This window comes from Gossypium raimondii, chromosome 12 (genome assembly GCF_025698545.1).
Source record: "Gossypium raimondii isolate GPD5lz chromosome 12, ASM2569854v1, whole genome shotgun sequence".
In the NCBI taxonomy this organism is placed as follows: domain Eukaryota; kingdom Viridiplantae; phylum Streptophyta; class Magnoliopsida; order Malvales; family Malvaceae; genus Gossypium; species Gossypium raimondii.
The window spans coordinates 6,799,774-6,871,862 of NC_068576.1; the positions used below are offsets into that span (position 1 = coordinate 6,799,774).

The 72,089-nt window shown below is 32.5% G+C and overlaps 3 protein-coding genes across 5 annotated transcripts; 1 reads left to right on the plus strand and 2 right to left on the minus strand.

Annotated features, from left to right (window-relative positions):
• The first annotated feature begins 2,073 nt into the window (after positions 1–2,073).
• On the plus strand, positions 2,074–3,086 carry LOC105762326 (hypothetical protein). Its single transcript, XM_012580186.2, has one exon. The coding sequence runs from the start codon at positions 2,082–2,084 to the stop codon at positions 3,045–3,047; it is 966 nt and encodes a 321-aa protein (XP_012435640.1). The 5' UTR covers positions 2,074–2,081; the 3' UTR covers positions 3,048–3,086.
• A 6,365-nt stretch (positions 3,087–9,451) lies between these two features.
• LOC105763065 (uncharacterized) lies at positions 9,452–29,713 on the minus strand. Of its 3 annotated transcripts, none has more exons than XM_052625108.1 (4): positions 29,545–29,711; positions 10,900–11,094; positions 10,701–10,786; positions 9,452–9,808 (listed from the first exon to the last, which is right to left on the minus strand). In XM_052625108.1, exons 1-4 carry the CDS (start codon positions 29,620–29,622, stop codon positions 9,763–9,765), a joined length of 405 nt encoding a protein of 134 aa, XP_052481068.1. In that variant the 5' UTR covers positions 29,623–29,711; the 3' UTR covers positions 9,452–9,762. The 3 variants fall into 3 exon arrangements, with proteins under 3 accessions (XP_052481068.1, XP_012436570.1, XP_012436571.1); XM_012581116.2 differs by lacking the exon at positions 29,545–29,711 and adding an exon at positions 11,177–12,091; XM_012581117.2 differs by lacking the exons at positions 9,452–9,808; positions 10,701–10,786; positions 10,900–11,094 and adding exons at positions 27,821–28,177; positions 29,070–29,155; positions 29,268–29,462 and having other exon boundaries at positions 29,545–29,713.
• A 2,619-nt stretch (positions 29,714–32,332) lies between these two features.
• Positions 32,333–34,538, minus strand: LOC105763066 (peroxisomal 2,4-dienoyl-CoA reductase [(3E)-enoyl-CoA-producing]). Its single transcript, XM_012581118.2, has 5 exons — positions 34,119–34,538; positions 33,615–33,774; positions 33,283–33,452; positions 32,972–33,191; positions 32,333–32,627 (listed from the first exon to the last, which is right to left on the minus strand). The coding sequence occupies exons 1-5, from the start codon at positions 34,302–34,304 to the stop codon at positions 32,473–32,475; spliced, it is 891 nt and encodes a 296-aa protein (XP_012436572.1). The 5' UTR covers positions 34,305–34,538; the 3' UTR covers positions 32,333–32,472.
• Positions 34,539–72,089: the final 37,551 nt, after the last annotated feature.

The following is a 72,089-nucleotide window of genomic DNA, read 5'->3' on the forward strand; positions in this document are numbered from 1 at the left end:
TGAATATTATATTTGAAATATTGAAAATAATAATAATATATTAAAATTTATTGGATCAATTTTGGATCATTTGATAAATTTAAAACGGAGGATCTTAATGTAGACGATAGTTTAAAGAAGTTGACTTAGTATTTTTTTTATATGGGTTAAAAAATGGGAAAAGGATGGAAAATTCATCCTCTTCTTCTTCTTGCTGTCGTCCAGCCCTTGTGGAAGAGGGGACATTTTCTCTCTTCATTTTCTTGCTTTCTTCTTCCATCTCTTCCAAACCTCAACCCCTAAACGTTGATTTCTTGTTGAAATCAAGTAGATTTATTTCAGCCTAATTTCCTCGTCACTTCCACCATTCAAGCTGAAATATAATTTTTTTTCCTTTGTACAAATCGTGACATGTTGAGGAATTTATAAAAGATTAAAACCTCAAACATAAAATTTTAAAATCTAAATTAAACTCTAAACCTTAAACCTACTAGTGCCAAAATCATGTTATATTAAGTCAAATCCATATCGATGTAAGTACAAGATTTCTAAAGAAATCTTTGAAAAAAAGGCCTGATCTTAACACCAATTGATATTGAATTCATTATTGTAGTATTGTCAATAAATGTCACAAATGATCAAATTTAGATTCCTTTAAGCATATGGTAAAATAAGCTAAATTTCGACACTTATGGACATGGAAATTAAAAGGGTTAATATGTAGTTTGTCCCCTGAACTTGTCCAAAAATGCCTAGTTAGTACTTAAACTTGTATTCTACCACCCAGGTTGGACCTCTACACTAACATTGTTAACTTGTGCTGACATGTCACTAATAGCCAATCCGGTGGTGATACGTGGTAGCCTCTCAATATGCCATGTAGTGGACATAAATTTAAAAAATAAATATATTTAAAAACATATAAATTAATAAAAATGTATAATTTTTCCACATCAAGAATGAACCTAAATATACGTTTGTCTATATATATTTGAATTTGAACACCCATTTTTTCATATTCATTCTAGATGTATTTTTAGTAAGTTTATATATTTTAACTTTCTTCATAAAATATAAGCTTTTAGGTTGTTATTATTTTAAATATTTATAAAATATAAATATATAAACGTATAAAACTATAAAATATATGCAATTAAAAATATATAAAAGCTATAATATTTTGAAATTTATATAAAAATTTATAAAAAACTAAAATTTATAAATATACAAATATGTAAAAACTAAAAGTTATAATTATTTAAAAGTATATATAAATATATAAAACAATTAAAAAGCACGTCTACAATGAATATGGATAAACGATTCTTGAGATGCATTTGAATCTAAACAAACATCTATTTAGGTTTATTCTTGATGTAAAATTTTTAATATTCTTTTATTAATTTATAATTTTAAAATTTAAAAATTTTAATTTTAAGATAATAAATAAATAACCTAATATTTTATTAAAAAATAAACTTACTAAAAATACATGTGAAATGCATTAGGACAACCATTGTCCAAATTTATTTTTAATGTGACAAAATTATATCATTCATTAATTTATATATTTTAAATTTCTTTTATCTTTTTAATTTAAGCTTGCCACTTGGCATATTGATAGATTACCACATGTCACAATTAAATTAAATATCATCGAGTAGATAAAAATTAATTGTATATACTAATTAAATACTTTTAAATAAGTTGAAAAGATAACTAAATAATTTTAGAAAAAATTCAAAAAAGGCAAACCAAAGTAAAACAATATTTGTCAATAGACCTCAATATTGTCCACGGATGTCGAGATCGTTCAACATTTTTAAAAAAATCCTACAACAAATGGGAAAAAATAGCAAAATTCCAATAAAATAAAAAAAAGGGGAGTATTACAGGACAGCGGCGATTATATTGTATTCTATCAGACTCATGGCTCATGCAATGAATAACACAGAAATGAAACAAAAAATCGTTGGAAATCAACAAAGTACTCTCAAATAGCCAATTGACGGATATGGTTACTAGCTTTTGTTTCCAAGCTTTCATCTTCCCCAATCTCCAACCCCATATTACAGTTCTGTGGAATTCCCTAAGAAGACATCATGGATCTGGCCCCAGAAGAGCTTCAATTCTTGTCCATACCCTACATCCTCAGTGAACCAATTTCTATCCCTCAAAGATCCCCTAAAGCCTTCAATCTCATAACCGTAGCTCTCATTTTTCCTCTATCTTTTGCCATTTTAGCTCACTCGCTTTTCACCCACCCAATCTTAAATCAACTTGAATCCCACCCATTAGCTGACCCTGCCCAAACGCATCACGAGTGGACACTCCTTTTGACCTTCCAGTTCTTTTACCTCATCTTCCTCTTTGCCTTCTCTCTTTTATCCACAGCTGCCGTTGTTTTCACAGTGGCGTCCCTTTACACGTCAAAGCCTGTCTCTTTCTCTTTGACGATCTCAGCCATACCCAAGGTTTTTAAGCGCCTTTTTACAACCTTCGCATGGATTGCTCTCTTGATGTTCGTTTACGATGCCTCGTTGATTGCCTTCTTGTTCATGTTCTTCATTGCCGTTGATACCCAGAACATTGTTTTATCCTTCTTGGCATTCATGGTAATTTTAGTGCTCTTCTTGGGTGTTCATGTTTACACCACGGCGCTATGGCATTTGGCCAGTGTGGTATCGGTGCTTGAACCCATTTACGGGCTTGTAGCAATGAAGAAGAGTTACGAGTTGTTGAAAGGGAGGATTAATATGGCTTTCATTTTGGTTTTGGGGTATTTGGCAATTTGTGGTGTGATTGGGGGCATCTTTGGATCCTTGGTGGTGCATGGAGGGGAAAGTTATGGGGTTTTTTGGAGAACTGTGGTGGGGGGATTTTTGGTAGGAGTTTTGGTAATAGTGAATCTTGTTGGCTTGTTGGTGCAGAGCTTGTTTTACTATGTTTGTAAGAGTTATCATCATCAGGGAATCGATAAGAGTGCTTTGCAGGATCATTTGGGTGGGTATCTCGGAGAGTATGTGCCTCTCGGGTGTAGCATTCAAATGGAAAACTTCGATGCTTGATTTGTCAAGTCAGATTTAGTGTATTCTATGAATTGATGTTGATACCAGATACTATTCTCTATGGGACCCTAAACCCATTACAACTCTTTTAACATATTTGTTCCCTTTTATACTTGTTTTGCAATGAAAAAGTTTTAGCATTGTGACTCTTTTGATGTTATATGTATATACGGTAGCTGAATGATGGATGCTATCGTTCGTTCTAACAGTTAACCTCTACTTATTTATGTTATTGAGAATCGATCAGCTTTAGAGTTGATTGGATTGCCTGAATTCATAAAATTGTAGATCTCTTACGGTCAAGTAATGGGGGCACTTGCTTCCTAATTTTCCTTTATAATTTGTAGTTTGTTTAAGCTGATAGGTCATCGAGGCAATTTGCATTTCCATAGTCATTGATCATCTTGTACCATTGACATATTCCCCATTTAAACCCTAGTTGTTTATTTTGATTGAAATGCATCATCATTTTCACCAAATAATGGTAAGCACGAGCTAATTTTAACGGAACAGAAGAAAAATGAGAAAGTCCAAAAACTTCATTTAAGTGTAGTAGAGGCTTCTCAAGAACATCTTAAGATTCTTAACATGAGTGTACCTTAGTTTGATACGTTTCCTTGAATGCTTAATTATAAATGCCACTTTGGTTGAAGATGTTTTTCTTTCCATTTCGTTTAAGATGCGATATGAACTAGGTGGGAGATGGATAATGTTAATCCCTTTTGGAATTATTTGCCTTTTTCTTTTCTCTTTTGGAGTTTTTGGTTATAATAATCTTTTAAGTTTGTCTCAACAATTGCCAACTTTTTGAATGTGGAGTGTGAGTAGTTACGGTGGGAACGGTGAATTTAGATATTATGGTGATGAGATTGAGTGTTTAAATTAAGGACGAGAAGTTTTAAAATTCAATCGCAACGATAACGTTAAGATGATAATTAAAATCGACTATTAAAAATATTAAATTAAAAAATATGTTGTATTATGAATACTTAAAATTTTATAAAATATTTATTAATTATATTTTATCTATTTTTTTACTCATATATCTACTTATTGATGATTATTTATTAATTTTATTGTATAAATTATTACAAATATAAAAATATGTAATATATAATAACAATAACAAACAAATAAACAAATATTTAACTTTTTAATCGAAAAAACCCTCCAAGCCTAAAAGATTTAGAGACCCCCACCCATACCTTTTTAAATTGAAAAGAAAATAAATATAATTAATAGGAAAAATTAGATTGAAATGCTGTTTTTATTTTTTAATTATGCTTTGGCCCCTTTTTTTTTAATTAGGGAAATAGCTCGATTTTAGGAGAGAGAGAAAAAAAGCACGTCCAGTTGAGCGCATTTTCTGCATAGGTGGCAAGAAAGCTCGCTCACCTGGATGCGTTTTCCCTCAACGGTAAAAAAGTAACTGCTTTTTGAACGTTGTCGCGCCAACGATAAAAAATTTAAAAGGGCCAATGGTAACTTTTTTTTACCCTATAAATACCCCCAAATTTCATTTTTTTCGTTCACATCTTCTCTCCACTCTCAAATTCTCTCAACTCTCTCATTTTAAATTTTTCGATATTTTTATTTTAAAAAATATATATTTTTAATTATCTCATATTTTATTCGTTTAAATCGATTTCTCACGAATGATCGTCTCTCTAATCCGCTTTGACGACAAACATATTTTCACTGGTCAAGCAGCAATGGTAACACGAAATTTTAATTTTTTTTTATTTTCAGTTATTTTTAATTTAATTATTTTTTTAATTTGAATTTTTTTGTGTAAATAGGCAAATGATCGTGTACTAGAAGGTTTCATTCATAATATGGGAAAGCCTGCGATCCCTGAAATTTGTGGCCACTTGCAAGAGGTTGGATTCCAACATGTGTCTCACATGACTGGGGGCTACAAAGTCGATCTTACACTAATCAGCGCTTTGGTGGAAAGATGGAGGCTCGAAACACACACTTTCCACCTTCCATGCGACGAGTGTACAATCACACTTGAGGACGTAACGCTACAACTCGATCTGTTGGTGGATGGGTCAGTGACCACGTAGTGAAAAGTAATTTTAGAGTCCTGTGTTAAGCATATAGCACATTCTTCAATAGAAGAAGCAGTGGATGGACCAGAATTGGATGTGTGAGTTCCAGAAGAGGATGTTTCAACTTCTATATGTGGGAGGATATCTCATACTATAGAAAGAGCTCTGCTCTCTCTTATGCAATAGCTCAGTAAAGAGTTCATTCTTTGACTCCTAGTATGAGTGTGAAAAGGCAGTCAAGCAAGGAAGGACAGTGCGATAACAAGCGATTTGTGATCAATAATCCACCGGATTCAGTACCAATCAATGGTGGATCCTCAACTTATACAGTTGAATTTGGGTATGAAAGAAAGGAAACGAGCTATTGCAAGCACTAGCGGTAAGGGCACTTCTTCCTTCTATTCTAAATGGAAAAGAGATGTTTCGAATTCATCAAAATCAGAAGCTTTTTCTACGCTCCAAGAAATTGTATAACTTGGACAAAATATTCACTTCGGCTTCCATGATCCACAAATTATTCACAGTGAATGTTGATCAGACTCTTGACTTGCTAGGTGCGTGCTAATGGATCACCCTTCTTGGCCCGGGTAGCCATTCTTCTATGTTATAGTCCTCTGCCTACTATCGATAGCCTCAGGATATTCACACTTAGCAGCAGCGAGGTACGTAGTCGCTTTAGCGAAGCTTAAGGAGGAGTGTTAACGATGGAAAGGGTGAGGTTATGAAGCATTCTATTCTAAAAGCATTCCAACTCGGTTTTCAAAGTGAAAGAAAGAGCCGTACAGGTACAAGCGTGGTCGCTAAACTCCTCAAGTGCACTTTTAGGTCATTTCGAGTAAAACTGGTTGGAGGATAATTTCGACGAGCTCCTTAAAGATCGAACAAAGGAGGACATAAAATAATACGCTTGAGCATTCATCATAAGGTTAATCGGGGGCATTTTAATGCTTGACAAATCTCAAAATTTGGTGCACGTAAGGTGACTACTACATCTAGTGGACTTCAATGAGTATGGAAAACTAAGTTGGGGATCTCCCATCTTGTCCACGTCGAGAGATGTGCCGAGCCCCGATACCGAATATGATATCGATCGATTGTTGCCTGCTCCTGCTACAGTCATAGGCCTGGTGGCAACTACCGTTTCTATATCCCAAAGTGACTGGCCCATACATAATCCCGTTGGTAATGAGATAAACATCATTTATTAATAAGTACGTAGTTTGTATAGTAAATTTTATTTATTTATTATACGTTTCAACTAACATATCGCTTGTACAGGTAGAACAATGAGTTGAGTTACGTGAGACTGCTCGAGGTTAGTTACTTATTCTTTTGAACATATATTAATTACATTATGATTTGTAAAAAAAAATCGTACATAACAATATTTACAATTCTACTTTTCAGTTTGAATGGATGCAGTACATCGACACCGATATCATATATTGCATCACGCTAAAAATGTTGACCAATTAGGAGATGTGGTATGCCAAGGTGATGTTTGGTAGTGTACGCAACAGTGGATATGCACGAATCAAACTGAACGATGTAGCAGTTCGGGTGGCGGCAACAAATTTTGCCGCCACTACGAGACCTGAATGTAACACCACAAAATAAAGCATAGGAGTTTTAAGGGTATTTTAGGAATTTTAGTCTTAGAGTGTTCTGAATTTTTGCGACATGGTATATCAGTAATGTTTTTGTCTATGGTTTTTAAAAAATCAAGTCAATTTTTGAAAAAAATGTTTAAAATATCATTAATTTTGAAATAAGGATTTATTTGTAAAAGGGTTTAAATTGTCAATTTTTAAAAGGTAATTAAACCAAATTTTAATTTTCACCCTCTTTTCCCCCTTTATATTCACAAAACCCATTTAAGTCTTCTCCATCCTTTATGGTTGTCTTCCCTTGTTTTCCAAGCTATTCTCATTCAAGTTTTGGTTCCCAAACTCCAATATTTTTATTTCTATCATTCCCCAAGTCAATTACCTTCATAAATATTCAAGAAAACACTAAAAAACTCCATAGATTTCATCACCTTCTTCGTGTCTGGATTTCCAGGTTTTCTAAAAAAGTTATTTTCCTTCCAACTAAGGTAACCATTCATCTTTCTATTAAGGGTAAATTACACCAACAGTTACTCAACTTTGGGGTAGCCAAGAAAACAGTCACCTAGGTTTCATTTCAGTCACTCAACTTTTAAAAAATAACAAAAAAATCACCAACGTTATAAAAAAGTGACAAAACAATCACTAATTAATAGTTTTCGTTAGTGTCTTAACAAGACCGCTGATGTGGCAAGTTAACTGGCTGATGTGGCCAGTTAACTTGCTACGTTTGATGTCCACAGTTGAAACCCACCCAATTTAAGAAGAAATTGAAAAAAAAAACTTAATAATAGAGAAGAAGGAGAAAAAAAAACCCAATTTTTTCTGTTGCGTTCTATTTTTCGGAGAAAGAAAATTTAAGAAAAATAGATTTTTTTGCTGCTTAACCTAATTATTTATCTTTAGGGTTTGAAATTTAAAAAATCGAATGATTTTCTAGGGTTTGAAATTTGAATATGATTTCTAGTAAGAACTTTAAATTTGTTGCAAAATTCTGGAAAATTTCATGTTGATTTTGGTTGTAATTTGATGTGTTGAAGGGATTTAAGGATGGGAAAGAGGAAATCAAGAGCAAAGCCTACTCCTAAGAAGCGAATGGATAAGCTTGATATCGTTTTCAGTTGTCCTTTTGTAACCATGGCACCGGTGTCGAATGCCGCCTGTAAGTATAAATTTCAAACCTTAGCAAATCATTCGATGCTTTCTTCTTCTTCTTTTTCTTCTTTGTTATTAAGGAGTTTTTTTTCAATTTCTTCTTAATTTGGGTGGGTTTCACTATGGACATCCAACGTGGCAAGTTAACCAGCCTCATCAGCTAGTTAACTTGCCATATCAGCGATTCCGTTGAGACACTAACAAAAACTGTTAATTAGTGACTGTTTTGTCACTTTTTGATAACGTTAGTGATTGTTTTGTTATTTTTTAAAATTTGAGTGACTAAAATGAAACTTATGTAATTGTTTTGTCACTTTTTGATAATGTTAGTGACTGTTTTGTTATTTTTTAAAAAGTTGAGTGACTAAAATGAAACCTAGGTGACTGTTTTGTTAGCTACCCCAAAATTGAATGATTGTTGGTGTAATTTACCCTTCTATTAATTTTAAATGTTATTTAGTCTTTAAAAATAAATTTTTAGCCATTAAATCGCATGTTTTGAATAAAACACGAAAATTTAGTTGTTAATGGTGGATTTCGGGATTTTGAGTAAAAACGTGATTTCAAAGTGTTTTTCAACTTGTTTTGACATGATTAGAGGGTTTCTAAACTTACTTTAAAGTTTCGTTAAAAATTTCTTTAGTTTTAATGAGTTTTCGAAAAATAGCCGTAAAACATGTCGAAAAAGTCAATACTATGAATTGAGTATTATATTGTAGTTTAAAGGTTGGAAATTAGTCGTAGTTGAATAATTAGTTGAATAAAACTTGTTTTAGGCGAAAAGATTAAGTGTAGATCGAGATATTTGGATTTCAAGTCGGTTATGTTAAAGGTTTCGACAACATGAGAACATAACTTAAGCTTAGATTAATGATTGCTTGTGCTGAGTCCTTAGCTGATTTTTGAATGTATTGTTGTGTAAATTCTTATTGTGTTGAAGCTTCGGATTCTTTACGACCTTCTACGAGTAGAGATAAAAACAAGGAATAGCAAGTTTGGGCTTTCAACTTTTCAGCAAAAGCATGGTGAGTGTTCGGAATAATTGCTTGTGGACATAATTCAATGCGTTATTTGGGAATTTAGTAGTAGCCCCTATTCTAAATTCCTAGTGTAAGCTTTCTAGTACTTAAGCTTCGCCCTTTCCCTATAATTTAGGGCTTCGCCCTTTTCCCAATACCATAATTTTGACCTTTTTTATACAATTCAAGTTCAATCTCACACAACCATATACACAGGCTACACTACACTACACTACCACACAGGGAAACCTATGAATCAAACATTGTATCGAGCATTGATGAACCCACTTCAGCAAATGGGCCTACTACTTGGGTTCAATTCTTACCTATTTAATCTAATTGATTATTTGAAAAATAATATCAAAACAAAAATAATATATCCATTAATATGACGCATAATTGTGCTCATTTCAACTCTTCAATTTTTTTAATTGTGGCCAGATGAAAGTGAAGAAAAGTATGATAGGAGGGGGAAAAGTGGATAAACTGAGTACATATGTAACTAAATTTAACATAAAATGTTAAAGTAAATCAACTGCTAGTTGCAAACAGAAGAAACGAGAGCAATGTACAAAGACGAAGCAAACAAGACAATGCACAATGTTGGCAATTTAAGGTATATGTTCAGCATAACAATAACTAGTTTACTTTTAACTTCTGTTGTTTTCAAGTCACCATATTTTGTTTATTCAACCTTAGACACACAACAGAAAAAAGGTTTGATAAGTTCTAAGTTTAACATACCAAACAAGAAACGACGTAGATTAGCAGTACTTAATAACAAAACGGCAATGCTGAAAGATAACACGCGCTTAATTGTCACACACTTCTAGTTCTTAACATTTGGAGCAGCTGCACCGAGGAAGCTTACCATAGTCATTCAGATGTCAGCTTTGCTTTCCTCCCTCTCTCTTCCTACTATTTCACTGCATGAGCAAAAGGCAGAAATATCAAACACAATGAATCTCCTGATACTAGTAGAAATGCAGTTCACTGCTCTTGCGCATATGGATCATTAACTTATATCTAAAGGGTGTAAATTCAGTTGTCACAAAAGGGTATAATTAACTTTTGAAACAATCGTTTCAAAGGGAGTTCAAGACTTCAAGAGGGTGTCCTCAAATATATATATGCATGCATGTATATATTACTGTCTCTTTGGTCCTCTTCTACAGGCAGTTACTTCCAGAAACTGCAGTTCTAATTTATACATAGCCAAGAATATATGCAACTAAGGTCAAACACTTATACCATAACTGCAGAATCATTTGACAAAGGATTTTCTATTGGGAAATGATTGGCATCAATTATTCGCACAGGATGATGATTCAGGGCATGGGATCAAATTTTCCAAGAGATTAGGACTGAAATGATTCAAGGACTGGTTCCTGGTATTATCTATGTCATTGCTTCAACAGTTCAGGTAAGCACCAAGGAGCAAAGTAGCCGGAGTAAACTATAACATGGAAAAAAGTATTCCTCCTCCTCAACAAAAAAGAACCCATTCCTTCCAATATCAGGTACAGGGGCTTTATGATTCCAGAAGAGTTAAAACTGTCCATTTACAAATTAATTAATGAATGAGTGAATGAAACATGTAGCACTTTTTTAGACTGGCTGTGAGTTAAAAAGCCCCATCAGTTCCAATATATCAAACGATAATCCCATTCATTTGGTCCCTGTGAAGTGCGGTTGGGAGCTCCTCATCATGCTTATAAGGCTTTTGTGTCTTTCTTAATACAATTTAACAAATTACCCATAAAAACATATACATATTCAATGTCAGATTTATAATGAATTAGTGGTTAAGAAACCAACCGGAGCATTTCAGTGAGAGTGGCAGCGGTATTCAACTCGCCGGCTTCCCTTGCTTTCAGTATGCGGAACATAAGAGCAAGTTTAACCTGTCAACAACCCATCACATGGTTAAAGCTGCCCTAAGATCTAAGGAAGAGCCTTGCTAATGAAACCCTTCCCACAATTTGTAATATACTAAAGAAAAAGGAGCAAGTTTAACCTGAGTTCTGGCACTTTGCTGGATTATGAGCCTAGTTTCCCTCTTCAATTCCTCGCACTCGGATTCGATGATTCCGAATTTTTCTTTAACTTGCCTTTGCCCTTCCCTGATATTCTTTTGTTCCTCGCTTATTTCTTCCATTTCAGATTTCAATCTTTTGAAGCTTTCCTCCATGTTCTTCATCCCTTTCCTCCCCTGATCCCCATATCAATTGTAAATTAGCAAGATATGGCAACGAAAATTAGCAAAAAGAGCAACCGAAAAAGATTATAATTACATGCTTGGCTTTGGATTTGAGACGCCTCTTGCTTAGCGCAGAAGCCTGAAGACGGCTACGTAAAGAGAATGGAGCCATAGTTTCAGAGGCAAAAGTTTTTCCTCCTTAAAACCTTAAAACTTAATATATGCAAATATTTCCTCCACCATATATAATCGAAGACAAATTTGTTTCCTCCTCTGTCGATAACGCACGATATTGGTCGATAAGCGGACGCAATCGCGCGTTTTACCATTATTAGTAGAAAAAAGGAACATGGCCCCACATGCTAAAGTAAGCTCGCTCGCTCGCTCGCGCGATATACATCCATTAGCGCGATAATGGATACTACATCTAATAATTTATTTTTTTATTATACTTTTTATTTTTATTATACTTTTTAGTAACATTAATAATTTATTTAATACTTTTTTTAAATTTTTAAATATTAAAAAATTAATTGTTGATGTGCCATCTGTACAGACCCAATTTTACCCGGGCCTAGTACCAAAAATATTAACCCAATCCGGCCCAAATCAGAAAACAAAAACAATTAACCACTACCCAAACAGACCCAAAAACAAGCCCAAACTAACCCACAGCCCAAAACCTAAAAAACCCAATACCCATTTTCAGAAAAAAAACAAAAGAAAACCCCAGCCCCCTAACCCTAGCCGCCGCACCTAGCCCACTTGCCCTGCCACCGCCACTTCTGACCAGCACCGCCACGGTCACGTCGCCTCACCCACCTGCACCTACAGCACCTGCAAAACAAAGACCAAACACGCAACAACCAGGGCAAAAGAAGAAACAACAGAGAAATGAAAAAAAAGAGAAGAAAACGATTGTAATACTCGGCTATAAAGGCCATTTTTTGATTTCTTTGCTCTCTCTTCTCCCTTTTTATGAATACTAAGAAATAAAAAGCAGAAACCAAGGTGATTTCCTGGTTTTTTCTGATTTCAATCTTTCCTTTTTTTTTTTTTTATCACTGTTTTTGTTCTTTATTTTTATTTAACGAAAATATAAAGAGAAAAGAGGAAAACTCACCGGGATAGGGCTTCGAACGCCGAGCTAGCACTTCGTTGGCCGTCGGAGGCGGTGACGGTGTGGCGAGCGCTATGGCGGCGCCATGGCAACTCAAAGGCCGAACATTTGAAGAGGGGGGGAAGAAAGCTTTTTTTAAAGGTGGCTGCTGAAATGTTTTTTTTTTGAAGCAAATCAGGTTTAAATACCCAGGATAAAACGGCGTCGTTTGGGCTTAGGGTTCAGAGACCAAAAACGGCGTCGTTTTGGTCTCTGACCCGCGTGGTGACCCGACCCTGGGGGAGGATCCGTGTGTTTTTTAAATGGGATATTTCGCGAGCTGTCCCTCTGATTTTTCGGCGCATTACAATTTGGTCCTATTTCGTTATTTCCTTTTATTTTGATTTAGCCCTAACATTTTACTTTCTGTTTCATTTTAGTCCATAGCAGCGCAGCGTTTTGAATACTTGGTTTATTTACCATTTTGGTCCCCCCTTTTTTTGCGCGTGTCACAATTTAGTCTTTTTATTCTTTTTTTATTTCGAATTCGCCCCCTTTTTTGTGTTTTATTTTGATTTAGTCCCTTTTTTAGCAATTTTATTATTTTATTCATTATTTTAATGTTATTATCATTTATTATTATTATTATTATTATTAGTTTTATTTCCTTTCATTTAGTCGCTACAAATTTATTAATACATTAACTAGTTTTTATTATTATTTTAGCTTTACTTTAATTTCATATGCATATATATACATACTTACATACTCTTATTAATATATGCAAATATTTCCTCCTTCACCATATATAATCGAAGACAAATTTATTTCCTCCTCTGTCGATAACGCACGATATTGGTCGATAAGCGGACGCAATCGCGCGTTTTACCATTATTAGTAGAAAAAAGGAAAATGGCCCCACATGCTTAAGTAAGCTCGCTCGCTAGCTCGCGCGATATACATCCATTAGCGCGATAATGGATACTACATCTAATAATTTATTTTTTTATTATACTTCTTATTTTTATTATACTTTTTAGTAACATTAATAATTTATTTAATACTTTTTTTCAATTTTTAAATATTAAAAAATTAATTGTTGATGTGCCATCTACTAAAAAAAATCCCAAAACGTTAGGCCAACGCTATTGAACAATGTTTACCTGTCAAATCATCATTAAAAATACTGTTAACTTTTTGTAAATGTTGTGCGCGCGAGTTCATTTTCCCTTCGTAAGCTCTCGTGCGATGTTTAAAATTTTTTTATATGTGTCACCAAATTAAGTTTCTTTCCTTTGAGGAAATTAAGGTATGACGGACATAAAATTAAAATATATTTATTATGTTTTATTTAGTTATTAATATAATAATATGATAGAAAGTTTATTTATTATTAAGTTTATTCATTAAAATATATGTTTTTTATCTCTTTTAGCCCTTGAGTCTACATTGTTAAATCACCAATGATAGAAAAGTTAACGTTTGTTAACTTTCTTGATGTGATCACGCCAATAATAAATTAATTTTTTAAATTTAGAATATTTTTATTTTTTATTTTATTATACTTTTTAGTAACATTAATAATTTATTTTATAATTTTATTTTTTTATTTTTTAATTTTAAATATTAAAAATTAATTATTGATGTGCCATCTATGTGGCAGTCCACATGTATGCCACGTCAATAAAGTTAACAAATGTTAACTTTTCAATCCATTTTACGGATGATTTAACAAACAGTACAATTTCAAGGGCTAGATGAGGCGAAAATTTAAATAAAATGCTAGAATGACACCTTTTTTTTATATAAAATTGGAGAGCCAAACAAGTCATTATGCCTAAAAAATAAAAGCTTTTCAAAATAAGAAAAAATATTCTTCTTTTTCCCAAAAGCAAGTCACTTGTGTGGCTAAAAATTAGTTTATTACTAACTCATATATTAAAACATGATGAAAAATAATACTATTACCAAACGTAGCATTAAGGTATGCCGATATAGGGAATCAACAAGGAAGAGTTGGGGGTAGAAGGTGGAGGTTATTGGAGGGTCAATTCACCTATGGCAGGCATGGAGCCAGAATAGGGAATTAAGGGACAATGAGAAAAGAGGAAGAAGGAAAGGGAAGGGTGATGCTAGGGTTTTCTTGGAAAGAAAGAAGGACCCTTAGTGTAACAGCCTAATTTTCAGTAGTGTCAGAATAGTGATTTGAGATCACTAAATCTGATGAAAACGTTAGAAAAATTTATTAATTAATAATTATAAGTTCAGCGTGATTTTAGAAATATTTTTGAATTAGCGAATTTTGTGATTTAAAAGAAATTATTAGGAAAATTGGGTAGAAAACGAGGTATCGAGACCTCGATATTATAAACTGAGCCGTAAATATTTTTATAAATATTTACGAAGTGTCATTAGGGTAGTATTAAAGTTTCGTTAAGAAATTTTAATGTTTCGATGGTTAATTGATTAAAAAGGACTAAATTGCAACAAGGGTAAAAGTTTAATTATAGATTAAAGAAAAGTTAAAAGGACTAAATAGGTAAATATGCCAAGTCCCATAAATGAGGCGGCATATGCATGACAAAATCTGAGATTTTTTTGAAGTATATTATTATTATATTATTATATTATTATATTTTAAATAAACAAAATTGTTGACAAATGTATGGTGTATATGATGACATGTGGAAAAATAAAATACATATATTAGTAATTATTACACATTTACTTATTATTTAAGTAAATAATTTTATATTATTATTTTATTGTTATTATATTAAACTAATGAAATAAAAGATAGAAAAAGAGAATAGAAACAGAATAGCATGGACGAAACAGAGAAGGAAAGAAGGAAAGAAAGAAAAGAAAGAAAGAAAAGAGAAAATTGAGGTTTTGAGGTTCTAAGCTCATTTGCTAATGTCGTGCAAGAGTTATTGTCCGAGAAAGGAAAAGAGAAGGTGAACAAGGAGTGACTCGAGAGAAATTTCAGTTAGTATTATCATAATTTAAATCTAATTATTATTAATTATTGTGTTTTAATTAGAATGTATGGTAAATAAATAAAGTAAGAAATTTGGTATGATAATATTTCTTTGAATGGAGTAGATTTCTAGTGAATATAATTATTGAGATTAAGTCGATATTGAACTGAATGAAATTAGATTGAATTGTGATTATATGTGAGTAATTGAGATGAATATTGAATTAAGAAAGTGAAATTGAAATGTGATTATTGAATAGAAATTGAAATGGTTTGAATTGAATCATTGAATTGAATTGGAATATTGAAATTGGTGATTGATATGGATTTTATTGGAATTGAATTGAGAAAGTGGAAATTGATATGTGAGATTGATACTGAACTGAATTAGTGAATACTGGATATTGTTGAGTACTGAGTGAATTATGAAAATACTGAATATTGTTATGTATAATGCATTGAATTATGAAATTACTGAAGTAATAAATTACTATAATCTTGTGAAACTGATTGAAATAAGGAATTTATAATTGATACTGAACTAAGACGAAAATTGTACTGAAAAGTGAGTTAAATACCCTATTAACTAGTCGGGCTAGTCGGATATAGTTGGCATGCCATAGGATATGGAAAAGTACGCCGACTCATCATTATCATTATCGATTCGGCACTTTGTGTGTCGAATCTTTATCTTATCGTTATCAATTATCGATTCGGCACCTTGTGTGTCGAACACTTTATCTGTATCTTGATTCTTTATTCTGGTGTGTTTGGTTGGGATCCGTGTATCCGCCAAAGTCCGAGTCAAGTTAATAGGGGTAAATGAATAATTTTGATAATATAAATTTTATTGAATGATCTTGAATATGAATCAAAATGAGATATTAAATTGACATATGGAAATAAAATGTATGAACTAGCGGTTCAAGAAATAGATAATGATATAGTTCATGAAATGGTTTTGATAGTATGAGATGATGTAAAATTATAAGTAAAGAAAAGCAAATTGAAATAGCTATTGTTGAGAAATGAGAAGTGAAAATAAAAAGACTTGAAATAGTGAAATAATATGAAAATTTAATACAAGTTATTAAAACTTATTTATGGATTTAATGTACAAATTGAGTGTTAAAAGATCTTAAGTGTAAATTGATTATAAATGAACGAATCGAATTGAAAGATAGCTATTATTATCATTGTTATTGTTGAAACAAGTTGATTTAATGTATTAAATGTTTATTGAAAGATTAATGGTATAAATTGTATTAAGAAATAGTGTATGAGTTAATTTGAATACAATTTTATACAAGATTTGAAATATTGCTTATTGTTATTAATGATCTACTTGATTTAAAGTATGAGATAATTAATGAATAATTGTAAATACAAATTGAATGTATATAAATTATCAATTAATGTTATAAATTTGAATTATGGTAATACCACTGAGTATTCCTATGCTCAGCATACGGTTATTTCCGTGCGCAGGTTAGTAGAAAACTAGTGTTCGGTCCAGCATCCAAAGTAATCCCGACTTCAGAGAAACTTTAGTGATGTACCTTTCTTTTGATAACGTGACATGTACCTAAGTAATGTTTATACCTAAGTGATGTATAGGGATTAGTCAATTTGAATGTTTGTATCTAGGATATTGCTAAAGGAAGATGTGTGAGTATGTGATAATATTTGGCTTTTAAAATGGTTAAGTATGAATATGTTTGGTAATATGTATGTTTAGATGATAAATCATGCATGGAAATCATGAAAGAGTAAAAATTTGCAAAGAAACAGATTTCAAGCAGCTATAGTGATGTAACTTTGAAAAATCATCTAGGATAGTATAAAATGAATTAGAGGGTGAATGATATATGGAATTAAATCTTGTTGAGTCTATTTTCATGTAAAAATATCGGTTTCACAAAAGGAGTTTTATATTTTAAGATATTTGAATTTTCGTGACACAGGGTCAGAACAGTTTTTGGTGTCCCCTGTTTTGAGTTTAGGAAATCATTAAAAATTGTACAAAAATAATTATGAGTTGTATTTTATATGCTTAGATTCCTTATTAAGTCTATTTTCTGTAGAAATAATTAATAACTTCATATGAAAATTCTACAATGAGAAAATTTATTTTTAGTCGCAAGAGGTCAGGACAGTCAAGTGGTGAAACAGGAGAGACTTTAACTAATAAACTGTAATTGGCTGAACCAAAAATTCTAAAAATTTTATAGTAGGAAGATATATGAATCTAGTTTCAGGGAAAATTTACAGAATTAAATTTTGAGTCTCATAGCTCGAGTTATAATTAATTTAGTAACTGTTGCACGATTGGACAAATTTACTGTAATTAGTGAAATTAATTTTCAAAACAAGTTTTTATGCTTCGAATTAGTGTGATAAGCTAAGTAATGCCTCGTGCTCGACTCCGGCAACGATCTCGGGTAAGGGGTGTTACAAGTAATTTATATGCTTAGATTCCTTATTGAGTCTATTTTCTGTAGAAACAAGTAATAACTTCATATGAAAATCCTACAATGAGAAAATTTATTTTTAGTGGCAAGAGGTCAGGACAGTCAAGTGGTGAAACAGGGGAGACTTTAACTAATAAACTGTACTAATTGGCTGAACCAAAAATTCTAAAAATTTTATAGTAGGAAGATATATGAATCTAGTTTCAGGGAAAATTTACGGAATTAAATTTTGAGTCTCGTAGCTCGAGTTATAATTAATTTAGTAATTGTTGCACGATTGGACAAATTTGCTGTAATTAGTGAAATTAATTTTCAAAACAAGTTTTTATGCTTCGAATTAGTGTGATAAGCTAAGTAATGCCTCGTGCTCGACTCCGGCAACGATCTCGGTAAGGGTGTTACAAGTAATTTATATGCTTAGATTCCTTATTGAGTCTATTTTCGAGAAACAAGTAATAACTTCATATGAAAATCCTACAATGAGAAAATTTATTTTTAGTGGCAAGAGGTCGGACAGTCAAGTGGTGAAACAGGGAGACTTTAACTAATAAACTGTACTAATTGGCTGAACCAAAAATTCTAAAAATTTTATAGTAGGAAGATATATGAATCTAGTTTCAGGGAAAATTTACGGAATTAAATTTTGAGTCTCGTAGCTCGAGTTATAATTAATTTAGTAACTGTTGCACGATTGGACAAATTTGCTGTAATTAGTGAAATTAATTTTCAAAACAAGTTTTTATGCTTCGAATTAGTGTGATAAGCTAAGTAATGTCTCGTGCTTGACTCCGGCAATGGTCTCGGGTAAGGGGTGCTACACTTAGCCTTCATGCTTCAGGATATATATACGGGAAGGTGATCTATCGTAATTCGGTGTAACAAATTAAACTAGTTTTCATACTTAATGAGCTCAAATACAAGCAATTTCATTATGTTTTAGTTTGTTTTTCTATTTTAGTTTTGACTCAATAAAAAGTCTAGATTGAGTCATTTTATGACCTTAGTGGCTGAATGAGGATTAATGGTGAGTTAACATACTTAGTGAGTGTACAGGACATCATTCAAAGCCAAAACAGCTCAAGGTTGGTCGCTGTGTTGCTACACGAGAAGTCCAATATCGCAACATAAAGAATAGAATACAATAATTCCAAAACTGCTTTTGGTGCCGCGACACACCCCTGAAGCAGAACTGTGTAATCATTGGTGTAAGATACAACTCTCCAACCTTTGCTTCTGCTCTTGCTAACTTAATCCCAGCTTTCACTTTTGTGCTTGTTGTTATCTTCAAGTTCGTCTCTGCTGTTATGCCATTTGTTTTTATAGTATAAGGCATAATTAACTGTCTTTGATCTTTGCTGCTATGCCAAGACTTTCTCCACCAATTCAACCGCATTTACACCCATCTCTTTCTACCATGTTAACAACATCTAACAATTGGCTCATAGGTGGCCTCTTCATCGCTACTGCCTCTTTGTCACTTTTAGCAAAAATCGTTGGTTAGGTAATTTAATATGCTATTTCATAATCCACGATGATTTGGCTACTTCAAATTGATACTTTCCCTACTAAATTTGAAGGATATAGTTCTGAAAGGGTATCCATAACAGATAGCGTTGGTTTCCTTCTATTGCCTCTTTGGGTCCATTCAATCTGCATTGATTACTTTGATTTTGAAAGAGACCCAAACTCTTGGATGTTGAGTCTTGATATCGAGCTCATTTCTGTGGTCTACTCAGTAAGCAAACTGCAACTCCCCATGTTAGCTTTGTCATTTTGGCAAATCGAAGCTTTGTAATTGAGACAAATTTCGTTTCAGGCTTTATTTGGAAATATGGTAACATTCAGCGTGCAAGCATGGTTCATATAGCGTAAAGGTCTCGTCTTTGTGGCCACACTATTGCTGCCTTCTTGGGGTTCGTTTTCCTTGGGGATGATGGTGAAGAAGGAATAGAGGGAAAGAAGGATAAGGCAATGGTGGGAGGTCTGTAAAAAAGTAAAGGGGTTTGTGATAAGGGAAAGGATGGTGGGAAAGGGGGAGGGGGATGGGAGAGGGATGTAAAATGGCATTTCTATTAAGTGAATAACAGAAAAGGATAGCTCCGTTACAGACGTAACGAAAAATGGTTAGTGGTAACTGTTTTATTATTTTTTAATAATTGAGTAACTGAATTGAAACTTGAGTGACTGTTTTGCCAGCTACCCCAAAGTTAAGTGACTGTTGGTGTAATTTACCCATAAGAAAAACCCAAAATGCCAGGCCAACATTGTTGAACAACATCCATCTGTCAAATTGTGTAAAAAAACTTACAGCAATAAATTCATGAGGGTTATATGTCTATGAATCAATCGATCCATTTTGAAGTCCCTTTTAAGAACAATCGGATGAATACTGGAAATGATAATCCCATGAATAGAGATAAACTAGATGAGGAAGATATTGATATACTAAATGCTAATGTAGTAACTGATCTTATTGGTGGGATTTCATCTATCAAATTCCCTGATCGTGTTTACTCCTTTGTCGAATGAATTATGCCGAATACGGTGGCATTCAAGTTGTTGGGGATAGAAAATAAGTTTCAACACCTTGTTCAACAAGACTTATGCCATTTGGAAGCCATAGCAAACAATCTAGTTGATGGATTTAGAAAAATAATATTATACAGTTAAGTTTAATATGGAGTAGGATTATATAAAAATTCTTGCTGAGGGGCCTTGGATCATTTTTGGCCAATACCTTTTAGTCCAACCATGGTCACCAGGGTTTGCAACAAGGGGGAGGTTTTCACATATGGCGATCAGTCTCGATTTGGGAAGGCCACTAATTTTGAAAGTAAAATAGAAAACTTTATTCAAAGCGTGGAGTATGAAGCTCTACGAAACATTTGTTTTAAATGTGTGAGATTGGTAACTTGCAAGACTTGTACCCTAGGCTAATTAAAAAAAGGAAGAATCTGAAGAAGCAATAAATAAACAGATGTAGGATTTGGTACATTTAAGATAGGCGCAAGTGGAAGAAAAGAGTTATGAAACATGGATACTAGTGGAGCATTGTACATATATTCAAATGAGGAATAATTCGATCAACGAAATCAACCCAAAAAGGGAACAACACATTGAACCAAGATAATTTGGATGGGAGTCATAATTTTCAGCTACTGTCAATTTATGGGACTTAAATGGGGATAATGAGTTGGGAGGAGAGCATGCCATGCGAAATAGTCAAAAGCAAAAATAATCAAGTGAACCCCCGGAAGACTATGCCTTAAAATTTCTAAAAGTAGGCGAAGTTGGAAAAAGCTAAGATTCATTCTACAGGTGAACCTATAAAAGAGTTAAAAGTGGGCAAGGAAATTCAGTGGAGACGCGCAAACCCAACTAAGCGAAATTAATAAAAAGGATGTGAAAATCTCAACAATTGGATTAGACAACACAAACAATGCTTAGCATTTTAAGAAGATTTCTTAGAGCACATTATTGCCACAATTTATTGGAGGTTATGGAAGGTAAGAAATTTGTGAATTTTTTTCTATGGAGAATCATAATGTGGATGAAATTATTGCCAATTGTCTGGCTTGGTCCAAGCTTATTGGTAACAATACATGTTCAAGTAATGGAGGCAAGTGCAAAGTCGTTAAACAAGTTGGATTGTTGCTATCACACCCGTAAATGTTGAAGGATAAATACAACAGTAATTTGGGGTATCAAATTATAAAACTTTCTGTGTATGGGGGTCTTAGTGTAATTACATGAATCTGATTAACTGAGTGGTAATTAGTTAGATTTCAACTATTAGTTCTACTACTTTAGAACTAATTTTTTTAGTGGGAAATATTATGATTAAGTGTATTAATAGTATTGGCTGACTTGGGATTAGGGAAACCAATAGTGAAAAGATTACATAATGGGTGAATTCGTTCATTCTGGTATTCATTTTTCCTTTTTTTTTTTCATCTTTTTCTCTGGTTTATTCTATAAGAAAAGGAAATTAAAGAGCGATTTGCATGAAAGGGAGAATCTAATATGTTGGCCTAAATAATTGAGAAGAAAAATGGTAATCTTTCTAACTTTTTCATAGCCTTCGATCAAAGAAAAAGGACAATCTCAGAATTTCAACATAATTTATTGTGAATTGTAATGGTTTAAGTAGTAGTTAGCATTTATAAGTCCTCTACATGCATATAAATTAAGGTTTTATTACATATGTATGTATTTGTTTTGATCTTTATATTGTTATCATGCTTAGGTAACCAAGAAGGAGAAGGCCTAAGGGATAAAAGGAAGGCTAAGCAGGTGTAAGTTGTGTCAACTCCAAGTATTTTGCTAGTGAGTTTTCTGAACTCAAATCATCGGTGTTGTATTATGTATATGTAACGGCCCAACTTTTAGTGGTGTCGGAAACAGTGGTTCGAGACCACAAAATCCCACGAGTGAGCTCATGAATTTTATTATTTAATATTTACGAGACAAAAATAATTTTAGGAGAATTTTTAAAATAGTAAATTGTGTGTTATAAGAATTTATTAAGTTATGTGGTTTAGAAAACGAGGTATCGAGCCCTCGATTTTATAAATCGAGCCATAATTATTTTTATAAATATTTACTGAGTGTCATTAAGTTAGTATTAAAGTATCGTTAGAAAATTTTAACGTTTTGGTAGTTAATTTATTAAAAAAGACTAAATTGTAAAAGGTGCAAAACTTGTTAATTAAAGAAACAGTGATTAAATAGCTCAAGTGATAAATAAGGAAGGACTAAAGGGAAAATTTCCACACAAACGATAGCTGAGGCGGCATAAGCAGAGAAATAACAAGTTAGTGTGAACTAAGGGTAAAATTGTAATTAAAGTACAATTAGGAAAAATAAAACAAATAAGTGGTTGGAAGATTTTCTAGACATTTCTTCATCAATCTTTAGCCAAAAATAGCCATAGGAGAGATTCTAAAGCTAGTTTTTCATATTTTTACTTCATGTGAGTTCAATTCTTATTTATTTCTTGTAATTTTTATGTTTTCGAGACTTTTACAATTAGGTCCAACTATCTATTTCATTATTTTTGATTTTATGGGTAATTTTGAAAGTTACCATTGATGATTGCTGGATTTAGAGTTTTAATTTTATTATATGATGATTTTATCAAGTGATTTCAATATAAATTGATTTTAGGACTAAATTGTGAAGAATTTAAGAATTAGGGTTTGCTATTAAATTTTTATGTATCAAAGGCTGTAAGATAGCCTAGGGTACTTAGATAAATTTTCAATTAAGAAAAATTAGTTCATTTGGTAGACTAATTAATAAGGGACTAAATTATAAAAATTATAAAAAGTTGGGGTAATTTTGTAATTTTAAAATTGAGGGTATTAATTGTGAAGTGAATTGAAATTGAAATATATACTAATGAATGAATAATTTTACATTTTAGCTTAAGAGCTCGTAGATAATTTTGAAAAAGGGAAATTAGCGAAATTGTCCCTAAACTACTACAATTTCTACAATTTGACCCAGGTAAGTTCGTGTGGTTAAAATTTAATGTTATTTTTTAATTTGATGAATGGTAATATGTATTTATTTATATCATTTGTTGAAAATAAAATTATTGCTAAAGCTATGACATTGAAATGAATATTCGAAATGAACGGAACGCGAGATTGAGTACAGTTGTTTAGTGCAAAGGAGGAATTGACGGTAAATTATCCAAGTAAAATGAGGTTCAGCATTTGTTGCGAAGTTTCGTGTTTACTTTTCGTTTCACTCTCATGAGCTTCAGTTAACTCATATGAGTTTTCGTTTAACCCTAATGGGTTTCAGTTTAGCTCTTTTGAGCTTTAGTTTAACCCTTAAGGGTTTTTGTTCAGCTCTTATGAGCTTCCGTTCAACCCTTATGGGTTTCTATTTAGCACTTATGTGCTTCTGTGCAGCCTTCGGGCTTCTGTATACGATGTACTCATATCCGTAAGATGCTCTCTGAATTTTTAAGAGTTGGTAAGTGACGTATGAAATTTATGTTTGAAGATTTAAAGTTATTATTGCTATCAATTTGAAATAAGTGAATTCGTTAATTGAAGTTGTGTTTGGCAGGAATGGTATATTGAATGATTTACTTAAATGAATTGTTATATTATGTTCGGTAAGATTTATGTTTAAAAGTCAATGAACTTATTGAGTTTCATTAAGCTTACTTGTGTTGTTTAATGTTCTTTGTAGATTATTGAGAAGTTGGGAGGTCAGATCAACACATCAAGCCACACTATCCAACTTGTTCCAGTAGCTTTTGCAACGTATAATTGGTTTATATGGCATGTATAGGGCTGAATTGGTTTGTGTAAAAGTTTAAAATTACATTTTGTTTATACTTCCAATTAATTTAAGTATGTGTGGTTTAATCATGTTGATATATGTGTTTGGATTAGTTAGGTGATGGATAAATCATAGTTATATGAGTGAATTGATTAATGTGGTAAATTAGAATGTTAAGATATATGTGATAATATGACAATGTTAGAGCTAGGAATTGGTTGTTTTAAAGGCATTGTTATGGCCTATAGGTATGGAATTTGAGATGTTTAAGTTGAAGTCAAGAATGGGTGAGAAATGTGGCCATAAAATGACCTATTTTTATCCACACGGGTAGAGACATGGGCGTGTGTCTCAACTGTGTGTGACACACGGCGTATCACATGGGCAAGTGGTCTGGTCGTGTGTCCCATACATTTTAAAATTTCAAAATAGAATGCTCATGTTTTTGCACACGGCCTAGCAAACAGGTGTGTGGCTTGGCCGTCCTGCACCTTACACACGGGCGTGTGATTTGGAAATGTGACACAAGTCAGAGAGTTACACGGATAAGAACACAGGCTGGGACACGGCCGTGTGCCTTACATTGTATGCCCACACTGCCGCCCACACGGGCATGTGTCTACTTCTAAGAAAATTTTTGAGATTTTGGGAAAAATTCCCTAAGTATCCAGTTTAGTCTCGATTCACTTTTAAGGTGTATATTGGGCCTCAAGGGCTCATACAAGGGACAATATGAATATTTTATAATTGGTTTCTGATAAGTATATTAAATGTCGTGAAATATTCGTATTTAATCCGTAAAGTTTGGTAATGCTCTGTAACCATGTTCTAGTGACTGATAAGGGTTAGGGGTGTTACAGTATATCAATATTGTGTTGTTGTTGTATGTTTGTTTCATGTTCTACTGATGATGAGGGGTTGAATTATTGTGGGATGTTATCGTATTTTTGAATCATGCAAAGTGATGATCTATAGATGCATGTCTGGTTGTATGTACAAGTTTCTTATTTGATGAACTGTCACTGGCAAACTAATTTCTAAAGAGATTATCATTGATATGATCTGATAGGTGATATGTTGGCATGATCTGTATTGTATTTTTAATAGTATGTTTAGTTGAGTGCTTGTTATATTGTTAGTCATGAAAATAAATGTATGCGGAGTATAGAGGTATGTAATAGAGGATGAAAGATGAAGAAATGTCATATTGTGAACCTTTTGCCACATGTTCTTAGTTTTGCGGAGGTTCGATTGGATTGTACGGAGATATATGCCCACATGTATGTGATAACCCTATGTGGGTTCTTTCAAATATAAGACTCTGTGGAGTCTAAGGGCTAAAGCCGCATGTTTATAAGCAAGTCCATGGCTATGGCGTATGAAATTTATGGAAGCCCACCAGACTTGTTCTCTAGGTTTTATGTCAAAGTTATTTGTGGGACTTCACCATACAAAGTCTGTGACATAGTTCGTATGTATAATTCCCCATATCTATAAATTTTCTTCTATGAATTCACAAGTATAAGACCGTCATAACTATAAATATGCTTCTATGAATCCGCATGTCTAAGTTTGCCATATCTATGAATCTTCTTTTATGAAGTCACATGTATAAGTCTACCATATCTATGAATTCTTCTTCTACGAGTTCGCATGTATGAGTTTGCTTATAAAAGTCCGCATCTAAAAATCCACAAAAAAGTGTCCACAGGATTGTTGACCAAGTAATCCAAATTTACTCTCTCCTCGATAGGTTTTCTTCTAAGATTATATGCAACAAGTCTGGACGAAGAGACTATATGCTTTATGATCTTTCATAGAAGGAATTCTCATACATTAAGTATTGTGCCTCTATATTGTTCAAACCTAAGCACAAGCTATGGAATATGATTACACAAGTTTCGTCTAAGTGAATTCTGTAACAAATTTTTAATTTTGAAATAAAAAGGGAAGTAACTTTATTTTAGAATTAACTGAGTTCCTTATGAACTTACCATGTTTCAGGTAATCTAAACCGTTGTTCGTAGGAACAAGGGAACTAAGCCAGAATCCTTGAAGTCTAGTATGAGCACGTCACCTTTCGTTTTGTAACATGTGTACATACTAGGACAACTTGTAACCCTAAACTTCTGTTTTGCATATGAATAAGAACTTTTTAAATTTAGTTCAATTTGTAATTTGACGCATAAGGATAAATTGACAGTTCCCTATAAAAAGATAAATATTATTAAAAGTTTGTTTTATATATATATATATATATATATATATATATATATATATATTGTGATTTCACGGTAAAACACTAAGGAACTGTTGTATGGTTATTAAATTATTTTGTATATGTTGATAGTTGAAATCTCGAAGGGTCATCATTCGACCCATCAACTGAGTGTTACAATTGCTATTGAATTGGATTAGATAAAAATTAATATTGATGGAACAATCGAAAAGGCACTACGACTTCTGTACATAGGAGGAGTACTTCGCAACTCAAACCATATTTGGATTGTTGGTTTCAATAGAAATGAGAGAATTTGTTTGATCACCCAAATAAATTGTGGGCATCTTACAATGGATTAAATCTAACATGGGAGATAATTAATTAATATTAGCATGAGAGATAAGCTTCAGGAAAATCGTGCTTAAGACAAGTGACTAATCAATAGTAAATATGCTTAATGGAATGACCATATATGCCAATAGAATTTCCTTAAAAGCGTCTAGGAATTGAAGAAAAGACAATGAGATGTGAATAAGCAAATTTAATAGTTAAATACACGGCGAGGAACTTCAACGATGATTCATAACAAGTTTGTGTCTTTTCTGCCCCACTGATTACTGTTTGACACAAGTTACTTAGTGATAGTATGGGGATTTCATATGAGAGAAAATGTTTTTAAATTTAGTTTGTTGTAACTTACTAGGGATGAAAAAAAAAACCCCCCAAATCCAATGGGACTTGATTCTTTAGGGTCAATTTTTATTTTTATTTTGAAAAATCAAGTTTAGGGAGAGTCAAATTGGGTGAAATTAGTAAAATAGTAGAGTGAGGTTTGAGGTAAACCCGCCCCCAGATATAAACGAAAATACCCCTAATATATACACATATATTTAGTTGTTGCTTTGAACAAATAAACATATAAATATATTAAGTTTTAAGTCTAAACCCAAAAATAAAATCTTATTTGCTTCAAAATTAAAAGTAAAACAATTATAGATGTATTCTTATTTGCTTTAAAATAAAAATAAAACAATTAAATTAAATTTAAATCGAGACAAGGAGGGGCGGAATCAGGTCTTCTATTAAATTTCAGGTTCGAGTTCGAGCAATTTTTTTCGTAAGAGTCGGGGTCGAGCAAACTTCAATTCATGTCAAGCAAGTTTCCAGACGAAACGAGAAAAAGTCTATCTCGTCCCGCCCCATTGCCATTCCTATAACTTAGGGCTTCGCCCTTTTCCTAATACCAAATTTTTTTTCATAATTTTGACCTTTTTTATACAATTCAAGTTCAATCTCACACAACCATATACACAGGCTACACTACACTACTCTACCACACAGGGAAACCTATGAATCAAACATTGTATCGAGCATTGATGAACCCACTTCAGCAAATGGGCCTACTACTTGGGTTCAATTCTTACCTATTTAATCTAATTGATTATTTGAAAAATAATATCAAAACAAAAATAATATATCCATTAATATGACGCATAATTGTGCTCATTTCAACTCTTCAATTTTTTTAATTGTGGCCAGATGAAAGTGAAGAAAAGTATGATTGGAGGGGGAAAAGTGGATAAACTGAGTACATCTGTAACTAAATTTAACATAAAATGTTAAAGTAAATCAACTGCTAGTTGCAAACAGAAGAAACGAGAGCAATGTACAAAGACAAAGCAAACAAGACAATGCACAATGTTGGCAATTTAAGGTATATGTTCAGCATAACAATAACTAGTTTACTTTTAACTTCTGTTGTTTTCAAGTCACCATATTTTGTTTATTCAACCTTAGACACACAACAGAAAAAAGGTTTGATAAGTTCTAAGTTTAACATACCAAACATGAAACGATGTGGATTAGCAGTACTTAATAACAAAACGGCAATGCTGAAAGATAACACGCGCTTAATTGTCACACACTTCTAGTTCTTAACATTTGGAGCAGCTGCACCGAGGAAGCTTACCATAGTCATTCAGATGTCAGCTTTGCTTTCCTCCCTCTCTCTTCCTACTATTTCACTGCATGAGCAAAAGGCAGAAATATCAAACACAATGAATCTCCTGATACTAGTAGAAATGCAGTTCACTGCTCTTGCGCATATGGATCATTAACTTATATCTAAAGGGTGTAAATTCAGTTGTCACAAAAGGGAATAATTAATTTTTGAAACAATAATTTCAAAGGGAGTTCAAGACTTCAAGAGGGTGTCCTCAAATATATATATGCATGCATGTATATATTATTGTCTCTTTGGTCCTCTTCTACAGGCAGTTACTTCCAGAAACTGCAGTTCTAATTTATACATAGCCAAGAATATATGCAACTAAGGTCAAACACTTATACCATAACTGCAGAATCATTTGACAAAGGATTTTCTATTGGGAAATGATTGGCATCAATTATTCGCACAGGATGATGATTCAGGGCATGGGATCAAATTTTCCAAGAGATTAGGACTGAAATGATTCAAGGACTGGTTCCTGGTATTATCTATGTCATTGCTTCAACAGTTCAGGTAAGCACCAAGGAGCAAAGTAGCCGGAGTAAACTATAACATGGAAAAAAGTATTCCTCCTCCTCAACAAAAAAGAACCCATTCCTTCCAATATCAGGTACAGGGGCTTTATGATTCCAGAAGAGTTAAAACTGTCTATTTACAAATTAATTAATGAATGAGTGAATGAAACATGTAGCGCTTTTTTAGACTGGCTGTGAGATAAAAAGCCCCATCAGTTCCAATATATCAAATGATAATCCCATTCATTTGGTCCCTGTGAAGTGCGGTTGGGAGCTCCTCATCATGCTTATAAGGCTTTTGTGTCTTTCTTAATACAATTTAACAAATTACCCATAAAAACATATACAGATTCAATGTCAGATTTATAATGAATTCGTGGTTAAGAAACCAACCGGAGCATTTCAGTGAGAGTGGCAGCGGTATTCAACTCGCCGGCTTCCCTTGCTTTCAGTATGCGGAACATAAGAGCAAGTTTAACCTGTCAACAACCCATCACATGGTTAAAGCTGCCCTAAGATCTAAGGAAGAGCCTTGCTAATGAAATCCTTCCCACAATTTGTAATATACTAAAGAAAAGGAGCAAGTTTAACCTGAGTTCTGGCACTTTGCTGGATTATGAGCCTAGTTTCCCTCTTCAATTCCTCGCACTCGGATTCGATGATTCCGAATTTTTCTTTAACTTGCCTTTGCCCTTCCCTGATATTCTTTTGTTCCTCGCTTATTTCTCCCATTTCAGATTTCAATCTTTTGAAGCTTTCCTCCATGTTCTTCATCCCTTTCCTCCCCTGATCCCCATATCAATTGTAAATTAGCAAGATATGGCAACGAAAATTAGCAAAAAGAGCAACCGAAAAAGATTATAATTACATGCTTGGCTTTGGATTTGAGACGCCTCTTGCTTAGCGCAGAAGCCTGAAGACGGCTACGTAAAGAGAATGGAGCCATAGTTTCAGAGGCAAAAGTTTTTCCTCCTTAAAACCTTAAAACTTAATATATGCAAATATTTCCTCCTTCACAATATATAATCGAAGACAAATTTGTTTCCTCCTGTGTCGATAACGCACGATATTGGTCTATAAGCGGACGCAATCGCGCGTTTTACCATTATTAGTAGAAAAAAGAAAAATGGCCCCACATGCTAAAGTAAGCTCGCTCGCTCGCTCGCGCGATATACATCCATTAGCGCGATAATGGATACTACATCTAATAATTTATTTTTTTATTATACTTTTTAGTAACATTAATAATTTATTTAATACTTTTTTTTAATTTTTAAATATTAAAAAATTAATTGTTGATGTGCCATCTATGTGTCAAAAGTGAGAATACTACAATTAAGGATAGGAATTAAGGCGGTATTCACAAGTATACGTGTCAAGTTGTAATATAGTTTTACAACGAAATATGGAAGTACTCCAAAGATCGTACCCTAGGGAGGCGAGACTAAACTAATATTAATTTCTACGCTAATGGGTCTAGTTAGTAGTTTTATTAAACTATACTACGATTAATCATAGGGTGATGAGAAAAACTATTCTATATAAAAATAAGATTTGAAATCTAACCCTTACCAATTGTAACTACTACCACTAATCAGAGTGGTAAATCATTGCTTGCACACTTAAGCAACCAACTAAACAAGTCATTCAGTTACCTAAACATATCAAGCTGTCATCTACATTACTCTAGTTAAATCAACTAAGTCTAATTGAACTCTAGCGATGCTCACCGAGCCATTGTTTCCATATAAAGAAATCTTATTGCACCAACCGCCAAACCCTATAGTTCATCAACATTAGAGTTCGTCAAATGGCGAATTCCATCAAGGATGGCATACTGAAAAATTCATGAAACATGCCAATCCAACACTTAAGCTGATAATTCACCATACATATCTAAGATACATGGTAGTGTGTACCTCGCCAAGGTGCCCTTTTACACTTTTCAAGTATACTAGTGTCGCACATTATATATTATAAATCATTACTGACACCTATCTCGAGTTTCATAGGAATAAGAATTGGACAATGCTAAAGCACATATTTCTATAAAAAAAAAATTAGGATTTGCTTCAAAGGCAAGCTTGACCCTATTATAGATTTGCTTTTAAAGTGAGCGTGGAATTAGAAAACTTTACCTTCAAGGTGAGCTTTGCTCTATTACAATTTTGCCTTCAAGGTTTACAATTTTGCCTTCAAGGTGAGCTTCGCTCTATTACAACTTTACTTTCAAGGCAAGTTCAAAAAACCTTTACTTTCAAGGTGAGCTCCACTACACTTAGTCTTTTAAGGTATACTTGGACTTCTTAGATACTTAGCATTCAAGGTATACTTCCCTTTCTTACTTAGTTCGTCAAGAATCCACTAAAGCTTCATGCTTAAACTACTCAATCATTCTACTTCATTAAAAAAATTACTTTGCTTCCTAAATCACTCAAGGTACAAAATGAGATAACACAGCCTCACCAAGCACTCAACTTTTGAAGGGTTATTGCACGCTAATTATGGTATAGCCTTTCTAGACATAACCCACCTTCTCGAGCACTTAAACTTTTAGGGACAAAGCCTCTTCAAGATTGTTTAGCTTTTTTTTTTTTGGTAAAAATCATTTCCAGGAGCACCTTGGATGTTTATACTTGCCGTTAAGGTTTCATGCATTCATACTTCGAGTGTTACAATTTGCTTTTAAGGTCTCACACAAGTTTCACAAAAGTAATTGAATCATTAACAAACTCTACAAGAATTTCCACATTTTTTTCAAAAAGAGATATAACGACATTTTCCTAAATCAATTAGATCTCGCCTATGACACATTGATCTCCCTGACATTCTTTATCTTAGGAAAGGTCACTTTATAACCTTACTTTCGATTGGAAAGAGATGCTACACATATCCCAAGCTTGGTCAAGACTCCACCTCCACCAAATAAGCAACCTTTGCCAAGATTCCACCTATAAGAAAACCTTGCCAAGATTCCACCAATCTTCATGCCCCACCTAGAACCAAGTCCACAACAAGTTCAATCACTCCAGTATTACTACTATCACTCACCACTGAAATACCCTGCAACCCCATCACATCAACTCACATAATCAAACTAAGAAGGCACCCATTTTATATGATAAGCCCACCAACCAGAGAAGCCACGTAGCATATAAGTATTCCCCTCATACACTTCTCAAACTTCACAACTCGATTGCTTTTTGTTCTACCTCCCCCCCCCCCCTCCTCTTACAGCTAAGCTTCTTCCAAGCTCTCCACAATCTCTCCTCCTTGAACTCAATTACTTGCAACTGTTGGCCCATTGGATAAACCACCTCTGACCTCTTGCCACATTTTGTATCAACACATAGCATCAGCTTATCCCGCTGCCATTCACAGCTTATATGCCAAAAGGTTACAAAGGGTTTCCTTTCGATAACAAAACTCAATCCCTTGGGTCGAAAAAGTAACAAACCTACCCATAGTACCAACAACAACATATCAACTAAACAAAATAATCACCGAAAGCAACATTCAACTAATTAGGGAAATACAGAAAATAACATGCTGAAATAAAAACAAATGAATTTTCCCTGCATAAAATAATTTTTTAAAAAAAAATCATTTTTCTGATATTGAGAGAACAAACCATACGATCACAGAAGAGGAAAGGAGAAAAAAAGAAAGTTATTATCATGGGTTCTTTCTTAGCTAATAAAAGCCAATTCTTACCAATAGTAAACATATATCCATAGTAGCTTAATAGCCAAACAGAACAGAATAGCCTTAACAACAAAAACATCATAAAGAATTATCATAATTTGCTCTTTGGTAACCCAGTTGGTGCAACCCTAGACCTTGTCTCCTGTCTTCTAGACAGTTGCCTGACAGCATCTTTCGACAACAAACGGGGTGTGCTCAACCATTGTCCTCCATCAACAACCAAGACTGTTCCATTCACAAATTTCCCTTCAAGCATTCAAAAGATGCAATGCATTGTGTTAGCACACAACTGGAAGGAAACAAAGACTATTGAGGTTTATCCTTCATTATGTTCACAAACTTTTTATTTGTTTTTTTTATATCAGCAAGTATGAATATTGGCAAATAGTCACAAACTGGCTCTCCGTTTACACCCAACTTTTCCTTATTAAACTTAATTGCTTGTCAAATGCTGCTTTCGTTCAGACTAAAGGTGTAAAAGAGTTTAAACAGAAAGAGAATAAAGTCTCCTAAGGTTGCATAAGGAAAGTTGCAGTTCAAGTAAACAAGTTAATGGCCGTACAACTGAAAAACGAGACAAAACTACAAACCTGCATCAGATGCAAGATAGAGAGCAGCCATTGCAATATCCCATTTCTCCCCAAATGAGTACAAAGGTTTCTCTTCAATCTTGCTCAGTACCTCCTCAGGTGCAAGTTTACTGACACCAGCAGTGTCCTCGATAGCCCCCGGTGCAATCCCATTGATTAGAATGCCATGATCTTCACCCCATTCCAATGCCAAGCTTCTGGTAATGCTATCGATAGCTGCCTGGTGGGAGCACAGCATATGGCAGCTGAATCTGATTTTAAAAGATTCCAAAGTACAACGTTTAACAAGCTTGCCAGCTGATTTTACTAACCTTGGCTGCCGATGCATGAATTTGGTACCATGTTGCTCCATAATGTAAAGTTGCAGTTATGTTTATTATTGTTCCACCAGTGGAAGGGTCCTTCCCTAGTCCCCCTTTCTTAAGATATTTGAGAGCCTCATGACACATTATAAAAGTTCCAACAGAATCTATATCAATGACTGCAACAACAACAATAAAAAGAAATAAAGAATTAAGTAACATCTAAATGCCTTGTTTGGACAAAATCGAATCATCAAATCTGAAATACAAGATATGTTAACACTGTAGCACACTGACTCGAGAAATTTGCAACACAAACAAAATACAAATTTATGTACAACCTGTTCGAAAGCCATTGGGAGATAAATCCTGAGCAGGCACAAGGAAATTGCCAGCTGCGGCATTGACAAGGATGTCAAGCCTGCCAAAATGCTTAAAAGTTGATTCCACAGTTCTAGCTGCATCATCTTCTCTTCTAACATCTCCCTCAAGTCCTATGGCCTGCAATAAGTAGATCTTAAGTGCCCCCTCTGCTATAACTAAATCATCAACTCATCAAGCTAGTTAAATTTGTTCTCTTTCTATTGTATATTGTTAAATAAATAAATAAAAACCAAGGTTTTGGAATCAGTTCAACTAGAACACAATCCGTGATTGGAGAACATGGTTTCAACCAATGAAGCAAACTTCCCACCCACATTCATACATCAGTTCCAAAGATTTTGGGGAAACCACTTGACAGAAAGTTGATGTTTTGAATCTCCAATAGCAAAGTCAACAAGTAATAAGAAAGGCACAGCAATGGGCTAAGGTGTATAAATATGGAGAAGTGAAAGGACAATTACAGGGATGCCATGGGAACGAAGAACATCAACAGCAGAGTCGAGAACATGTTTGCGCCGCCCCATGATGGCAACTGAGGCTCCATGTTTCCCCAGCTGCACTGAGATCTCGAATCCAATTCCTGAGCCTCCTCCTGTTACCAAAGCTACTTTGCCTTTCAGTATATTTGCTCTGAATGGTGACTCCATTTCCTTCACTTTATTGCCTTCGTTGGTACTGACTTGTAAAACTCCAACTCTAAAATGGAGCTCCCAAGCTCGTATTGACCCTCATTTTAATCTGGGTCTTCGGTAAAAACAAGGAAAACATGTTGTTTTCACATGGCCCGTATGACGCATTAAAACAATATTATAATCATTGTTTGATTACTGACTTCTAAAACCCAAACTCAATATTTAGTATCATTTTGTGTTTGATGAAGACAAAGGAAAAAGGTAGTTTAGAGTTGGCTCCGAGCAATAGCAAATAGGAATGAATTTGGGTTACTCTGGACTCTTGGCCTTAAAAGTTTAACTCCATACATCTCAACTATTTTGCACATCGACATTTCCTTTTTGTTTTGCTACCAAGTATTCTAAGTATTTTTTTTATATATTATATACATACAAATATACCAATTAAATAAATACATATTAATTAAAATTATTGTGTATTTTATAGAATATAATAAATAGTATATATTATTCTGCCTTCTACTTCTATTTAAAATGTTCATTACAAATTTTAGAATATAACATCCGATTTTTATTTTTTTGAAAATATGATTCTTTTTAAGAAGAATATTAATAGAATTGCGAAATTAATTTTTTCCCAAAAGTATTAACAACATTTTTTTAAAATTAAAATAAATAATGAAAACATAAGTTTTAATCAACTTATTTTTAGAAAAAATGCTAATAGAATTATAAAATTAAAATCTGAGTGGATTTAATATAAACAATTTTTATTAGAATTTGGATTCGAAATTGATTTACTAATTAGTTAATTAAGTGGATTTAATATTGTAATATTTTTAAATATTAGTATATTTTATATTTTTAACAATATTTTTACAATATATTAAAAAGTTGTCAGTAAGTTGTATTTATTTTTAATAGAATTTAAAATATTTTATTTCTATTTTAAACACTTTTAATTTATCTATGAGTATTTATAAATATATTAAATAGTTTTAAATTTCATATATACTTTTACATTTTAAATTATGTTTTAAAAATATAAATTATATTTTTATTCTTTTAAACTATATTTTCTAAAAATATTTTTAAATTTTATTTAAATATATATTTTTGTAATAAATATAATACATTTTAAATTTGTTATTTGTTTTATTTAATAATTAAAAAGAATATAAATTTTAAATATATATATATATATATATATATATATATATATATATATACACACTTTTGAATTGTCTTTAAGGCTTTGGGAGAACATTGTAACTGAAAGTAACAAAGATAATTTTATAGGTAAAATAATTTGAATCAATTTAAACTTTTAAAATGTTAGAATTATTTTTTAAAATAAATTTTAAAATAGATAATATTATATAAAATATATAAATAAAAATTTAAGTTAAATTAAATGGATAAATTATCTACTTATTTTTTATTCAATTAAATATAATTATTATATAATTCTAAATTTTTTATCGTGATTCAATAACAAATAGTATAAATAATTGTAAGCGTAGATAGCAACTGCAGATTTAGTTGACCCAAGGAGGAGAAGGAAGCTTTTAAAGCCCACTGTCCAATGGGCCCCAAAATCATGTGCTCCACACACATTGGGTTGCCTTGACCCTTAAAATTAATCACAAATCTTTATTTATATATTAATATTTGAACAGACAAGGCGACTGACCCCAAATTTCTTAGATTTTAATCGCGTTTGTTAAATAATCAAATTTGGTGTGATAGTTAAGTGTCTTGAAAGTCTATTTAAGGTGAGTATTTGGGATTATCTTTTAATTTTATTAATTTATTGATAAAAATGAGTTTATTGATTCGATGATAAGGTGTCTATTCTTGTAAAAAAATTTAAAATCCCCAAGTCCTGATTCTGATTTTTTATTTTTTTTATTTTTTTCGTATTTTTATATCTGATTCTGACACGAAAAAAAAGAAAAAAAGATTTTTTACCGTGTCTTGGTGCGGACATTGACAAAGCCAAGACCCAAATTTTTTATTTTTTGTATTTTTATATCGATTCGACGAAAAAAAAATTTATCGTTCATGGTGCCGCCATTGACAAAGCCAAGACCCAAAATTTTTTTTCTTTTCATATATCAAGATATACAATTTTAAAAAAATATATGGGTTCCGGCCATTGACAGGCCAAAACCCCAAAAAATAATTTTTTTATGTCTGACACAATGATTCAGCAATCATTAGTGCAAAAAAAGAGTGGGTACTGTTCATTTTAGGTTATTTTGGTGATTATTTTTAAACTTGGATTATTTTTGTAAATATAATATTTTTTGGGGCTATTTGAGTAAAAGAGCCTCAATTTTTCTTCAACTGCAATCATGTCTTGGTGGAGACATGCCAAAACCCAACACTGAAACTAATTCACAGCAGTTGCTTCATGCTTGTCGGTATTCTATTAGTATTGTTTTATATAACATCAATCTCCCTCCCATCACATCAATACTATCCTATAATTACTCTACACCATAGCAAGTGTCATTATACGACTAAGGATGAGTTTGGATGGCGGTGCGTTTACCTGCGGTTAGTGTAAAAATAGCGGTGGCGGTGAAATTAGATACTATAACGATACTGTAGCATGAGACAAAAAGTAAACTAAACGTACCGCACTGCATCCAATCGCCCATCCAAACCCAAACTAAGTTCCCTAGCATCCATCATCACACACGTTGTATACTGGGTGCTATAGCATAGTAGGGCAACTTTCACATATACAAAAAGTATATAAATTTAGAGTAGATGAATTTAGAACATATTTTAACTAGTATAATAATAAAAAATGATAATTAATAATTAATATATTATATACTATTATTTTAGTATGTGATATAATGTTATAATGTTTAATAATCAATGTATATATATATAAATTATAAATATATTATATATGATATGATATAACATTATATAATATAGTAGAAGGGTTAACTTTCGAATGTACAAAAGAGTATTAGAGTGTTTTTCAACCATTATAATAAGCAATAATATATAACGATAATTAATATATTATATATTACTGTTATAGTATGTGATATAGTATTACATAGTGTAACAATATATTTTAAAACCATTAATACATACATATATATAACTATTAATTGGTCCAAAATCAAAACCTAATTTACCTATCAATTTGCTTGAATTGACTTGACTGGTCGATTAAATCGGTTTTAGTCGCTAACCATAATAGATGATACGCTATTACATAATATGATAATATATATATATATATATATATTAATTTTTATTAAACAAATTATTTTTTACATAAAACAAACAGTTATAAATTTTTAATTTACATCAAATTTGACACGCATGATTTATATAATGAAATATTAAATGTGACAGTTGAATCATTAAAATATTAATCGTATAAAGAGATACGAAAGAATATAGTGTAAGTGGATCCTCTCATAGTATAACTATTACTAGAATTGTTAATACACACATGTGTGTGTATATATATATATATATAGGGTAAACTATATAAATAGTCAACCAATTATTAGCGTGTTTCTATTTTGGTCACTTAAGTTTAAAAATTACAATTTTAATCACTAACGTTATCGTAATTTACTATTTCGGTCACTCATTCGTTAAATCAGTAACAGAATGCTAACATGGCCGTTTCTTCATTGGCATAAAACAAAGTTAGCCTTCCAATGTTTATAAGTTCTATCAATTTGGTCCTAATTCTAAAAAATTTAACAAATCTAACCCTCAACTTAACACAATATGTCAATTTAGTCTTGATTAATCTTAAAATTCAAAAATAAAAATGGAAAAAAGTTTAAAAATACAAAAATTAAAAGTTCATTTTTTATTAAAAAATACATATAAAATTATAAATAAATGAATGCCCATTTTTTTTCTTTTTTTTTTTCTAACATGAAATTTATTTATTAAAATAATAAATTTATAAATATTTTTTTGAAAAGCCCACAAACACGATTAGACTTTTTTTTTTAGTTTTAATTATAAATAATAAATTATTTATTATATGTATGGCCTTGTTATTTAGTCCTCATCAAATTTGTTGAGTGTTGGGCACCGCCTTTGCCCATAACCACGGGCATCAATAACTCTTATACCGAACTCTTTGATTTTTACATCCTTGGTCATCGTGTCATTGAACTAGAAATTGATTTTTTTTATAATACCTTTTATATTTCAAGTTTGATTGAATTAACAAATGATGTTTTTTTATAATACAATGTAATTTAAAAATGAAACACGGTATTAAAGCTTTGACACAATATCCTTATCATATTAGAAAAACATCAACTTCATACAATAACAGAGCCAAATTTTTCGATACAAGATAATACATTTCAAAGATAAATCCTAATTCCCTAAACCCTAATTACATAAACCCATAATCTTATGCGCCTCCATCCTTCTTTGGTTTAACCTCATTACAATCATTGGAATGGAGTTGATACAATCATTCGAAAACCTACGTATATCTAAATTCCTCATCCATGGAAAATAAGGAGAATTTGGATTTCTCACACAGATATGATTACTCGTAATTAGCTAAGAAGTTCTTTTTGCACCATCTTTTACAATGCCCTTCACAAATTCTTTGGTTAAGATCTCATGCCATTTTTTCTATTTTTCTTATTGGAAGATAACATCAACAACAGTCTATCCAACCTAACTTTATGTTCTACGTATATAAATATTTTTCGAAGAAAACGATATTTCTGAATTTCCCACCTAAGACCAGTATAACATGACTAAATTAACTCCTACATAATAAGGTTCACAACAATTATGTGGGAAACAACGTAATCGTTGTTCGGTTCATCCTATAATTTCTTAATTTTTCTACCAAAATGTCAACAACTTCTCGTTGTTGTTCAATTCTTATCTTTTTCGCAGTTCAAATAACCCTAGCCATTTTCCTCTACACAATAAAGCATTGTCTTTATTACAATATATATCCTAACCCTAAACCATCTAACCATTTCAAACTAATCATATTTCATAAATTCTAAACCCTACTATCTCATGTCACAAAAAAAATTCACATAATGTAATTTTATTCTATTCAGTAAACCATAAAAGCGTAATATAATTACACTATAAAGTTTTCTTATCTTTTTTTTCTTGGATCACTTGCCTCTTCTAACATCGATCCCGAGAAAAAAAGATTACTTCCACCAATTAATACAATGATAACCCTCTAATTATGTATAACATTTACAATTTTTATATTATTTAAGTATATTTATTTTTTCTATACTATTTGAGAAAAAAGTACAAATTAACATTTATAATGTTCCATATTTTTACTTTAATAATTACATTTTTTGAAAAAAAGTAAACATTTACAATGGATATATCATTTACAATTTCCTATATTTTTATGTAAATTATTTTTTACTATTTTTTTAAAACATTTATAATTTAAATTTATCATAATAATAAACTATTTTTACCAAATATTTAATGGCTGGTTTTCGACCTTTGGAATCTTAACCCTTTTTCTCTAAGCTAAATTATCTTCTAACAAATTTAATAACTCTCTTAACAAATAGATTTTTTTTCAACTCTATTGACTCCCTTTTTATTTTTTTTCGTTCTCTTTACTCTCAGTTTTTTTTTACTACTCACAATTTCTTCTAAAAAAATTGGGGTTTTTAAACACCCCTATATCAAGGAGAAGAGGTTTTTGTTGCTTAGGAAGCCCAAATTGGTAGCCGCCATGTTGATTTAGGCTTCTTAGGTAACAGGAAATTTATGTTGCAACACCTACACCGATATGACAAACCATTGGAAACTTAAATCAGTGTACCCTGTCCATTTTCGACACACTAGATGCATCGGTTTCAACTAAAATTGTTAGTTACCATGCCGATTTGGGGGTTCTATGTATCTCTCATATTATTTTGGTAAAAACCCCATATTATTTCGGTAATAATTTATATTTTGTATTATTCTGGGAAAAATTCAAAAATTATATTTATTAAAAGTTTATGTAAAAATAAAATAAAGCTTTGATTGAAATGGTAAAGTTAAAGGTTTAAAAACTATATTGTCTTAGATTCAAATTTCATTATTGATTTTATATAAAATAAAAACACTTCCATAATAAAATAAATTAATATTCAGTTGATTCGCTATATTAACTCAATCATGTATACGTTGAATAATAATAATAATAGGCATATATTGCGTGTGTTAGTTGAATTCACTAGACCCATCCCTAACCTCTGTTAATAGACAAACTTTAATTATTCTTTTATTTTCTTAAGGTTTGATTTGGTATCAATAATGAATCAAGTCATTGTTAATCTAGAATTGATTGAAAAGCTACAAAAAAAAAAGTATATTAATAAACGATATTGTAATGCTACTGTAAGTGGCCAATTTACCAATAAAAATTTATTTTTTTTAAATTTATCGAAATGGGCTCGGTATTTTATTATTTACCGGAATGGACCATTTTTCGACAAATCGCGTTCACGTCAGCGCGATGTCAGGGGACGTGCTAGGAAATCGCGGCCAAGTCAGGAAAGCGCGCTAACGTAGCCACGATTTTATAAAAAAATATAAAAAATTAAGCTTTTTTTGGTAAATTGGCTAGTACAAATAACAAAAACAATAGCAAAAATAACAAAAAACGGCAGAAAAATAACAGCACCAAAACACTAGGAACAACAAGATAATTTTTATTAAAAAATAATTAATTTATTTGGGTCGGGCCCTAGCCAAAAACTTTTACTCGAGGCTCGATCCGTTTAGAAAACGAGCCTCATTTTTTATTCAAACACATTTTTCTAATTTATATTTTTATTCAATTCCTACTATTTTTTGGGCGGACCTTCGACCCAAGCTAGACAACCCGAGCCATGATCAGGTCAATAATCGGAAGTTCGCTCAATTTGTACTTTCTTGTTGATCTTTTTACCTATTGTTTGAATGCTTTTCTTTTTCTTTCTTTTTTCTTTTCCTTAAAAAGAATTCCTTTTTGCTATTAACCATCACCAACAGAAAATTTTTATCATCTGTTTTAATCATTAATGTCATTATAATTAAAATTTATTTCATTATTTTTATTAATTTCTAATTTTGTAATTCTTATTTTAAATCACTATGAACAATTGTGAAAGAACTTTTTGACCGTTTAAAATTTTGACTCTAATTTTTTTTAAATTTCTCTCAATTTTTTTTAACTTTATCGTCAATATGCTTTAGTCTTCCTTTCCACCTTCTTTTGAAATATCTTATTTAATTATTTGCAATGCTTCCTCTCAACACCAAAATTGAGAGGAAATTTAGAGGAAATTGAGAGGAAATTTGAGAGAGGATTAGTTTGTGAAAAAAAAAGGGGTGGGGGTATTAGGAGAAATCGCGGCCACATCAGCGCGCTTTGCAGACATGGCAACAAATCGCCCCCTCGTGAACGCGATTTGTTGCCACGTTAGCAAAGCGTGCTGACGTGGCCGCGATTTCCTGGCACGTCCCCTGACATCGCGCTGACGTGAACGCGATTTGCCGGAAAAGGCTCATTCAGGTAAATAATAAAATATCGGGCTCATTTTAGTAAATTTTTTTAAAAAATAGGCTTTTTTAGGTAAATTGTCCACTGTAAGTGCCTTTTTTAATTACATACGTTTATGAGGGCAGCCAAAGTGCATCAAGTTTTGTTGACTTCCATTTTCCCATGAAATCCTCGGATTAATTATTCTCTTACTTAATTTGCTCATACTTGTGTATGTCGTAATTTAAGTAATTTGGGTTTTCATATTATTTACGCTAAATAGATGTTGTTTGTATATAATTATTTTTATATGTTTGAAAATCTTAATTTAAATAAAGATTACGTGGGTACCTTCAATCATACAAAATGACTTATTTGACGTAGGTGGCAATCCTTGAGAATTTAAGATATGAAATGGATAAAGCCCGCAACAACTGACCAACCACCCTGCAAATAATATATGAGGTTCCACTTTATGTTGGGGTAAACTACACTCCAGGTAGTTATTCAACTTCAAAAACTTATGAAATGGTCACTGAACATTTCTAATGTTTTCATTTAAGTCATTGCCTTCACCAATTAGAAGTCCTCTTTCATCTTCTCTTTTACAATTCAGTTTTTTTTTTTTATGAATTAGTTTTAAACATCACAAATCTGTGATGCTTTCTTATCCAATCTCCATTACTAATTGTCTACTTGTCGATAGGTGTTGATCTACCACGATTGTAGAATGGTCACTTGAAGCTTGCTGGTTGGACTTTAAAAAAGAACTTAACGGCATAGTAACTTAAAATAAAAAAATTTAAATAATTCAATGGCTTAAATGAAAACTTCTGAATAATTCGATAACTATTTTATAATATTTTTAAATAGAATTTATTTATTTTTTCCTTTTTTTGAAACATTTGTATAATATATTTAAGGATATAAAAATGAATAGATGTGTAGTGACACCTCATCAATTATTCATCATTATCAATTTTTCCTTCAGACTGGATAGAAATACAAAAGACGCCAAAAAACAGCAAAGCAGCAAAAGAACGGAAACACCATCTCATGATGTAATCAGAAACCACCAAATTCAAACATTGAATCCCATTCACCTCCATCACAACAAAGCAATGAATGCCAATATGATTCAATAACCCATATGTTGTGGCCATACCACCTCTTCTGCCCAAACTCACCCTGCTTTTCGCTATGTTGACACATACAGAGCACCAATCCTCACTCTCAACATCGCTCTGTCAACCACTTTAAAGTCAACCATTCAATACAACACCAGAAAAGCCATACAAATCATAAGGATTAGGAACCAATTTTCTTCATCAGCCATTACATTTTTTTTTAACCTTTCATGTTGACTTTGTAGTCTATATATTTAAGATTTATGATCGCTTCTCCCAACATTCTAAAACAACAATCTAAAAATCTTATATACAAATTTTCAAGTGGTAAAAACAATTAAATAAACTAAAAATTTTATCGTACATGTAAGCATGTGAAAATTATGTATTTAAAACACATGTATATGTTTAAAAATAACATACAATAAATAATAAAATGTACGGTTTGAAAGTGATAATAATAACATATAGACAATATGTACAAATTTAAAATAAAAATAGTTTAAAATTTATGAGTAAAAGAAATTTAAATAAGTAAATACATTAAATTAAGAATATTAAATGCACTTCAATTGTTTATAGATGATGATAGCATGGACTCAAATCTGAAAATTTACAACTATTTTTATTCTTTTAAATAAGAAAAGACAAAAGTGCTATTGTCATAATATAACTTAGGGTCGGTTTATTTCAGTAGAAATGATTTCTAGAAAATATTTTCTAGAAAATGATTTACTTTCTTGAAAAAGTTAATATTTTCGGTGTTTTGATGAATCTATGTAAAATATTTTTCATTGTTTGATGATTTCTTAAAAATATTTCATAAAAGTTATTTTGCATATATTAAAAATATTTTGTTAAATTTAAGTTCATTACAATGTCTTTTTAGCTACATAACAATCAAGTGAGTATTTTTTATTTAAAATGTGACATCAACAAAATTGAAAAAAAATTAACAAGATCAACAATTGGACTTGATTTTAAATCTGAAAAGTAAATGGACTAAATTTTTAAAAATAAAAGTACAGAGACTAAATTACAAATTTGTGAAAAGTACATAGACTTATGTAATATTTTAACCTTTATACTACAAAACATTTATTATCAATATATTTATAATTGTAATGAATATTTATTATCAAAATATTAATATTGAATATTTTCAATAATATGTGAAGAAAATTTTAAAAATAAAAATAAAATATTAAAACAATAAATTATATTAATTATATTATTAATTTATTATATGACTAAATATAAATAAATATGCATGTTTAATAATATTGAAAAATATAATAATTTATATTAATAATTTAATAATTTTAAATATTTAAAAATAAAATTTATTATCAATATAATAATATTAAGCTTGGTTTAAGTTAATTTTTATATAAAAAATAAAATTACATATAGAGGAGCTCTTTTTCGGAAAATGATTTATGATTTTCAAGAGGGTAAGTCATTTTACAAGAAAAATGAGATATTCTACATTGACTTGTAAGTCATTTTTCGTTGACCAAATTAATTTCTATGAAACAAACACAATAAAATGCAGAAAATATTTTCCATAAAGCATTTTACATGTAAACAAACGGACCCTTATTTTAAATATTTAAGGTTTTTTTAGTAAATTTCTTGATTGAATTAGTTTCAAGTTGACTCGTTACACACTTAAATAATATTATAGATATGAAATTATAATCGATTTTCTTTAAAAAAAAATTATTTGATTCATAATTTAAGAACAAAAAAACTATTTAGGCTCCACCAAGATAGTGTGTATTTTTTTCTTTACAAAATTTACACTTTCTAAAGCTAATGTCCACTATTATATAGTTTTAATAATGAAGCTATTAATTAGTTGGTAAAATTTTCAGCATTATGAATTTAATTGAGTAATAGCATTGAAAATGGTGTTAACGGATGCTTGGGGAGGACCACTAGCTCCGCAGCCACTAAACCAGCTGGCTTTGAATAGACCCATGGTTGATGGTGGGCCAGCTACGAAAAAGTGACCCTTTTGGTCCCAAATATAGTAGTAGTACAAGAGGTTGCAAATTGGAAATAAGCAATATATTTTCCAAGTTTGGATAAAGTGGGGTTCATTTTAACATTAACCTTCGTTAGTGGTATTTCATCACGAGAATTAACAACAAACTACGTATGATTTTATATTCAACACAAGGCAGCAATATCAAAATGAAAGACAAATTATTTACGTATTTAAGGAAGGGATCAATTTTACATTTTTGTCATACATGTAAGCAGCCCCCAATGGCAAAATATCATTCTAGTCCCTTTAAATGTTTGAAATTATAAATTAATTTAATGGTAAAATACGCTTTTAATTTTAATTTTATAAACATATTGTTACAAAACATTGCAAAATTTATGAAAATCTTAAGAAATAATTAAATATAATTTAATTAATATGTATACTCAACTCGTGCCAAAACTAGTTAATAAATATGTAACGGTTAAAAGTTTTTTTGTACAAAATAAATAGTTAAAAAATTTCTTTACTTCAAACGTAGCATACATAATTTACATGCATGGAACATGAAATTCAATGGTTAGATTATTAAAATATTAATCATAACAAAAGTTATGAAAGAGTGTAAAACCATGTTAATTTTGCACCAGTATAAGTCAATCCCTCCCATTTATATATAAGTTTATAATTTCTTTTTTGAATAATCTCATCATATGTTATGATCATATTTGCTTTTTTTTTTTTTACACAAAGCCTAAAATTACTCATAGTCCCTCCCTAACCCATAAATAGGAGGGTAATGTGTTTTAACGCATTTGAATCCACGTCTTCCTGCTTTGGCAACAATGTACATACCAATCGAGCTATGATTCAATCGACTTTAAGTTTATAATTTTATATCCAATCAATAATAATTATTATTTTTACTACTTCCTATTTTAAGGTTTATTTGAATATATACACAATTAATAGAGATAATACAAGTGTGCATAATAAAATTAAAATGTATTTAATAATTAAAAAATTGGTTGAGTAGTAAATTTAAGGTTTTATTAATATAATTAGTATAGGTTCAAATCTTGCCATATTCATATTTTATTTTGTCTTGTTTTTAAATTACAAACATCAAAGTAACTCAAATAATATAACTTATTTTAAATACAAAAGGACATTTTAGTAACCTCCTTAACCGAGTTGGTGTCCTATTAAGTTGTGGCACCAACTCAATGAAGAGTTTAAATACTAATGTATATATATTCACACACACAATTGATGAAGGTAATAAAATATGAATTATAAAATTAAAATTAATAAAAAATTAAAATAAAGCTGTAGTTGAGTAGTAAATTTAAAGTTTTACAAATGAAATTGGTGTGAGTTCAAATATCGTCATTTGCATATTTTTTTTATTGTTTTTAATAAAAAGATTAAAATGCCCTCGAATAATGTAACTTATTTTAAATACGAAGGACATTTACATAATTTCACTAATTGAGTTGGACTTTAGTTGACTCGTGACACCAACTCAATCAGGGGCTTAAATAATAGTATATATTATAACTAGTTTGTATTCTCGTGCGATGCATGGGTCGGTTGTGTATATATATATATATATATAATATTTTTCATTTAAAATTCAATGTAATTAGTTTAAATATAATATATTAAGATTAAAGCGAAAATCAATGTAGCCAAATGTTTAAAGTCGTTAGATTTATGAATATTTTATAAGTTAAATGATCATATTAATATATAATATTATTTTGTGGAAATACAATTAAAATACTAATACAATATTTAGTATTATATTATGTGATATTAAAATAATTTTCACATAAATTCAAAAATGGCCAAATTAGAAACATCAATATAAAGTTATTATGTGAAATGACTAAGGTAGAAATTTTAACGTTGTAATTTCAAATAGTTGAAAGAATGCGAAAATTTGAGGACTAATTGAGTCAATTTAAATTGCAGAAGTACTTGTCAAAAAATTAAAAAATGCAGAGGGTTTAGTTTTGAAAAAAGTAAAATCTTTTTTCCTTTTTTCATCAGTAGTATTTTGCTTCTTTACTGTAAGAACTTTTATAAAATCTCCAATTTTAAGTTGCCAGAAAATCATAAAGTTAACAGAATATTTTTAGAAAAAGTAAAGTCATTTTTATTATATAGTTTGTATTTGAAAATATTGTATTTTTGTGTTGTTGAAAAAAAAAAGAAGTCATATTTTTCACCTCCATATAATCCCAAAATGAGCTTCAATATTCTTCTTTTCAAACACCTAAAATCTATAGGTTTTCTATCGAAAGTAATGGTCTTCTCTAGCGTGAGAGTATTAAAATCCATCGAGCACCTAAATTATATCAATTTATATTAATATTTTGAAAGTTTTCAAAAAAAAAAAGAAAAGAAAAATAGATGTATACTTTTTTTAAATAAACTCAAATAATCTATTTACGAAAGAAAAATAAATTTTCAAACATAAATCATTTTCGATTTTATATGTAATGGGGAAAAAAGAAATGAAATTCTTACAGCGTGTTTGGTTTGCTGTAATCGGTATTACGCGCCTATTACAATACTGACCTAATCCCCAAATTCTCTGCTTTTCTATTCCCTTCCCAAATCGACGATTACCCTATTACGTCCGGCTTCCCTTCCCAAGTCTCTGTTTTACCCTCCCTCCCTACCCGAAATCGACCTCCACCCTCTCCTTTTTCTGTCCTCATCATTTCTCCTCCCATTTCTTTACCGATTCTCTCTCTCGGTCTCTTTTTTCATTTTATCCCTTTCATTTGTTGCAGTACGTTTGAAATCCACTGCTTCATTTTTTCTCTCGGTCTCGGCGTTTAGTTTTTGAATATTGAGGTATGAATCTTGAACTTTTCATTTCTTTGTCTGTCTTTGCCTTGGATTGTGGCATGTTCATGTTGGTATTTCTGAAGATCAAGTTTTTGGGCTCTGGCATGATTAGAGAGGGTTATAAATCATCATTTTCATTGCATGGAAGCATCGGTGTGCCCTTTACTTTTGATCTTGAAATATGAGAAAAGGATTATATGAGAGGGGCTAACACAGAAGTAAAGAGAAATTACATGGAAAAAAAATAGTAGGAACTTAAAGAGCAGTCCCTGTTCATGCATTTTATGTCAAAAAGTGTGGTTTTCAACATCATAACATAGTTTTAGGATTTATATTTGATGTACTGACAGTCGAAAACTCCTTAACATATCGTAAAACAGCAGAGGCCATTGTGTGTAGTCTTCAACCGGATTCACCAACTGTATTATGTTTGATATGTGGTTTGAAACACAGAAAAAGATAGTAGAACCAAGCATAGGCTTAAACCATAAGCAAAATTGTTACCAGAAAATCTGGTGGTATGTCAATCAAGATGCTTGGAAATATATACAATATTGCAGGCCATACCAATCATTAAGTTTTTAGGTCTCCTTCCATTTTGCCTTTTCTAATGGAATATATCATAATTTGATTCGGAATCCGACCCAAAAAAATTAATTTATATATACTTCTAAAGACTCTTAAAAAGGTGGTCGGTTCTCTGAAAGCTCTATTTTTTTAGTCTGCTTCTTCACAAGCGAACCTCTTTCTTCTTAATTAGGAAAAAAATGAATTAGTCGACAGAGCTACCAACCAAATCATATGCACCAACACCTCTCTCCCTTGGCTATACTTAACAGATATATTACATGCTCATTTCATTATACTAATGTGACTCAACTACAAATTATAGTTAAATGTTTGAACTTTCACCTTTTTTCACTCTTTTCATGGACTCGATTTTAAGAGGTGACATCTAATTTCGATTTTGAATTTCAATACACACAATCTCTTTTCTTATATTGCCATTACAACTTTATCAGTTTATCAGTTTCCTGCTTCTCCTTATTGGTTGAGCAATTGTTTCGTCCTACATGAGCTTCAATCTTCAATTCCAGTACTTGTTATATGCTGATTATAGCAGATACGATTCCCCTATCCTCTCTGAAACTAGAACAGAGAGTATAAACTTGCTATGATTAATGTTAATATATTGGATGATAAAAGGCTAATTTCTTCTGGGATTGTACCTATGTACTCAATTTCAATTATTTTCCTTTCAACTGAAAGATTAAAGTATATCAGGTAAAATTGTTAAAATGTGATCCTATTTTATATAAACACAATCACTTATAGCACATTTCTTCTATCATTAAATTGCAGTTAATGATTAGATTAGATATTGGCACTCAAATGAAGGATAAGAAACTCTATATTCAATTTTAATTTTGAGTTTTCTTTTTTGCCTGAATTTTTTTGCATGCTAATTTGTGTTTCATGTTGGTACGAGTCCTTTTAATTTAATATTATGGAATGGCATGTTCATGTTGGTAGCCATTCTTCAGATAGACTAGCATTAGAACCAAGGGTGGTAGTTATCAAATCTTCTCTGAAGGCATATGTGAACTGTCCTTTTTGTGCATATAATGTGATGAGCAGTTTGTTCTTGTGTGGCTTGAGAAACCACATAGGGTAGGGTACTTGACATTAATCTTCCTATCTCTCAACACTTAATCGATTTCCCTTTTCTCATTACAGGTTCTTTGTTCCAACACTTCTTCATCGCAGTCGTCCCCGATTTGCTCATTACAGGTTAGTTTTCCATTGGTATTCATGTTTTTGTTTGTATGTTTTCCCCGATTGCATGTTTGTATTGCTGTAGCAGCTTTTGTTGTTTCCTTTGTGTGGTTTTGTTTGCATGTTTGTATTGCTCATTACAGCTTTTGTTTGTATGGGTATGGTTATTGCATGTTTGTATGGTTTTGTTGGTAAATAAAAAAAGCAACGTTTATCCGAAGAAAATCAAGTTCAGCTTTTGTTGCTCATTTGATACTAATATATAATTATGTTCAACCTTTAATTGATATTATTCAAATAATAATAAAATGAGTTTGAAAATGAAATTTGATACAAAAGAAAAATAACAACAGATGATAGATGAATTGATGAAACAAAGGCAAGGCTGTGTAGAAACTTAAGGGTAAGCTTAAGCTTTTGGGGTTTTCCTTTCGGTCGCCCAAAAACAACAAAATGCATTACTGTACGAAGCAAAATGAAAGAAGTGAAATAATAATAAAAAAAGAAAAAAGAAAAAGAGCGAGGAAAAAAGACTGGGGGGAGTAACTGGTTCTTCCCTTTTTATTTTGCTTTACAAATAATTTGAAAGAGGGTTAATTGATGAGTTTGGCGTCTCCCCCACTCATCCACATGCCTGCTTCCCCTACCCCCATCAGTCTCCCTCAAAATAGCTCACTACCTCTAATCCCATCCTTTTGCTTTATGTGACAAAGATTATTAATAATAAAAGTTAGATATGTACTCCGGCATGGATTATTGTAAGCAGGTTTTTGAAATCAATTCAGGTATATCATTAATTTTCAATTTGATTGGTGTTGGATTTAGTTTTAAGATAAACATTAAAAACAATAAAAAAAAGTTGAATTCGAAGTATTGATAGACACCAATCGATCATTTTTTGATTTAATAAGTCCAATGACTAATTCCAACAAATATAATAATAAGAAATTTGATATATTTAAGTAAGATTTTGGATTCTGATTTAATATTACAAAAGCTTTATCAAGTAATAAAAGAATTAATTTTCTTTAAATAAGATTTTAAATTCTAATTAGTAGTTATATAGCATGGTATGTGTGTGAAAAATGGCGCATTTAGAAGATATGTATGTTTTTTAAAATAATGTGCTTAAATCACAATTATTTGTACATGTAAATACAATACTACATTTCAATCTTTTCCAATCATAATTGCAAATACAATACTACTTTTTAATAATTATTTGTACATGTAAATGAGATAAAAGTTATATATATTTTTACAAAATGAAATTTAAATTTAAAATGTTATAAAAGTTTTAAAACTTCAATTTCATTAGTAAACCAAATCCTCATTCTTTATTTTATTTGTTTTAAAATTAGGTCACCTTAATTAAACTAATCATCAATAAATAAACTAATCAATGTTCAAACTTTGAACATGCTTTATAATTTTAAATTATAATGAGTTTAGTTATAATCTAACAAATACCAACAATTAATTTTAGGTCAATTATACATGTACCTTTAAATTTTAATATATTTAAAATGTATTTAAATATCTTTTCTTTCATTATTGTTTGGGTGATTCATAAAGAAATGAAATTAAAGTTGCAACGATATCATTTAATAGATACTTTTTTGCTTCGTGTATTCTAAATTTGTGCTGTTTATTTTTATTTGATAATGTGTAATTGCAATTTCAATTCTTTGATAGTGTGTTCTAATTTTAATACGTTCTGAGAATGGCAAATGCGCTTTAATTGCACAAAGTGTGAGGCATAAAAGAATTGGTATTGCATTGACAATATGGTTGGAAATCTGTAGAATTGCCTTAGCCTACATACTTATAGACCAAGGATTAGGTCCTAAACCTTAGATTTTTATGCAAAACGGGATTATGTGAAAAAGCTTGTATATGCTAGTGACGAGACCTATATTGAACAAGTTAGGATGAATAGAACTACCTTTTTTAAACTATGTGAGATGTTAGAATCAATAGGGGGATTGAAGTTGTCAAGGTTCATGCTTGTTGATGAGCAAGTAGCAATGTTTTTACATATCATCTCCCATCACCTAAAAAATCGAGTTATCAAGCATCACTTTAGAAGGTCCAGGAAAACTGTTAGCAGAGCATTTCATAGTGTTTTAAATACTGTCATACGCTTACAAGATGTGTTATTTAAAAAGCTGGAGCCAATTATAGCCGATTCTTCTGACACAAGGTGGAAATGGTTTAAGGTATTGGACTGAGTTTTATATATAGCTTGTACAACATTTAGTTGATTTAGATTTAAATTAGTATTCTAACTCAAGGTTTTATATCATGTGATATAGAATTGCTTAGGAGCTCTTGATGGAACCCACATCAAGATTAGGGTTCCAACAGTTGATAAACCTAGATATCGAACGCGAAAAGGTGACATAACAACAAATATGCTAGGTGTTTGTACACCTGAGATGCAATTTGTTTATGTTCTTCCTGGTTGGGAAGGTTCAGTTGCCGATGGACGGGTTCTTCGAGATGCCATTAGTAGAAGACATGGACTAAAAGTTCCTCATGATAAAGTGGATAGTTAGAGGACTTTGATAGTGTTCATTAAGATCAAACTTTTTGTGCTGAATTAATCATTTAAAAAAAATATTTTATAGGTTGTTATTATCTAGTTGATGCTGGATACACAAATTGTGAGGGATTTCTTGCACCTTTTAGAGGACAACGATATCATTTGAATGAGTGGCGTCAGGGTTATCAGCCAAGTTCTCCGCAAGAGTTTTTTAATATGAAACATGTCTCAGCACGTAATGTTATTGAAAGATGCTTTGGGTTATTAAAAGTTAGATGGGGAATACTTAGGAGTCCATCATTCTATCCTGTAAGGGTGCACAATAGAATTATTATTGCATGTTGTTTGCTCCATAATTTTATTCGAACCCATATGAGTATTGATCCTATTGAAGCGGATGTGGGAGAAGGATTACCTAGTAATGTGGTAGATGACGATGAACCGAATATCGCAAATATTCATCCATCGGATGCTTGGGCTACTTGGAGGATGGAACTAGCCAACCAAATGTTCAATGAATGACAAGCATCTAGAAATTAGTTAGGTTTAGGGACAAATTGAGTTTGACTTAATTTGTTGATGTTATTTTATGTATCTAGTTTGTGCTACTTTGGTGGTGTTTGAATTGATTTCTGTATTGTACTAAACTTGTTGAATTATAATTTAATTTCTTTTCATTCAGCATGTGTTATAATTTTAAATTTAGTATTGAGCTTTTGATTCATGATATTAAACTAACGATATAATTTTATAAACTGTTCACCTTTTGATTCATGATATTAAAAATAGTAAATAATGTTAATTTGTTTTTTTTTCTTAAGATAATTATGTCAGGTGTTCCACAATCACATGCTTCTTCTCAAGCTTCTCGAGGAACCAAAAGAAAATGGGTTCCAGAAGAAGATGCAGCCTTGGTTTCTTGCATGGTGCACTTGCACAATGTTGGAACATTTAATGCTGATACCGGGTTAAAAGCCGGTTATTTGAATGAGTTGGAAAAAATGCTAGAAAAGGCTTTACCAAATGCAATGTTGAAGGCGAAACCAAATATTGAATCGAGGATTAGGTTACTAAAAAGGGAATGGTCAATTGTCTATGACATGCTTAATGGCCAAAACAATAGCGGTTTTGGTTGGGACGAGCATAGGCAGCTCGTTGTTGCTGAAGATGCAGTTTGGGACTCCTATTTAAAGGTAAAATGTATTTCAAGTCTTTATTATCTTATTTTTACCAAACTTATAACTAATATGATTTCCTCATTTTTTTTAGAGTCACAAAGAAGCCGCTCAATTCAGACATCGTATTTTCCCTTACTACGACCAGCTTACTGCCATATACGCAAGAGATCGAGCGACTGAGAAAGATGCTCAAACAGCTGCTGATGTTCTTGAAGAAATAAATGCTGAGGATGTACCTACTACAGATATGAATGAAGAGAGAAACACATTCTATGACTGCGAAGCTGACGTCTCTTTGGACGACATGGATGTTTCTGGTACGGAGCCGCGAGGAGATAGAGACCAAGGGGGTTCCTCATCTTCAAACATGAAAAAGAAGAAATCTGATGCTCGTGATAATATGTCTTCTTCATTTAATGAGGTTGCCACTTTATTGGCTGAAAACATGCGGGCCATTGGCGATCAAATCAGTAGGAGTATTGCCTCCGATGTGGTAGTTCAGAAGTCCAAGAATTCGGATCATCCAAGAGAAAGCTACAAATTTATATTCAACCTTATGGGAAACTGAAGGTTTAACCGGTGATGAGCGGTATCGAGCTTTGAGTAAAATTCCAGATCATCCAACTCAAATGCTCTTTTTTTTAGTTTACCTTATGCTGCGCGAATGGAATGGGTCAGAAGATTTCTTTCTGACCATTAAAAATCAATGTTCAAACTTTTTGATGTTGTAAAACTATATAACATATGAATTATGTTGTAGAATTTTATTTTCTTCTAACCTTTTCTTAATATAAGTTAATTATGTTTATGCAGAATATAATTCTCAAGTTATATTATGATTTTAGTAAATTCATATAATAATATTTATTATTAAGAATTTTATGAATTATATATCATTATTATATTATATTTAATATTAATTATTTTAAATTATATAAATTCATATAACAAAATTTATTATCAAGAATTTTATGAAATTATATATCATTATTAAATTATATTTAATATTAATTATTTTAAATTATATAAATTCATATAACAAAATTCATTATCAAGAATTTGATGAAGTTATATATTATTATTAAATTATATTTAATAATAATTATATTAAATTATTAAAATTCATATAATTAAATTATATTTAATAATAATAATTATTTTAAATTTTATTAAATCATATATTTTAATTAAAATATATTTAATAATAATTATTTCAAATTATATTTTATACTATCATATATTATGATTTTAGGAAATTCATATAATTATATTGATTATTAAGAATTTTATTAAATCATATATTTTAATTAAAATATATTTAATAATAATTATCCTAAATTAGATTTTATAGTATCATATATTATGATTTGAGTAAATTGATATAACAATATTGATTATTAATAATTTTATTAAATTATATATTTTAATTAAAATATATTTAATAAAAATTATGTTAAAATATGATTAAATTATTTATTACTGATTTTAATAATCTTATTAAAATTTAATAACAATAACAATAATCATTTATCTAAACAAATTTCTGCTAAGGGCATTTTAGTCATTCTAGTTTTTTTCCTTATGCTATTACACCTCCATTCCATTCAACCAAACACAAGAATACTATTACGCATCTATTCCATTACATTCAACCAAACAATTGATTTGCTATTACGCCTCTATTCCATTACGCCTCTATTCCATTAAGCCTCTATTCCAATACAGCGAACCAAACGTGCTGTTAAAGTTCCGAATAATTCGAAAACGTATCTTCCTTAATTATATTATTGAAAATGTGGTTTTTGTGTAACTGGAAAATCATCATAAACTTTCAAAATCCCGAATTTATTCAAAGTTATATCTTATCGTACTATTTTATTAAAACGTTGTTTGTTTGTATTTTTAAAAAAACTTATAATTTTTACAATGAAGACTTCTTAAAAGTGATATTTGGAAAACGCGGTTCGTTGTTGAAAATCTTTAATTTTGCGTAAAAGCGAATTTTATTGACTAAAACATTTGAACAATATTAAGCAAAATACGAAATAAAGTTTAGAATCTAAAACAATCCAAAAGTCCAGAGAGTCCAAAATTTACAAAACTCAAATACTAAAATTTATCCTTGAATTTTATTTACAATTTATCCCTAAATTTTATTTAAATTACGACTTAATCCTTATTTATTTAAATTCGACCCTTTATAGAATTTTTATATATTATTTATTATTTATTTATCTATTTATTATCTCTTACCCTTTTATATATTTAAAAATTATGACGTTTATATTTCATTTATTTATGCACTTGTTGCTCGTATTATTATTATTATTATTATTATTTATTTTACTATTATTATTTAATTAGTATTAGAATTAGTAATTATAATACGATTATTGCCATTGTTATTATTTGGTGTTTTATTATTACTATAGTTATATCATCGTCATTTACTAGTATGATATTTTTATTTTTTCGTATACCATCGTTTCATTTTTACGCACTATCATTTTATTTTGCTATAACCATGTCATGAATCGTGTTTAAACATACTTACGCATTTTCATACTATGCCAAAACAAGTTAAATATACATTGCTTTAGATGTTACATTCGTTTTACTCGATACATAAAAAAAAAGGGAAAATTTTCAAAATTAAGGCAATGTTCTGTATTTGGGAGATTCGAGAAGTTTCGATTTTCTCTTATAACCTAGATAACCGAATATCCTTTTTAAAACTAAAACATATGAGATTTAAATAGTAATTTTAAAAATGAGCAAGCTTACCTTCGAGGACTCAAGATGTCGTGACTTAAATTATGGGACATGACATTTTCATTTTGATTATCTCAAGATAAGAAGATCTTTTGCATATGTTTTAATTTATTTAAGTGATTAAAAAATATCATCATGCAAGGTAGGATCGTGTTTAAATTCTCTTCAAAATTTCAAATTCTCGACACTAAGACATCAATTAATCAACTAGGTACCAATTTTGGGCGTTACGAGGGTGCTAATCCTTCCTTGTGTATAACCGACTCCCGAACCCATTTTCGGGATTTTGTAGACCAAAATTATTGTTTTAGTAAATCAAACTTTTATTAAAATAATCAAATTACTAGGTGATCTGATCACACATAATAAAAAAGATTGGTGGCGACTCCCATCTTCGTTCATTTTTAAATAAAAGTCGATTTCAAAAAAAGGTTTCAACAGCTTGACGACTCCACTGGGGACAAAATAAAAGAGTCAAGTCGTGAGTTGATTACTTTTGGCCTTTGTAATGCCCCAAAACTCGGCCTAGAAGTTTAGACCAAATCCTGGAGGTTACATTGGCCATCAAAAGCGGCAGAAACAAAACTTTAATTCAAACTAAGAAAACCTTTCTGTTCATTATGTTTGAAATAGTATTAAACTGGCGTCAAACATTCAGAAATAAAATCTACAGTTTCTAAAGTTCAGCCCTAATAACACCTTATGAAAGTCCAGCATAAAAACTTGTACCACAGTTTATGTAATCGTCTTATAAACCGACTTAAAATTTATCGTATAAAACTTATGAGATTTTACTTAAACTGAATCAAACCATATCTTTCTAAGACCTCCTGTATACCGAGTCCAGCTTCAAAACACGGAATGTACCTAAAAGGAAAAACACTACAGAGATGAGCTACGCGAGCTCAGTGTGAATACGAAGCATGAACAGATGGCAAAAGACGGAGTGACACAATAAATACTACGAAAGTCTCAATCGGTATGTCAAATACAAATCAAACCACGGAGATGATGATCCAATCATACACAATAATCAGAACATTTTACACGACGTTAACTATATTGTCAATAACCAAAAGTTCTCACAAACAAACAAAATGTTCTGAGAAACAGACGTATATTCAGACGCAAACAGATGCACAAGTCAATATTCCATCCCGCCAACCAAACACCACTTCGTCCGTCCAGCACACCACATAAGGGTTATGGTAGGCCCGTCCACCATGCACACCACATATAACCAGAATAGGTTCATCTACCCTACACACCACAACGTGGAACTATGCCACTTGAGTAAGTGTATACAGTTGAGCTAGTATACGTATAGGATAGTGCGGTAAACTGCTATACAAAAGTATTGCAGTTAAAACTACTAATTCTGTCTTCCTTCTCTTCATGGCCAGATCCCAAAATTTTCATGCTATGCAACAATGCACACATTATGCAGACATCATACAGAAACAGACATTAACATTTCCAGTTGAACAAATTCAGATTTGATTACACTTGTATTCTAATATTCAATTACGTCAACGATAATAAACTCATACTTATTTATCACATAAATGAGCAATAAAGTTAAAGCCCATAAACGCATATATATACATGAACTAAACTAAATCGAGTCTCAAACCCACTTACCGAGGCTTGAACAAGGGTCGGATTACACATAAACATAAAACAAACAATTTATGACTCAAAACAAAAATTTTACAAAATAAGGCCACATGGTCATGTGCCCCGACCGTGTGGAAGTGGCCAGGCCGTGTGGGGGGTTTATACGTCCGTGTGAAGCCATACACGCCCATGTGGAGGAGACACACGCCAGTATGAGCAGCCTGTGTAACTTATTGTTCAAAAGTGCAAAAAATAAAGAGTAGAGGAGATACGACCGTGTGGAGATCTCACACGCCCGTGTGGGTACACACGCCTGTGTGGCCAAGCCGTGTGGAGCTAAAAACCATCGAAAACCCTAATTTCCCAATTACACATGGCTATATGAACAGTCCGTGTGGCCACTAGTATGGTCATGAAACCATACCGGAACAGCCTGAAATTCGTGTTTTTGACACCGAAACGATCTCCATCCTTCGGAAATCCAGAAATGTACTGAAATATGCAGAATATCATGCAATCCATCAATAACAAAACCCTTAAAATCAACATTTTCGGAAACACATCTTAAATTGGAACTGCAACAACAAGGATTAACCGTTTTGCCTCCACAAGACTATTCTGACTCACATCTGATAACACGAAACACACAAGAGCAATCTCCTTTAACAGAATGATAAATAAATTACGTAAAATAGAAGAAGCAAAAATAAATGCAATTAAAATTGGAAAGAACAGAAAAAAGGAATGATGGGGAAGAAAAAGAAAAATTAAAAAAATGAAGAACGTAAACTTATTTTCTATTCTAAAATTAACTTCCCCTTTTTAAAAGATAAAATAAAAATAAATAAATATAAAAAACTCACAGCGATTCGAGCACGAGACCTAGAGATACACTAACACATAGCTAACCACCAGACCAACAGACCCATTCTGACATTAAAACGTGAAATTGAACCCAAATGTTCAACCCACTCACTGACCCTAACCACAAACCTCAAAACTTCTAACCCCAGATTCTGGGATGTTATAGTCTTTTTTTTCAAAAATTGATAATTTGGTTTAAATTTACGACCCATTCGTTGCATTTTATCCTTCATTTTTTATGGTCTTCATCATTTTGTTACATAATGATATGTTTGCTTTATTGGTTTAAATCTCTTGGCGTATTTCCGCATATTGCATTGCATAACCGTTTGATTTTATCCTTCTTAAGTGAGAGTGAGAAGCTATTCCTTCGTGAGGTCTTCACCTCCGTATAAGATAGTAGATCGTTTCGGGATACATCCGTACCCATGTTTTCGTGAGATATTTATGTCCGTATAGCCATAGGGAAATGTATTCCCATGAACTGAACTCGATCCATATGAGCCTATAATAGGCGAGGACTGAGGAATCTGCTGGTTCAAGTACCCTTACTTTTGAACCGAACCACATATAATGAGCCCTAAGAACCTACCCAAGGTAGAACCATACCAAACCTCTAGTGGTCACCCAAATAGGTGTTCAATTTATTATTTTTTTCTTTGAATGAAATGTACTGATTTATTTCATTTTGTTTTGGTTGTGATTGTATTGCATTTTCATCATAGAAAATGGTGTTGATTCACATTCAGTTGCTAAATAGAGAGCTTGTCATGGAAAAGAGATTTCTTGATAAAGTGAAAGATAATGCGGCCGTCCAGATTTGTTTCGAGAAGACACAACAAGAGAAAGGCGATAGCTTGACAGAGGGATATATGTCAGAATTGCGGGATTTCACTCATATCAGTGTGACTCAAAATAACCTTCAAGAGTTGAAAGATATATGAGACCAATGGGATGGCGAAACCAAGTAGTTATTCTACTATAACTATGGTGATTTGCCTTATTTACTTAATGTTAAAGTGGATAAGCACTTAATCCAATCTCTTGCCCAGTATTGGAATCTCGCCTATAACTGCCTTACTTTTGGGAAGGTAGATTTGGTGCCCACTGTAGAAGAGCATACAACTCTACTCTGTTGCCTGAATATCCAAGCTAAAAAAGCTTATTCTAGAGTCGACAACGTCTCAACTTTCTTAAAAAGCTAATGAGTATAATCAGGATGAGCGAGCAATGGGTCGCGGCTCGAAACAAACAAAAGGGAGATAGCAAATACGTCCCTTGGAAAAGTTTACAGGATTTGATCGTGACACATCTGAATACGAAGAAAAGAGTCAATGTCTTCGCCTTGAGTATTTACGGGTTGGTCATCTTCCCCAAGGCACAAGGGCATATAGATGAGGCAGTTTCAGATTTATTTGATCGTTTCGACAAAAGGGTCACACTCGTCCCGACAATTTTGGTTGAAACTCTTGAGCATGCGTAACTCTTGCTAGCCTAGTTTCACAGCCACTTTTAAAAAGTAGAAAGGGTTTCGTATTGATTATTCTTCGAGAATTATTCTCCGTTGAAAGAATTCATGGCTACCCCAAGGCGAGACAACATTTCTGAAGAAAAATGGAGGGCAATTCTCTAGAGTTTCCAAGACGAAGACGTCGAATGGAGAGTCGCTTGGATGATTCCTGATGAAATTTTGTATCGATATGGAGACTTCGACTGGGTTCCTCTACTCGGGATATGGGGAGCTATTGGATATGCCCCTTTATTTGTATTGAGGCAGTATAGGTCGAGGCAGCTTGTACTGGCAACGCAAGGGTTGGCTCAGTGTGAGTTTGCGTACAAATGTGATAATTACAAGAAGAAGGTTCGTGAAATATCGAACGCTTGGAACCAAACCCATAAAATTTTCTGCAAATCCCATGACGACCCTCGAATATGATTAGTGGTGGGGTAAAAGAGTCAATGACGATGTCATTGTGTCAAGTCAAGAAAACACTCGGTCGATAGAAGAACGCTTACAAGTGACCCTGTCTGAGTTGGAAATCAAAAAGTAAAATTGTGAAAAGAGGATTTCGGAGCTGGGGAAAAAGATAAAATAGTTGGAAGAGGAAAAGATGCAGCTAGGAATAGACGTTGACCTCCAGAAGTTAGAAGCCGAGAAAATGATAAATGGAAAGAACAAGGCTAAGTAAGACTTAGACAATCTAAAAATAGATTATAAAAAGCTGCGTTTGTCGATAAGGACTGCCGGGTTGGGTAAAATATTGGAACAATAGCGGCAAGAAATTAAAGAAGAAAAGATTAGAGCTGATCAGAGGGAAAAGAAATTCCAAGATGCTAGAGTTCGAGAAGATGCTCTAGAAAGGGATTTGTTAGAAAACTGAATGAAAAGGTTGGATTGAGAGCCCAGGTAGCAGAATTAGAAAGTTTACTGCACCAATATCGTGGTCGTAACTCCGCAATTGAGTTGAAAGCAAGCCTAAATAAGATTGAAGAGTTGAAAGGAAAGATAGAAGAGCTCGAGACCCCACTGCAAAATTGTGAACTTCGAGTTGATCTTTTTGAAATGAACAATGAACACTGGAAAGAGCAACTCTAATGCTCCCAATGTCAGATTAGGGATAGAGATCACATCATGGATGAAGCTGTGACTTAAGCACGGGAAGTAGCCGACCATTTGCAAACCCTAGCAGTTCAAGCCAACATGTTGAGCTTAAAATACAAATCAGAATCAGATCGATGTCTAATAGAATTGAATCAGAATCAATGCCTCTTTTTGCATTCATTTTATTCATTAGTATTACATTTCATCATATGCATTAAATTTCATAAAAAGACCCTAATTATTCAGAATTATGACAATTACCCTAGAAACCAACAAGAATCTACCAGTTGAATATCGTTACAATACCCGCGGCAAAGCTAAAGTAATGGATCAAAGATTAGAGAGATTAGACTTGCAAGATCAGTTGCAAGCGCAGCTGCAGGATCAGTTGCAAGCGCAGCTGCAGGTATAATTAGCTAAAGTACATCAAGATATGAGGGATCAAATACAAGAATCCCAACGAATTATGATAAGCCAGTTGACCTAGTTGCTGGCCGAAGGGATTAAAAAAGGGAAAAGTATTGTGGTTAACTCTGGGGATGATAATGAATACCCTACATATCCTCTAGGCTTTACCATAGTAAATGTCCAAGTCCAACCAGATACATATCCACAAAGGGTACCCGTTACCATAAGACCTCAACAATATCAAGCCAGTACCTTAAAACCGGTGAACTACCAAATAGGTTCAGTTTCTAATCCTGGAGATAACCTAACTAACCCAGTTGTTCCGGATTTGGATGACATGGCGAAAATGGATAGAGCAAGAGTAAAATTGCCAAAACAGTTAGAAGATCGATGCAAGTGGTTGGAGGAGAAATTCAGAGCTGTAAATAATGCTGATTACCTTTGCGGGTTGATGCTAAAGAGTTGTGCTTAGTCCCAGATCTGATGCTCCCACCAGAATTCAAAACTCCAGAAATTAAAATATAATGGGACTAGTTGTCTTGAAGTCCATATCATAATATTCTGCTGAAGAATGACGAGATATGTCAATAATAACCAATTGTTAATCTACTGCTTCCGGGATAGTTTGGTCGGGTCGACTGCCAAGTGGTACAACCAGCTAAGCCGTGCCAAAATCAGCTTATGGAAAGACTTGGCACAAGCTTTCATGCAATAATACAGTCATGTGACTGACATAACACCCGATAGAATTACGCTGCAAAATATGAAAAAGAAGTAAAGTGAAAGCTTTAGAAAATATGCTCAGCGATGGAGGGATGTGGCAACGTAAGTTCAACCACCTCTTCTAGAAAAGGAAATGACAATACTTTTCATAAATACTCTGAAATCCCCGTTCATCAACCATATGTTGGGAAGTGCTGCCTAGAGCTTCTTAAATATAGTAATGTTCGAAGAGATGATTTAAAATGCAGTAAGGAGCGGAAAAATAGACACGGGGAAAAATACTAAAAGATTAGCCCCGAGAAAGAAGGAAAATGAAGTGAATACTACGAGTGTGTATAATATAAGCTATTCAAAATTGGACATTATGGGCCAATCAAGGACTGTGACAACCAACCATCAAGGCCTTTCGAGGCAAGAATCTAACTCAATACCAAATGCGGAAAAACTCTAATTGACTCTCATCCCAATGATATATAGGGAGTTATATCAGAATTGGTTCGATGCGCATGTGGTATCCCCATTTTACTTAAAACCCATGCAACCTCCGTTCCTAAAATGGTATGATGCAAATGCTCAATACGAGTAGCACGCAGGAATAATAGGACATTCAATTGAGAACTGCATGATATTTAAAAATTTAATTGAATGGTTCATCATGATGAGGATTGTTAGGTTTGATGATCCATCAGGACCTAATGTGGTAGAAAATCATTTACCCAGTCATTCAGACCAAGGGGTAAACGTGATAATTGAGAGTGGAGGACAGAGGACCAAAACTGATGTTGCGGAATTAAAATCTTTGCTAAAATGGGTGTGGCAAAAAATGATAGACGTGGGATTAATCGTTCAGGATTCGGAGGAGGTACCTAAAGGGATGAAGAGCTACTATGAGTTCCATGCTGAAGGTCATGAGATCTAGGAGTGCAATGAATTCAGAGCTTTGGTGCAAAGTCTGATGGATAACTAGAAGTTAGAATTATTTGAAGATGTCAAAGGCTCGGAAGGAGGAGACATCTGCGCCTCAGAGGAAGGATCGATAGAGAAGGTCTACAAGGTCAACCACCCAGTGGTGATTATTTCATGGCCGAGAAATAATAAGGCAGGAACACAAGCTGCGCCAAAAGTCATAATTCAAAAACCCGTGACTTTTTCCTATAAGGATAACAAAAGGGTTTCATGGAATTATAACTGCAATGTGATGATTCCAAGAGAAGAGAACTCGATTAGAACTTCAGAAGAGGGTCAGGATATCAGTTTTTACACACGTAGTAGAAGGCGCTATGACCTGCAAGTGCAAGAACCGAGTTCGTTAAAGGAAAAACCCTGGTAGTTGAGTATGGGAAAGAAAATATGGCTAGGCTTGAATCACCAGTTAATGAGCAAGTAACTGAGAATGAGGCTAAGAAATTCTTGAAATTGTTGAAACATAATGAATATAGTGTTGTAGAACAGCTATACAAACAACCAGCTCACATATCAGTGCTAGCCTTCCTCTTGAGCTCAGAGACACATCGTAGCACGTTGATGAAAGTGTTGAATGAAACTTATGTCGCTGATGATATCTCTGTGAACAAGCTAGACTGTTTGGTTAATAATTTCAGTGCTGATAATTTCATCTTTTTCAATGACGATGGAATACCTTAAGGGCGCATAGAATCCACGAAGGTTCTACACATCACTACCCGCTGTAGAGGATATACATTGCCAAGGGTGTTAATTGACAATGGATCTGCGCTGAACATCTTGCCTCTATCCACTCTGAATAGATTACCAGTAGGTAGCTCTCATATGAAGATATGCCAAAATATAGTGAGAGCATTCGATGGTACATCAATGAGGGTGATGGGAATGATTGAAATACCTCTCCTAATTGGTTCGAACACATATGAGGTAGATTTTTTGGTGATGGATATCAATCCTTCTTATAATTGCTTGTTGGGTAGACCTTGGATTCACTCAGCTGAGATAGTACCGTTGTCACTACACCAAAAACTGAAGTTGGTAACAGAGGCTCGACTAGTGAAATGCTAAATAGGATATTATTGCATCCGTAACTAGTGACGCACCATACATAGGAGCGGATGATGAGGCAATATAATGTTTCTTTCGATCACTGGAATTTTTTAATGCAACTTTCATTGTCAAAGGAAACGAGATCCCAGTACCAAGAATATTCAAAACCACGAAGATGAGTCTGCAGTTAATAGTTAAAAAAGAGCCTTACCGGAAAGAGGACTCAGAAAATACCTATAAGGAAGGGTCGAGGCACCAATACTGATGGACAAACAAGACCACTTTAGCTTAGAATATGAGCCAGATGTGAGGCAAAAGAAGAAAGAGTTAGAGAAGAAGTAAGAAAAAAGAAGAGTGCGACTGAGTAGGAGAGAGGTCAATTGGGAACCGATGACCTTTCCCCATATATCCAAAACGTTTGTGTCAGGAGAAACTATTTATTTTGAACGAAAGATGTCAGAAAAAGAAATCCTAGAAGGAATGTTGAGAAACTTGAGCATCAATGCTATATTTAAAGAAGGAATTGGGGAAAACCTATCAGACATTCGTCTTTATATCCCCGGAAGTGTTCTGAAGAATTGGACCGTGGAAGAGATCCTTGTAATCTTTAGAACTAATTCAGAGTCATGTTCAAAACACGCTTATTGCTTGAAGCCTAGGAGTAATAAGAATCCTTTTGTGAAGAAGTCATATGTCTAAAATTTTTATTTCAATAAAATACATCTTTGTGTCTCATTTTAGCAAATATTCTTTTATTTTTCCATTTCATTCATACTCATACGACGCAGATAATTATTCTTAGATTCATTTGTTCTTTGGGTCTTCCTTCGTTCCTATAATAGGTCTCCAAATATCATTGATATGAGCAACACTGTTACTGAATCAAAATATCTTTTTGAGCAAGATAAATGTCTAGAGGAACTTCAAGAGTTTGAAGATGATCAAAATTGTAATCTATCTCCTGATTTGTTAAGGATGGTAGAACAAGATGAGAAACAAATCCTACCTTACAAAGAGCCAGTAGAAATCGTGAGCTTGAGAGACAAACAAGAAATGAAAGAGGTGAAGATCGGCGTTTGCATCACTGTAGAGACAAAACAAGACCTTATTGAATTACTCTAAGAATTCAAAGATGTTTTCGCATGGTCGTATCAAGACATGCCTGGTCTAAGTACTGATATCGTGGTACACTGGCTCCCCATAAAGGAAGAATGTAAGTCAGTTCAACATAAACTTCGAAGGATAAGGCCCGACGTCCTGTTAAAAATAAAAGAAGAGGTCAAGAAGTAATTCAATGCTAGTTTCTTATAAGTGGTTAAATACTCGGAGTGGGTGGCCAATATAGTCCATGTCCCTAAAAAAGATAGGAAAGTACGAATGTGTGTAAACTACAGGGATTTAAACAAAGCCAGGCCGAATGACAATTTCTTATTGCCCCATAACGACACCTTAGTGGACAACACGACAGGTTATTCATTGTTCTTCTTCATAGATGGTTTCTCTGGATACAACCAGATAAAGATGCATCCTGAAGACATGGAAAAGACCACATTCATAACCATGTGGGGAACATTTTACTATAAAGTGATGCCATCCGGACTGAAAAGTACGGAAGCAACTTATCAAATGGCCATGGTAACTTTGTTTCATGATATAATGCACAAAGAAATCGAGGTTTATGTCAATGATATGATTGCAAAATCCCGGACGAAGAAAGGACATATACAAGTCCTAAGGAAATTGTTCTTGAGATTGAGGAAATTCTAGCTAAAGCTCAATCCAGCAAAATGTACCTTCGGGGCTAGGTTAGGGAAATTGCTAGGAGTTGTAGTAAGTGAAAAGGGGATCGCGATTGACTTGGACAAAGTCAAGGCTATAAAGGAGTTGTCATCACCGTGTACTTAAAAGGAGGTTTAGGGTTTCTTAGGGAGACAAAATTATATCGCCCGGTTCATTTCACAACTAATTGAGAAATGCGACCCTATATTTCGTCTCCTTAAGAAACATAATCCAGACATATGAGATGAAGAATGCCAGAAGATTTTTGACAAGGTTAAACATTACTTGTCCAATGCCCCAGTGTTGATGCCACCTAGCCCAAATAAGCCGCTGATACTGTACTTGGTAGTATTTGAAAATTTCATGGAATGCGTGCTTCGCCAATATGATGAGTCAGGGTGAAAAGAAATAGTGATATATTACATCAGTAAGAAGTTTACTAAATGTGAGACAAGATATTCGCCAATTGAGAAGTTGTGTTGCGCATTGATTTGGACAACTCGAAGATTGAGACAGTACATGTTGTACCACACAACTTGGCCCATCTAAAAAATAGACCCTCTAAAGTACATGATAGAGTCGACTGCTTTGAATGGAAGGATCGCCCGATGGCAAATTCTACTTTCCAAATTTGATATAGTCTATGTGAACCAGAATGCAATAAAAGGGAGTGCAATAGTAGATTTTCTAGCCAGTAGAGCTCTAGAAGATTATGAGCCTTTGAATTTCGATTTTCCAAATGAAGATCTGATGTATGTTGCAACCATTGGAGAAGATGCTTAAGACGGACATCCTTGGAAACTAAATTTTAACGAAGCTTCAAACGCTATGGGTAATGGAATCGGGGCATTATCCCTTTACTAATAAATGAGATTTTGATTGCCTGAACAATATGGCAGAATCGAAGAATGCATCATGGGTATCCATGCAACCATAGAACACAAGATCAAAGTAATGAAGGTATATAGGGATTCTGCATTAATGATCTATCAACTCAAAGGTGAATGGAAGATAAGAGACCCCAAGTTGACCAATTTTCAAATACTAGTCCTTGAATTAATTAAGGAGTTTGATGACATTACCTTCTGCTAGCTCCCATGAGATGAAAATCAGATGGTTGATGCCCTGACTACTTTAGCTTCCATGGTCAAAGTGAACAGACAAGAGAATGTAAAACCTATCCAGATGAATATTTATGAGGCTCCGGCTCATTATTACAACATCAAGGAAGAGGAAAATGATGATCATCCTTGGTACCATGATATACTACATATGTAAAAAATCATGAATATCCTGATCAGGGGACCGAGAATGATAAAAGGACACTGAGGAGACTGGCCAATGACTATGTCTTAGATGGGGAGATTCTATATAAAAGAAGAAATGATTAGGTGCTACTAAGATGTGTGGAGCTGTTGAGGCCAAGAAAATCTTGGAAGAGGTCCATGAGGGTATCTGCGGAATACATGCTAATGGTTTTACAATGGCCAGGTAAATCATGAGATTTGGATATTATTGGTCCACCATGGAAGGGGATTACATCAGTTAGGCCAAGAGATGTCATAAGTGCCAAATTTATGGAGATAAAATTCATGTGCCTCATTCACCTCTTCATGTTATGACTTCTCCATGACCTTTCTCTATGTGGGGCATGGATGTCATTGGGCCGATCTCGTCAAAATCTTCCAATAAGCATCGATTCATCTTTGTGGTTATCAACTACTTCACCAAGTGGGTAGAGGCCACTTTTTACGCCAATGTTATGAAGTTGACAGTCAGTAAATTCTTGAAGAAAGAGATCATATGTCGATATGAAATGCCAGAAAGGATCATATCTAACAATGCATTGAATTTGAACAACAACATGATATCAGAAGTTTATAGTTAGTTCAAGATCAAGCACCAAAACTCGTCACTATATCGCCCAAAAATGAACAGTGCAGTTGAGGTAGCATATAAAAACATTAAGAAGATCGTGGGGAAAATGACAGAGACTTATAAAGATTGGCATGAGAAGTTACCATTTGCCCTCTATACTTATCGAACGTCTATCAGAACCTTTACCGGGGCAACGCCTTTCTCTTTGGTTTACCCATTAAAGTCGAGATTCCTTCCCTTCGAGTTTTGTTAGAGTTGAAGTTAGATGAAAAGAATAGATCCAATCTCGATATGATCAGTTGAACTTGATCGAAGAGAATAGGCTAAAGGCTATCCGTCATGGTCAAATGTACCAAAAATGAATGATGCAAGCTTATGACAAAAAGGTTCGCCCTAGGAAATTCCATGATGGAGACCTCGTATTGAAAAAGATCCTTCCCATACAAAAAGACTTCAGAGGAAAGTGGATTCCAAATTGGGAAGGACCTTATGTGGTAAAGAAGGTTTTTCTAGAGGAGCGCTGATTTTGACCAAGATGATGACAAGAACTTGTCTAACCCTGTGAATTCAAATTCGGTCAAGAAATACTTCACCTAAAAAAAAGAGGCCAAGGCGAAGACTCGTAAAGGGCGCCTTGAGACCAAAGGGGTTTTGAGTTAAAAATTCGGGAAAGGGCAACTCAGATTTAGATTGAAGATTGAACATGTGATAGTCGTGTCATCTCAGAAGAAGAGACGTTGCAGCTTGGAGCATCAACAAAGTACTCTAGATCTCCTAAACATATATCAAGCTCAAAATGTTCCTCGAGAAGTTTGTGTAGAGAAACTCATGTTACGATATTTGAGGCACCTATTTTTATCTTATTCCTTTTGTATTTTAGAAATGTTTGCCATTTTTGATTAATTTATTTCATTTCGAGCTTTGCTCCCAATAAATTTCAATCTTGTCCATTGTTCCAACCTTTTTCAAGCATTTTTACATTGAAACAACAATTAATGGACTAACAATATTCAAGTAAAAGGATTTTTGCATATTGCTATGAAAGGCTTCTAAATAGTACAAGGACTTGAAACAGGACCACTAGTTAAAATTAACCAAATTTTAGGTTTGGAAACATCTGGGGACGAATAGTTTAAGTTATGATTACTTCTTCAGGTTTTCTGTCAAAGATACCATATCCAAACAAGAAGGCATGGTAACACATCGGTAATGAAACCTTGATGAACAACGAGCAATGTCAACCTAAGCATTAAAAAAGGAATCACTCTTGAAAAATGACATTCTACATTCATGCAAATATCATTCATATACATCTAGTTAGGAGCATTTGATTCATTTTGATCATAACATCCTAATCGCTTGGCATATCAGTAAAACCACAAATCTTATACCCCTAAAGTTGTAGTGGGTCGGATTGAAGTCACCATAGCAAATCTTATCTCCCTGAAGTTGCAATAGAGCAGATTGAAGTTACCATGGTGAATCTTATCTCCCTAAAGTTGCAATGGAACATATTAAAGCTACAAATCTTATCTTCCTGAAATTGTAGTGAAGAAAATTAAAGCTATAAATTTTATCTCTTTAAAGATGTATTGGAGTGAGATGAAACAATGAATCTTATCTCCATGAAGTTGCAGTGGACCAGATTGAAGCAATAAATCTTATCTTCCTGAAGTTACAGTGGAGCAGGTTGAAACTATAAATCTTATTTCCCCGAAATTGAAGTGGAACAGATTAAAGCTACAAATTACAAATCTTATCTCTCTGAAGTTTTAGTGGAGCAGATTGAAGCTACAAATCTTATCTCCCTGACGTTACAGTGGAGCAGATTGAAACTACTAATCTTATCTCCCTGAAGTTGTAGTGAAGCAGATTGAAGCGACAATTCATATACCTCTAAAGTTGTAGTAGGTTAAGATGAGGCTATTTGGAAAAGAGAAACACCAAAGATGTCAAGTTAAGACCAGACAAAATTGACATTTTTTAAAGTTTTTGCTCCATTCCCGTTGCACATCAATGAGCAAAGAGGGGCAGCTGTAATAGACCAGTTTAGCCCGGGCCCAAACTAAACCAAATAAAAAAATAACAGTCCAAAGTCCAATTACAAAACAAAAAAAGAGAGCCCAAATGGCCCAAATATAAAAACCTAAAGGCCAAGTGGCCCAAACTATTTTATAGAAATCTAGATACCCTAGGGTTTTTAGCGTCGCTCTCCCCTCAAAGGTGTACCACCCGAGGAACCCCTTCGTCGCTCGAGGTCTGACGCCCTTACTGCCGTTGCATCAAAATGGCAAAGGTGCACGTCCCATCGCCTTCCTTTGACCACGCTAATACCTGTAAAAAAAGAATGGAAAAGCACAGAAACAATGACAGAAGAAATGGAAGCAAAAACAGTAGAAACAGAAGCAAGAGCAGCGGTAAAATAAAAAATATGTATAATAAATAGTGTAACATATGGCTATAAAAGCCATAACCACGGATTGTCTTTTTTACATAGAGAAATAGATAAAAAAGCACCAAGTTTTAAAAAGGTAGCATTTTTTTATTTTTTAATTTTTACTTTCGAAGCAAATAAAATATAATATAGAAAAAAATAAAACCTTACCTACATTTCGCCTTCGCGGCATTGTCGGTGTCCCCTCCAGTCCTAGAGGCAGTCGAATCCCTAGGGATTTGGCCAAGGCCGCGGTGGAGGACATCTGGAGTCGAAAGGTCTTCCCTTTTTTTTTTAGAATTTTTGCTTGAATCTAGAAAGTTCGACTCCGAATCGGGGTTCTAGGCTAAAAGGGGGTTTAAAAGGGTTTTTGGGAGGTTTTCCAGCCACCAGAGACGGTGGTCACCGTCGTCGGCAACTGGCGACCACGACGGAGGTCCAACAGTTCTTGACCGGATGGGGAATGGCTTTTGGAGAAACACAAGTGAGGGTTTTCATTTTTTTAAAAGAAAAACTAAGCAGAAATGATTTTTTTTTTGGATTTTTAACTTAAATAGGAGGTCAAAACAACGTCTTTTTGGCCTGAGTCCATAAACCCCAAAACAACGTCGTTTTGAATCAGGACCCGACGACCCGACTTGAACCGCACAGGATCCGTGTGTTTATTCTATTTTTCCTTTCGCTTTTGTGGCTGGTTTCAATTTAGTCATGTTTCTTTTTTTCTTTTTTAATTTTTACCCTGTAATTTTGATTTTGTTTTTGTTTCGGTCCCTGATGAAATGGCGCTTTTGTGGGACTGGGAATAATTTCCCATCTAGTCCTTGTTCCTTTGCACGCGATTTATTTTGGTCCTTCATTCTGTTTTTTTATTTACAATTTATCCCTTAATTTTATTTAAATTGCGACTTAATCCTTATTTATTTAATTTCAACCCTTTATAGATTTTTTAAATATTATTTATTTATTTATCTATTTATTATCTCTTACCCTTTTAGATATTTAAAAATTATGACGTTTATATTTCCTTTATTTATGCACTTGTTGTTCGTATTATTTTATTATTATCATCATTATTATTTATTTTTCCTATTATTATTTAATTAGTATTAGAATTAGTAATTATAATACGGTTATTGTCATTGTTATTATTTGGTGTTTTATTATTACTATACTTGTATCATTGTCATTTACTAGTATGATATTTTTATTTTTCAGATACCGTCGTTTCATTTTTACGCACTATCATTTTATTTTGCTATAACCATGTCATGAATCATGTTTATGCCCAAACAAGTTAAATATACATTGCTTTAGATGTTACATTCGTTTTACTCGATACATTAAAAAAAGGGAAAATTTTCAAAATCAATGTAATATTCTGTATTTGGGAGATTCGAGAAGTTGTGTCCTAACTCACAGGGTTCGATTTTCTCTTGTAACCTAGATAACCGAATATCCTTTTTAAAACTAAAACATATGAGATTTAAATAATAATTTTAAAAATGAGCAAGCTTACCTTCGAGGACTCGAGATGTCGTGACCTAACTTACGAGACATGACATTTTCGTTTTGATTATCTCAAGATAAGAAGGCCTTTTGCATATGTTTTAATTTATTCTAAGTGATTAAAAAATATCATCATGCAAGGTAGGATTGTGTTTAAATTCTCTTCAAAATTTTAAATTCTCGACACTAAGACAT

What these genes read in the sequence shown, in the direction of transcription:
- LOC105763065 (XM_052625108.1), bottom strand. Translation starts at nt 29,622, where the DNA reads ATGGCTCCATTCTCTTTACGTAGCCGTCTTCAGGCTTCTGCGCTAAGC. An exon ending in TCAAATCCAAAGCCAAGCAT is followed by an intron (nt 11,095 to 29,544) that starts GTAATTATAATC and finishes TATGGGGATCAG; the next exon opens with GGGAGGAAAGGGATGAAGAA. An exon ending in ACTCTCACTGAAATGCTCCG is followed by an intron (nt 9,809 to 10,700) that starts GTTGGTTTCTTA and finishes TTGCTCATGCAG; the next exon opens with TGAAATAGTAGGAAGAGAGA.
- LOC105762326 (XM_012580186.2), top strand. Translation starts at nt 2,082, where the DNA reads ATGGATCTGGCCCCAGAAGAGCTTCAATTCTTGTCCATACCCTACATC.
- LOC105763066 (XM_012581118.2), bottom strand. Translation starts at nt 34,304, where the DNA reads ATGGAGTCACCATTCAGAGCAAATATACTGAAAGGCAAAGTAGCTTTG. An exon ending in TTCATGCATCGGCAGCCAAG is followed by an intron (nt 33,192 to 33,282) that starts GTTAGTAAAATC and finishes TGCTCCCACCAG; the next exon opens with GCAGCTATCGATAGCATTAC. An exon ending in CTATCTTGCATCTGATGCAG is followed by an intron (nt 32,628 to 32,971) that starts GTTTGTAGTTTT and finishes GAATGCTTGAAG; the next exon opens with GGAAATTTGTGAATGGAACA.